The following is a 72,089-nucleotide window of genomic DNA, read 5'->3' as shown; positions in this document are numbered from 1 at the left end:
TAATATTGAAAAGCAACAAGATTCCTATAATAATTAAATTCCAAAAAACCCAAAACAAAACACTGAAACATTTTCAGAGGTCTGGATCTTTAAAGTGTTTATATAACAATAAAAAAGCCAATGGTTGAGAATTTGTAGATAATAGGAGTGCACCATAAAAGGTCCCTTTCACACTAGGACTGAATTCATATACACATATGTAGAGAGAAAAAGATGGTGAAATCCTAGCCCGATTGAAGTCAATGGGAGTTTTGCCATTGATTACAATGGAGCCAGGATTTCACTCAGATGATAATGATGAGAGTGTGTGTGTGTGTGTGTGTGTGTGATACAGACCCAGATCCTCTGCTGATTTAAATAGCTGTAGCTTCATTGATTTCTGGCCTTTAACCTTAAAGGTTTTGGAGGCATCTTCTTAAGTCCTTTCCTCCTTACCTAATATAGTGTGAGAGACACTGAATGTTTTGCTGCTGCCATGGGACAGATAAGAAGTTCCAAAGTAGTTTTGATTTCCAAAACTTTTCCAAAACTTTCTGGTTGTGATTCAAAGCCTATCTGACCCAAACTTACCAAGGTTACCTCCACCCTGACTTCCTAATACTTTAGTTTTCGTATTTTAGTATTTTTATCAATAATGCCAACAAGTCATATTGTGTCTTGGGGCCACAGTCCTGAGTATACCCTTCTAAGGCATTACACATCCTGGGGCTCCCTCTTGTATTGGAGGGAGAGGAATTTTCCATTTCTCTTTTAAGGGGTGCAGCATATCACCCATCATGGGTCCAGCCAGCTCCACTAGCAGCTGAAGGGGGCTTGACGTGGATCCATGACAATTCCCAATACCCACTCATTCCTCCCCCACTTGCTCCTAGAGAAGTATTGCTAACACAGCCTCTTGCACTCCCCTGGGCACAGGAAGCCACAGTCCAAGAGGCTCTGGTGCAAACATCAGGGTGGAGGGGGACCTATACCGCCCACGCCAGAGTTAAGGTTAGGGAGAGGTAACCTAACCCAGAAATGGTTCAAAATGAGTTGTCTTCCCAGCTCCCTTATTTCTGCTTTGAAAAGGGATGATCAGGATGAATACCTATTTTAAAAAGAAAAGGAGGACTTGTGGCACCTTAGAGACTAACACATTTATTTGAGCATAAGCTTTCGGGAGCTACTAAAGTGAGCTGTAGCTCACGAAAGCTCATGCTCAAATAAATTGGTTAGTCTCTAAGGTGCCACAAGTCCTCCTTTTCTTTCTGTGAATACAGACTAACGGCTGCTACTCTGAAACCTAACTATTTTAAGTGCAACTTCCACTGCTGGAAGCATCATTCCAAATGGGAATCAGTCATTACTAATAATTAATGACTGATTTACCCATTGACTTTACAATCAACATTAGCCTTACTTTGCTAACAAAAAAGCAATGCACTTTAGCTAAAACATTAAACATAGCTTCCTTTCTTTTCTCCCAGTTGAGCTTCCAAAATTTCCATTACATCTGATTGAAATCAACATTTGTTTTGAAGCATTAAAAACAGTAATCCATAAGAGGAACTTTCTATTAGTTTAAAGACTAATGTCTAACAGTTACAGAAGATAGGTACATGACTGAAGTCTGGAATTTATAAACAGTGCTGTGGTTCTTTCTGTACCTATAAAATGGTTGCATAAAGTGTTGGTGTGATAAAGGGACTCACCGCCTGGTGCATCCCCTCATTGCAGAACATGGCATAGCAGTGTCTCCTCCACAGGCATGCCCTACTGCCACTAGCCTTCCAGTCTCCCTGTGACTTAGCCATCTGTCCAAGTCAAGTACAATCCCAGCCCTTTCATGGTGAATACAGTCTTGTACATCGATAGTCCACCATCTTTACACCAGGTCTTCAGCCTAACTTCATACTTAATAATCCTTTCTAGACCTTTTCTCCAGGGCCTCTGCACCAAGTCATCAGTGAGCCGGTAGGCCTCCCTCTATGCTGAGTTCCAGCCCAGGCACCCAGTAATAAACATCTAAGCTCTGTCTGTTTGGACCTACCACTTCCTCCCTGGGCTACTTCCTACTACAGCTTGCCTCTAAGTCTTTCCACCAGCTCCTTCCCTAGCACATTCCCCCCCGAAAAAAACATTATAGCCACAACAAACAAAGCACATGTAAAAGTCCCATGCCAAGCCTACTGGCCCCTATGGAGGCCCTGGCATCTAGCAATATCTGGTTATCCCCTGACTCCAGCCAGTCTTTCCTTTAAGGGGTTAGCCCAAGATGCTCTCTCCTCCTCTCAGTCAGCCCCTACTGAGCTGGACTTTTCTCCTTTTAACCCCTACCTCGAGGCTTGACACTTCACACAGATTGTCATAAATATAAAGGGAAGGGTAAACCCCTTTGAAATCCCTCCTGGCCAGGGGAAAGCTCTTCTCACCTGTAAAGGGTTAAGAAGCTAAAGGTAACCTCGCTGGCACCTGACCAAAATGACCAATGAGGAGACAAGATACTTTCAAAAGCTGGGAGGAGGGAGAGAAACAAAGGGTCCGTGTCTGTCTGTATGCTGGGTCTTGGCCGGGGATAGATCAGGAATGGAGTCTTAGAACTTTTAGTAAGTAATCTAGCTAGGTATGTGTTAGATTATGATTTCTTTAAATGGCTGAGAAAAGAATTGTGCTGAATAGAATAACTATTTCTGTCTGTGTATCTTTTTTGTAACTTAAGGTTTTGCCTAGAGGACTTCTCTATGTTTTTGAATCTAATTACCCTGTAAGATATCTACCATCCTGATTTTACAGGGGGGGTTTCTTTATTTCTATTTACTTCTATTTTTTATTAAAAGTCTTCTTGTAAAAAACTGAATGCTTTTTCATTGTTCTCAGATCCAAGGGTTTGGGTCTGTGGTCACCTATGCAAATTGGTGAGGCTTTTTATCCAACATTTCCCAGGAAAGGGGGGGTGCAAGTGTTGGGAGGATTGTTCATTGTTCTTAAGATCCAAGGGTCTGGGTCTGTAGTCACCTAGGCAAATTGGTGAGGCTTTTTACCAAACCTTGTCCAGGAAGTGGGGTGCAGGGTTTTGGGAAGTATTTTGGGGGGAAAGACGCGTCCAAACAGCTCTTCCCCAGTAACCAGTATTAGTTTGGTGGTGGTAGCGGCCAGGCCAAGGACAACGGGGGGAATATTTTGTACCTTGGGGAAGTTTTGACCTAAGCTGGTAAAGATAAGCTTAGGAGGTTTTTCATGCAGGTCCCCACATCTGTACCCTAGAATTCAGAGTGGGGGAGGAACCTTGACACAGATGAAGTGCGGTGTGTGGCTGACTGAGCTCACAGACTGTCATTAACCCCTTGCCAATTAGGATGGAGTTTGTATACCCTGTCATTATTTCTGACACTAATCTAAGCATCCATGACAACTGGATTATATCTGTGTGGCTTCTGTTGACTTCAGTGGGGGTACTACAAACACAGGATTTGGATTTAGGAATGGTCACTTAGTAATGCTGTTCACTGCCATTCTATAGTCCCAAGTTTAATTTCCAGCCCTGGTTCCCCAGGAAATGGCCTGTGGCCAGTTCCTCTTGGCAGGAGAACTTAGGATTCTACTGATTGGAAAATAGAGATAAAGAGTGAAATCCTGGCCCTGCTGAAGTCAATGACAAGGTTCCCATTGAGTTCAGTAAGGCCACGATTCCACCCAAGGTGTTTCAAGAAGAGATTATAGCTTTCACAAAAGCAAAAGATGCTATTATGGTTGCAAACAAATTTCCCGTATAGGCCCCCAAGGTTTTGATGGCTCCTTATTATAAATATGTCAAGGGCCTACCATGTTATAAACAGGCCCTCTGACATGGTTGAGGTTGTGCTTTTCAGCTTGCGGATTTCTAAAGTGCTCAGCATTGGCCTAACTCTGCTCCCATTACAGCCAGGGTAAAACTTCCACTGCCTTTTGAAAACCCATCCAAAGTGCTAATAGGGTCTTTTTTAGACCCAGTATATTCATTGTATGGTAGATATACCAGGACATTCAGAGGCGGAAAAAGCAGCACTCCTATAAAGGCTGAAGAACAGGTCTCAATAATAATAAATGTACTGAATGTGAAATATGGCACAGTCTCTCTTCCAAAAAGCTTACAATCTAAATAGACAAACAATACAATTAATGTATATAATGTACACTGTAATCAGACGATGGATTTAATAAGAAAGTAGAATAGCTGTTCAAACAAATCCTGTAAAACAAAACTTTTATTGGCAGCTGAATCATGGCAGACTGAGTGAAAGAATTGTCTTTTAAGGAAGGTATGAATGAAGAGTGAGTAGATGCTTGCAGACATGGAAGGAAAAGAGTTTGTGCATAGAGGATACAGGGAAGGGTAATGAAGATGAGAAGGGAAAAGGGATAAATCTGTGGCAAGATGTAAGGACAGAGTCTTTTCTTTGCTGTTTTTCCTTTAAGATGACTGATCGATACCCTTTAAGCCTGGGGCTGCTCTAAGTGTACAGGGTTGATGAGTCCAGCCCAGGTCAGAATTCCGAAAGCTCAAAAATGGCTTAAAGCAACTTTTGCATTCCCTTCCATTTCACTACAGCTAGCACAGGAAGGGTCCATAACATTAATTGTATTTATTCTACCAGTAAAATTTGACACAAATCTCAGAGATTCATCTGGGGAAACATCCCAAAAGTGTTTTGGGGGGAGGGAAAGAAAGAAAAAGAGATTTGGAAATAAAGAGAAAAGAAAGAAAGAAAATGTTGCAAGCACAAACGACAGTGGAATAATCTACACAGGCATCCTGGATGCAGAAGCCCATTCCCTTTTGTCAGAAACAAAAATAAATCCAATTTTGGAGACTAAGGATCAAAGACAGAATTATGATGTGAGAAGCTAATTCCAAAGGAAATTGGGATTTGCAAAAATCTTCATAAATTTCTGGAATTGTATCTGCTTTGTAGAAGTCACAAATAATTTTTCAAATGCAGAATGAAGCTGATCCAGTGCTTTTAAGTTGGCAAACATCAAGTGAAAAATGCAGTCAAAGCAGAGCTCTGAGACTCTTTTGATTGGTAGTGCGACTTCCTCTGATCTTACATCTGACAAATATCATATATATTATACTGATAAATGAACTAAAGTTTAACAGGACATTCCCAGTTATAAAATACAGGAAAAGCAAAAATCCTCTGTTTTGGAAAAAAAAATCACTTTGAGAGTAAAGAAGATAAAGGAGATGAATTTTTCCAGACTTTTTGTTTGATGTAGAATTTAAATCACAGACAAGCCATAATTCAAAAGATGAAACAACAATAACTCTTGAACGATAGTAATTTTTAGAATACTTTCTTGTATTGAAACAATGATGAAACACACATAGATTAATTGCTATTAATGCTCTGAAAGGTGGAATGTTATTTATTGTCAGGGGGTTTCTTTAACCACACAATATAAACTTAATTTTAAGTGAATGACAATGTTCTACAGACTTGTTTTCCTTCATTGTTAAAGTATTATAATAATTTACTCCATGTCAATTTTGTTTCTCTGATATTTTTCTTGAATAAGCAGTGTACATTCTATTCTATTATATTCTATTCTATATAAGTTCTAATACTGAGCTCAGATACTGTATTCTCTGAACACCCTCCTTGTTAGCATTTCTGAAGAATAATGAAGATAATTTTGTTGCCTATGTTTACCTAGGGGATGAGGATCTATTGAGTATCTACACCCTCAGCTGATGTACATTTCCATAACTCCACAGAGCCATGTCACTTTATACCAGCTGAGGATCTGCCCCATACTATTTAAGGTCTAATCCTGCAAAGATTTGTTCATGTACTTAGTATGTAAAGTTAAGTATGGGATTAAGTCTTTGTATGATCAGAGTCATAGAATACATTTTCCGCCCCAAAGACTTTACAATGTACTTAAAACAAAACACAAAGATTGGGGGAAACAAACTCATTGGTTAGGAGAGGCAGTGCAACATGAAAGTCCCTAGCCCTAGTGCACTCTGGGAAATATAGTCCGATTGGAGATCCCAGTTTATAGAAAATAGTTATGTGAGACAACCAAATTACAACTCCTATGAGGAATCATGATGGCATATCCAAATTAAAATATTTCACACTAAAAACCAAAAATATTTGCTTTTTTTGGGTGTTTGGTTTTTCAACAAAAAAATGAAATTTTCTTTATTAAGGAGACACTTTTCACATACTCACCCACTCACTCACTCACCCACCCACCCACATGCAAACGCACACAAATTGTTTTGCTGAAAATCCAATTTTCTGTTGAAAAAAATGATGGAAAATTTGCAATGAGTGCTGGAGGGCAGTGTACTGGTTTCATGGATAAGTTTGGGGAGGGTGTTCTGTGCATGAAGGAGGAATGGAAGAAAGTACTTGCAGATGAAATGGACAGTTGATCAATGAAGGCTGACATTATTGGTGGTATTTCATGGGGCAGGTACCTTTTGCTATTTCCAGCCTCATGCCATTTAGAAAGGGAAAGAAACTTGATAAACTTGGTTAATAAGTTCCTTTACTATAAATACTTCAACTGATCACTAGCAAAAAATAACAAGAGGTAGAAGAGGATGGAATGTTCTATATTACTTTTTTAAAAAGATCTTCTTGTTCCAACAAATCTGTATCTGTACCCTGAATAACTGTGGGTTGATTTTCTCTTAAAATATAGGTCAAATGTTGTTGCTAACTTTTTCTGATCTCTCTGCAATTATTTTATTCCTTCCATATCTTACAGAAAATTTAAGAATCTGCTTCCATTTTAACTGTGATGATAACTCCGCTATTTATCCAAGTCTTTCTTGTTGCATTTCCAATAAGGGGACAATAGTATGTAGCTATCTGTAGTTTAAAGGCAATATCAATGGAAGATCTGCATCAGTGACTGGAACAGAATGTTACAGTTGAACTTTCAGATATCCTGTGCATTTCTGACTTCTTTGAAGGTGTTAGGTACTTGGCCTTCTTAGAACTTACAAAAGTTGTCTTGCACAAGAACAGTGCTATAGCCCTGAGCCACAGCCTATCAAAGATAATGGGCAAATCATCTATTAATAATAGTTAATAATCTATTGATTATTGGCTTTAGATTTCCCCCCATGCAGCTAATTACAGTTGAGTCTATATATATGCAAAATTCACTGGATGAGTCCTTTTAGAAGTTACCTACCTTTGATATGCCTTTATTACTGAAGCAAATCAGAATAAGAGCTCACCAAGTATCTGAATTATATACATATACATGCCTGGCTGCTTTTAGGCTGAGGCCTCCTAGGAGAAGTGGATACCCAATACCCATTAAAATTAACACACATTGACTGTTCATATCCCCCAAGCAACTTTGAAAATATTATCCTTAGTATTCTTGTTCATGATGAAGAAAAAGTTATATGGAAAGCAAATGAGAAGAGTTGGGTTCATAATTAGTAGGCAGTTAAAGACAAGAGTATGAAATCAATGTAACAAAAAAATTTCATAGTCGGTACTAAGATTTGAGCCATTCTACTATTCATCACACCTCAGGGCATACATTATTTACACGGATAGAAAAGAAAGTAACAAAGCTAATGGGGGGAATTACAAAGAAACCTTTTCCCCCAATGGCTTAGGTTACCTATTACCTGTTAACCATTTTACTATAATATATTCCCTTCAATCAAGACATATGAAATCAAGAAAGATTTTTTACAAGGAGCTTTATAAATTCTCCCAGGGGACTAATTTATCCCAATGACAGCGAAAAGCAATGCTGCTGCATAATTGGAATAGTATTAGCAAATATTCCATTTAATAGGGAAACATTTGCCCAGTGCCAAGGGGTTAAGTGGTGTTAACCCTTATGTTAGATTCTGAGCTCTGGTATAGCTCTACATAAGTAAGATTCAAAGAGAAGAGAGAAAAATGAAAAGCAGTAAACATTATTATTATTCTTGCAGTTTCACATAGTCCAATTATTTATTTCATTTTAATCTTTTTAAAATTTTTTTTAATAGATTATTCTTTTAGAGCTTAGGGTCAAATTATGTTTTCAGTAACATGGGTGTAAATCCAGAATAACTCCATTCTAATCTCTGCAATTGTTCCAGATTTATACTGATGTAATTGAGAGAAGAATTTGGCTCTTGATAAGTACAGTTGCTAAACTGGGATGATAAGCAGTCTTCCAAGATGCCCTAATTAAGGCCCCAATTCTGCAAGATATTTCACACGGATGTAGCTAAGAATTAGTGCAGGGCCCTATCCATGTGAAGTCATTCATAGGACTGGGTAAATCAGGAATAACCCAATCAGACTCACTGTGCTAATGCCGATTGACTCCAAAGGATTTATTCAGATTTATACTACTGCGAGTGAGGTCAGAATTAGGCACAATTATCTGCAATTCAATGTTTATTTTGCGAGAGTCATGAAAATAGATTCAGACACAATGGACGGCAACAGTGTAACTCAGAGTAGAATTATGCCTTAAGAGTTTAAGCATAGCTGTCTATGTATCCAGAAACTCTTATGGTCATAGTAATATTTTCAAAACTACTAGTACATGCACCAGATTCCAACCGACACTGTATTTATACGGCTAAAACAATGAGCACAAATAAAGCCACCTTCCCTTAACAAAAAGAAAAGGAGTACTTGTGGCACCTTAGAGACTAACCAATTTATTTGAGCATGAGCTTTCGTGAGCTACAGCTCACTTCATCGGATGCATACTGTGGAAAGTGTAGAAGATCTTATTATATACACACAAAGCATGAAACAATACCTCCCCCCAACCCCACTCTCCTGCTGGTAATAGCTTATGTAAAGTGATCACTCTCCTTACAATGTGTATGATAATCAAGTTGGGCCATTTCCAGTCACTTTGGATAAGCTATTACCAGCAGGAGAGTGAGTTTGTGTGTGTGTGTGTGTGGGGGGGGGGTTTTGAGCAAATCTGGATTTGTGTTGGAAATGGCCCACCTTGATTATCATACACATTGTAAGGAGAGTGATCACTTTAGATAAGCTATTGCCAGCAGCAGAGTGAGTTTGTGTGTGTGTGTGTTTGGGGGGGTGGGTGAGAAAACCTGGATTTGTGCTGGAAATGGCCCACCTTGATTATCATACACATTGTAAGGAGAGTGATCACTTTAGATAAGCTATTACCAGCAGGAGAGTGGGGTGGGGGGAGGTATTTTTTCATGCTTTGTGTGTGTATAATAAGATCTTCTACACTTTCCACAGTATGCATCCGATGAAGTGAGCTGTAGCTCACGAAAGCTTATGCTCAAATAAATTGGTTAGTCTCTAAGGTGCCACAAGTACTCCTTTTCTTTTTGCGAATACAGACTAACACGGCTGTTACTCTGAAACCTTCCCTTAACAGGCAACGAAACTGGGTCTGTTCTTTGGTTTGTTTTTCCAGCTAGAAATATAGGAAATAAGGTCCCTTTTTGATGCAAAAAATTTCTGGCTTGGGAATTAAATAGTTTCACTGACTTCATTAAAATTTTCAATATTAGTGTATAATTACAGTGGACCAAATCCTACAGTTCTTACTCTCAAAAACCTCTCAGAGACCAGTGGGAGCTTACTGAATAAAGACTAATGTTTGGCCCACCGTAAACAGTTTCTTACGGTGAATGCCAGGGCAGATGCATTACAGTGCTGAATAACTTATTAAATTAACAAAGGTGAAGTATCTCAAATTCATGGCCTGATTTATCATCTAATTAAAGTCCCTTTACAGTGCCAAAGGAGTGTAAAGAGACATAGGTGTGAATGATAATCAGGCCCCATGAGAATAAATACGTATGTTCAGTGCGCCTTTTTTTCTTTTTAATTGGGAGAATGGCAAAGAGGGCAAGTTAGAAAGAAAATGGGAGCTATAACCATGAGGCACAAGCACAATATTTTTAAAAAGTCTTTTTGAAGAGGATTGCTCATCTGAATGGGAGAAGAAACCTGTCTTGCCTCTTTTACTCTGGTTGAAATATGAACTCAGAGTTCAACAATTAATACATGTTAGCATTCCTCTGAGAATATTCAGGCCATATTTATCCCTAGCGGAACTCCATTGGAGTCAAATAGTTAAAGAAGTATGGCCATGTGGTTAGCGCATTAGCCTAGGTCTCATGAGAACTGAATGTAAAAACCATAGACTTCCTGTGTGACCGTGGGTAAGACACATAGGTGTCTAAGGCCCAGTTTTAGGCACCACTGCGATTCACAAAACCCTCATTCAGCTGCCACCTAACCCCTTAGGCACTTAAATTGACTCAGCTCCTAAACTTTTGCTGTAAAAGTTCCCTAGTGATCTAGATTTGTACCTCTGGAAATGAACACTGCTGCTCCACTCTAGGTGTCCAGATGCCTATCTCCCCCAGAATGACCTATAAGGGAAACTAGGCAAAGGAGCACCTGTATCACTTTACCAATTTTGGTAGGCATGCTCAGAGGCCACCTACTGGATTGGGTCCCATACAAAATCTGGCTGGAGGAGGTAGGGGCCCACCTTATAACTTTTAGGCCAGTGATTAGAGCATCTTCCTGAGATGTGGAAGACTTTGGATAACTACTTAAAGAATTGTTGGACCAGAGAGCAACAACAAAACAAAAGGAGTCCGTAGCACAGAAGTTCAGGGAGCCATCCAGTCTCCCTGCTTCAGTGGCTGTTTAATTATTTATTCACAGTAGAACTGCTTCAGTAGGAGAGACTGAGGGCACACACACTTCACATTGACTGCCATAGCTCAGTGTTTAGAACATTCTCTGGCTAGAGGGAAAACACCCCTTTTCAAATTGCATCTGCATGAGGGGTAAGTGAACTTGAGTCTCCCACATACCAGGTGAGTATGCTATTTACTATGTTCTAAGTTATAGGGTGGGTACTACCTCCTTCTCTGGACAGCTTGTTGGTGTCAGGCAAGTTCCAACCTCATTCTCAGAAGAAATTACTTAGGTACCTAAACTGCATGACTCTGAGAGAGGTCCCTGGTCATGGACTGCTAGTAGACATAGACAACTCACTGCAGCCCAGCCTTAGGTGCCTAACTCGGTCAGAGATGCACAGATGAGGATCCAGCCCTGTCATCACCATCTCCCATTGGCTAGCTTAGGTGGCACCTGCCTAGCATGCTGGCTTTTGTGGATTGTATCCTTTGGTTCTTCTCTCTCGTCATTCATTGTATAGGGAGCCTAGGTGCCTAATACAATATTGTTCCTGAAAATTATGCCATGCTGGGTTGTCAAGGTTCCTTCCCCACTCTGAACTCTAGGGTACAGATGTGGGGACCTTCATGAAAACCTCCTAAGCTTACTTTTACCAGCTTAGGTTAAAACTTCCCCAAGGTACAAATTAATTTTACCCCTTGCCCTTGGATTTCCACTGCCACCAGCAAACTTTATCTGGGTTCCTGAAAAAACGGAGTTTGGACATGTCTTTTCCCCCAAAATCCTCCCAACCCTTGCACCCCACTTCCTGTGGAAGGTTTGGTAAAAATCCTCACCAATTTGCATAGGTGACCACAGACCCAAACCCTTGGATCTTAAAACAATGAAAAAACATTCAGTTTCCTTACAAGAAGGCTTTTAATAGAAGTAAAAAGAAAAGAATCACCTCTGTAAAATCAGGATGGTGAATACCTTACAGGGTAATTAGATTCAAAACATAGAGAATCCCTCCAGGCAAAACCTTAAGATACAAAAAAGACACACAGACAGGAATATTCATTCTATTCAGCACAGCTATTTTCTCAGCCATTTCAAGAAATCATAATCTAATACATACCTAGCTAGATTACTTACTAAGTTCTAAGACTCCATTCCTGTTCTGTCTCCAGCAAAAGCATCACACAGACAGACCAGACCCTTTGTTTTTCTCCCTCCCCCCAGCTTTTGAAAGTATCTTGTCTCCTCATTGGTCATTTTGGTCAGGTGCCAGGGAGGTTACCTTTAGCTTCTTAACCCTTTACAGGTAAGAGGATTTTTTTCCTCTGGCCAGGAGGGATTTTAAAGGGGTTTACCCTTCCCTTTATATTTATGACATGGGTGATGTACCTTTGTGGGTCTGGGCATTAGTGTCTCTGTGCCTCCAGTCCCCACCTGTACGATGGGGATAGTAGCACCTCTTGACTTCACAGGGTCCTCCTATATCTATTGCACTTCACTGCTATCTTTTTTTTTTAAAGCAGAAAAAAATTTTATTTGTGTAACATTTACAAAGAATCACCAAAGAGAATAAAGCAAGACTATGCGACAAAACAAAAGCAAACAGAAGGTATAACACAGCAGCCTTCAGGAGGGAGAAGTGTTCAGGCTATCCTGGGCCCAGAGCGGGGGGGCTTCCTCGACACTCGTGGTCTTCCACTCCCTCGAGTTACCTAGTGCCACGCCCAGTGTCACCGATTATTTCTCTCCTGAGAGTGCCCGACAAGATGGGCACGGCTGCGGGGTGGGCGGTTTGGGGGTGGGGGGGATTACATCCACATGTTATAGGACCCCTCCTAGGTGACAGTAATGATGGTATCCACAGCGACAACGGCTAGGGCTGGGGTCTCTCGCTCTTCCCCTCAATCAAAGGGTCAGATGGAGGGAACCGGACGGGGTCACCGAGCACAGAACTTCGGACAGCACCCACCGCTCCTCGAAGGCGTCAAGGGAGTCGGTGGACGCTGCCCAGAGGAATTCCGCCCGGATACGTGAATGTACTGAAGATCGGAAAACGGCCCTACAATCGCAGGACGCTTCATTAGCCAACCTCCCCTCTCTGGTTTTATAAATGGCTGTTTTAGCTATGGCTAGGAGGAGGTTAACCAGGAGATCTCGCGATTTTGTGGGGCCACGGATGGGGAGTGTGTAGATAAACTTCACTGCTATCATCAGGTTTTTGCTGCTTGAAGTTTTATATTAACAGTTTGCATTTTAAAATGCTCTGGGCCATACTCTGACTTCAGTTTCACCATTAACTTCAGTGGAGTTACAAGTAATTAATTTGCACTTACACAACTGAGATCAAAATCTCACTTTTGGGGATGCAGTCTCATCTCACAACAGTGTCATTCCATTGACCTCAGTAGAGTCATTCCTGATTTACACCAGTGTGACTTAGATAAGACTCTCAGGCCAGCTGGCTGATACATTGTTCTGGATGAATTTCTATATTTGGTGAAAACATATTCAGCTCTGGTAAAATGGAGATACAAAAAGAATTTGTTTTCACTTCATAATGTTCTGCTGTTAATATTTTCACTCAGACAACACTGTTAACCATATCCTTTGCCTTTGCTTGAAATGCTTACATAACTTACAGTACATGATGGAAGCCTTTGCTATTTACTTAAAGATTAACATTGAGGCTGTTGCTTTTAAGTGCTATTAATAATGAATAATGTTTTCCATCTTGTGCCTTATGTTTCTTCTGTAAACCTTCCCAAAAATACTTTTGGAGGAGAGCAGCAGAATTCGTAAAAGGTAGTTTACAAATTGCTGTATATATTTTTCAGTAACTAATTTTATTATTAAAAATCAAACTTTCTGAACCTGGAGTTCTTCAGCTGGTGTTAATCAGGAGAGATCCATTGAAATCAGTGGATTTATACCAGCTGAGAATCGGGCCAGGAAACTCTACTGATTCTAAAACAAACATAGCTTTGTGATTACTGAAATTCTAGACATTTTTCTCATTGTTGCCAGCACTATTTATGTTGCAATGGACCATTAAGTGCAAGTGGGAAAAGTAAACACTTTCTCCGTACATAATATTAATCACAGAACTTAGATAGATAGAAGACAATGGACCTACAGTATTTTTGTCTCTGTTCCAGTATTTAACCAGCACAGTTCAGTTCAGCTCTATCAGATCTTGAAGGCATTCACAACTTATATGGACATATGCTAAAATGCTCCCAGTTTTCTTTTTTTCTTCATGGTGTTAAAACTCAGTGAAGATTGGTAAAGGAAGGTGGTGAGGTTACAGCAATCATCTGCTGGTTAGAGTGAAGAATAAAGAGCTAGAAGCCAAGAGACCCCTGCTGAGTTGACCTAGGTCAAGTCATTTAATGCCCTTCATCATCAACTGGCACAACTGGAAAAAAATGTAGGTTAAAAGCAGGAACACGCTTGAAACCAAAAGCTACTTATGGTCAAAGCTTTCTTGAGTAAATAAAACAGAAGAGATCTGTCAGAGAATTTCATTTTAGCTGTGCTGCCCTTACTGAAAGAGAGACAAATCCCAAAGGACTAGGAAATTCTGTCACAATAAAAAAAATGAAAAAAGTGTGAGTGCATTGGCTTGGCAACTCAGTAGCTCATAAATTCCTAGTCTGAGCTTCTCCACATTATCTTTAGTCACTCTGACCTGGGAAAAGCAATAAGTAAACACCTTGCATCTTCTATTTAGGAGAAATCATACTCTGTGCTGCTCTGATATTGTCAAGAATACCATAATTATGACTGTGCAATTATGTATGACACTTTTAAAATATGAGTCATCTTACATAACTTAATTTACCAAGCATTTTAGATGATGTTCACTAATGGTAAAAAATAGAAGTGGATATCAAAATGCAGTTTGGTGAGGAATAGTGATTACACTGGAGTTATTCAAACTTTCAGGCTTAAACACAAAGGATAACATTTTCATAAGTGTCTAAGAGCTAGATTTTTAAAAGTAGTTAGGCACCTAACTCCCATTGAAGTCCATGGGAGTTAGGTGCCTAAATACCTTTAAAATATGGCCCTAAGTGATATGGTTTCCTAAATCCCATTGAAAGTCAATGGGACTTGGGGGATCTTGGAAATTCGATCATAACTCTATGTCTACACTGCAGTCAGAGGTGGGACTACAGCACGGGTTGAAATACCTGCGCTAGCTTTCATCTGGCAACTAACATAGTTAAAGATCGCATTGAAACTGTGGTAGCGTTGGCTTCAGCACATGCCGAATAAGCCTGCCTAGAACCTGAGGCAGATACTTGCATCCCTAACCTGTGCTGCTTCATCTTCACTGATATTTTCAGTGAGCTAGCTAGATTAGAGCTAGGGTGGATATGCCTACCTGAGCTGTGAATAATGTGGGTGGGCGATTTTGAGTCCTCCTCTCTCCCTTCTGAGTTTTCATCATTATTGTTTTGTACTACAGAAGTACGTAGAGACTCCAACTGAACTCAGGCCCCCAGTGCATGCTATAAGGACAGTCTCTGTCTTAAAGAGCTCACGATCCAGACAGACAAAGCAGGCAACGATGGAGTTATCCATATTTTATAGTTAGTAAACTGAGGCACAGAGAGATTGGTTACGGTCACAGAGGAGATCTGTGGCAGAGCTTTATCCTGGATCCAGATCAGCCTGAGTCACAAGACCATTCTTCTTTCCAAGCAGGGAAAAGAAAACAGCACAATTCATTTGAAGTTTAGTGCCTATCTCGAAAAAAGATGTGCCCAGGTCTGTGATACAATGGCTCACAAAGAACAGGTGTTTTGCATCATTAGTTCATAATCTCATATTCAGAGAAATGAAATATTCCAAATTTTTTTCCCAACAGAATCCCAAACTGCTGGGAAACCAGAGGTGCACCTGCCACTGCCTAAGTTCAGAGAAGAATGGTTCCTGAGGGTCTTTCATGCATGTGTAAACATAAGGTGAGCTGCTATGCATTTTGTGCTTTCATTCACTGCTGTCCTCTGCACCTGCCGAGGGACAGAGATATGCTGGAGCCAGCCTCTTTGATGATGCTCTACAAAATAAGCCAGCTAACCCTGTTTTCAACATTGACTTCACCTAGTTATTTCACCTAGAGTTATTTCTTTGCTGATGTGAACTAGCTCAACTATTTTGAATTCAATATACACCAGCAGAGAATTTGCCCCTCATATATACATACATTTAGGTCAAGTTTTTGTTACCCAACATTCGCTATGATATATTGAAATGGAAGTAACTCTTCTTTGTATGAATAAACTCAAGAATACAAACATGTAAGCTCAAAGAAGAAAAGGGTTGCAAATCTGGTAAGAAACAGGAATACTCCTAGCGTATTGCTTAAGAACGAGGAGAGTCACAAAAATGACAAATATCTAAAACACTAAGGAGTGACCCAGTACTTCTGCCAAACACACCAGCAGCACATCCCAAACATTTTATGAAACACTATACAAAGCAGAAAATATTCCATCCCAATGACTTTTAATTTCACATATGGGGGATCTAAAGAAAAACCCTCCCAAGAAGATCAGCCCATCTCACAGATACCAGCTATTCAAGCTATGCAAATTAAACCTAACACCTCAGGCCTGGATGGGTTATCCATAGAATCTTGCAAGAGCTATGGTACTGTACACTTCTGTCACTAAATAATAATAAATATCTAGCTCTTACATAGCACTTTTCATCAGTAGATCTCAAAGCACTTCACAAAGGAAGTTAGTATAATTTTTCCCATTTTCAGATGGGGAAAATGACGTACAGAGAGATGAAGTGACTTGCCTAAGGCCAGAGGAAGAGCTAGCAATGGAACTCATATTTGCTGAGTCCCAGTCTAGTACTTTATCCATGAGGCAACACTACCCAAATTCTTTGAGAAAGCCCCAATGATCAGTTGAGAACTTCACAAATAACTTTAATATCTAAATGAACCAAAGAATTGTAGGGTCAAATTCTGCCATATGGGTTCATCTAAGCCAATGGGATCTATGTGTCTGCATCAGAGGGCAGGGATGAGGTTTATAATCCATAAAGGATCTTCTTTGGTCAGGAAGGATGTCACCCCAATACTGAAGTGACAGAAGGAAAATCACTTCCATTCCCTCAAACAGCCAAAGAAGAGAACAGTCTCATAATAGTTAGTATGGTGGCTAGCAATCACATACAAACCACAACCTCTAGTGAAAAGAGAGGATGCAGGGGGTGAGATGGAGGAAGAGAGCAAGAGAAGCTGGTTGGGAGAAGGGAGTATCATACATTTTATGTCCACATGAATAACCAGAGCCCATGTTTGCAAACTTCTGTTGAGGTTCACAAACACATTATAGCAGAGGCTAGTTTGGAGTGGGTCTGATGTTTGTTGAGAACATTTGCACAACTCTAATAAGAGCTCCTTTAACAAATGTAACTCAGAGTAATTTCCATCCCTTCCTTTGACAAATCATACATGATTTAGGTCTAGATTCTTCCTCACTTACGCCGGTAGCACATTATTTCATGATTTGAAAAGGGACTATTTATGAAGATGCAACACAACTACAGTTGTGTTGCAGAACCTGGGCCTTTGACAGGTAGACAGAGGTCTGCTAGTGCTTTGAATACATAATGTATCGGCTACTTATGGGTGGGAGATCAATATGATTAGAAATAATATCTTTATAATTCAGTTTTCTTAATTTGTTTCACTCCCCAGAGCCACAAGTGCATGCACTATTCTTCCTTAACATTAATATTTTCAGAAATATATGTTTAATATAAGGAAACACTTGATTTTGCAATTATTTCAATGGAAATTTTGACTCAGTAAAGAATGCAAGTTTGAGCTCCAGTGGTCTAAATCAACAGTTTTTAAGCTCAGCTTCCCATTGCTTTCGTTGGGGAGTTATGTTTTAAAATTAGTGGCTTCAGATAGCCCATTATTTTTACCCCTTTAAAACAAGAAAATAAAAACATAAAGAGAACCAATTATGACACATTTCCTCGACATCAGTGAAACTTCTGGATAAAGCTTTGGTCTACAGAAAGTCTGGGTTGGATAACAATAGAAAAGCAGTATGTTGTAAATCTTCTGCTTCTTACCATTGCTTTAAGCTCTCTATCCATGGTAAGAACAAATTCTCAGCTTCTCACCACACAACAACATACACATAGTACCTGGAATACTACGTTGAAAGTAAATAAAAAGAACACTACCTGCATTCTTGAGCAAGACTGTTTGATAATAATCCTTACTTTAAAATGAACAAGAAAACTAGCCCCTGGCCTGTATGGATCAAAGACAGCGTGTCTTCAGTCCTCAGATAAACACACACAACATCTTCTCTGTAGTGACAATTGGGCCTACAAATTTACCCAAACTGTGAGCTCAGCCGTAAAAAGTATGTAAAAGTTCATAAGATGTTACACAAACTTAGAATAACAAATGTTGATGGGGAAAAGTACAAAAGGAAGACAGGATAACTGAATTCATCTAAACAAAAAGGACAAGCTGATATGATTCAAGGACTGTCTTGAAATTATGTTTGTTAAAAACAGGAGCTATGGAGCCAGAAGCTAATGAGACAACATTATGTCAAATATTAGGCCCAATTGGTGGATAAAATAATGAGGTGATGGGATATTCCACCCATCAATCCTTTTTTGGGCCTTTAAAAGAAAGATTTTGTGGGGAAACAAACAAAAGAACAAGAAAAAGAACAAATGGAAAGAACACAAAGAAGCTAGTAGAGAGAACTTCACCATCATGGCTGTCTCCCACTCCTTTTCCTGGGACCCCCGGCCTTCATCATTCTGATCCTGATAAGTGTCCTGACCAGAACAGGCGAGAGAGAGAGAGAGAGAGAGAGAGAGAGAGAGAGATCCAACTGATATTGGGATGACCGTTATTACAGTAAATGTACCACCAGGAAATGTACCACCAGGTCACCCAAGCTACCCCCCAAAATTATGAGTACTATTTTAAAAAGAAGCATTTCAGTTATTCTATTCTAAAAATGGGTTACTGGACAAGAGTAATAAATGTATTTAAATTATTCCAAACTGATCTGAGTCTCCTCTCACACTGGTTTTCACAACAATGTATCTTCACTGGTTCCAATGGAGTTACCCTGATGTACAGGTGAGAAGAGGTATCCCCACCAACAATTCTTCTATGCACATGCAACATCAACCTGGACCAACTAATGACAACTGGGGTCGATGATCAGTAAATTAAAAATTCTCTAATGAGACTTTGATATGGTACCATATAATGGCTCCAAAGAATACAGTATGCTCTATTGAATCATTGATTTGTTAACTACAAACTCTCTTGCATTCCATAACATTAATCAGCTTTAATGGCTCCAATGGAGGCATATTAATTAATTGCAGCTCCATTAATAACTCCCTGATTATGTATTTACCTGACCTAGGCTGTACTGTGCATGTTAGAAATTCTTTAATTATATTTTACACAATAGTGGCTCCAAGGGAGATTATAAATAGTGCATTGTAGGTGCTATTATTTCTAAAGAGAGGAAATGTGACTAAATTAGGCTAATTGTGAGTAACAGAATTAATTTTGCTAAAGGTTATTTCATGGGTATAAATTAAATCCACAAGAACAGACAACTCACAGATGAAGATATTACTCCAAGCTGATTCATGGCCTTTAGTCTTGGAAGTCACATTTTTATATAGAGTGAAATTCACCCCAGTGCAGAGGGCCCACACAAGGTATTATATATACCACTTAAGTGCCACTTAAACCCCACATTCAGGGAAAAATCCCTCTGCTACCTCTCAAGGGGCTGAGGGCTGAGGGCTCTCTGGCTGTGGGAAGCAAGGATTTTCTAGTTACCCTAATGCCCTGTGGAGACCACATTGGGAGCATGGAGGCTATTCTAGCCATTGGCTAGACCCGGCCCCTTGGGGATAAGTTGTGGGGGGCAGAACTACTGCCTCTTTCATGGGGTAGAAAATCTTTCCCCAGGCATTTCCTTGGAGAGGACAATCCTTGCACGACTAAGGATTTCTGGAGGGAGTACTCCCAGGTGATTTGCTTCTTAGAGCAAGCAGTCTCTCCTTGTGGTGATTCTGTGACTTAATTGCTAAAAGAAAGCCTGCAAAATGAGAAGCATCTTGCATCATGGTATGGAGATGGCAAAAATAGAGCTGTTTGAACTGTTATTTGAGAAATGTAGCCTCTGAAAAGAAAGGGCACTGGTCCTTGGTCAGTTGAAGACTGCGTTAAGGTATTTCTGGCCACAGTTGCTCGCAGGGAGAGTCCAAGAGCACAGATGAATCCAGTAAAGCTCCAGGACTGAGCTCCACCTTGCCATTCATTGGAAAGTGAGGTCATGCCACCTTTGCTAAATCATCAGAGTCCTTCCTTTTGTCAACAAACATCTCCTGTCTCTTACTAGGATTGTGCGTGAACCAGCTACTTTTCAGTTGGATTCCCATTTCAGTCAGACATTAGAATAGCATGGCAAGAGTTCTACCTCTGCTTTATAAGAAGGAGACATAGAGCTAAGTGTCATCAACATATTGCAATCCATATGGTACGAATATCTCCCTATGTAGTTCACGGAGCTAACTGGATAGTTACAGAAATAAGAATTCATCGTCATCATGATGGTTTTAGGATCGTGACTTTTTTGTTAAATGCAGATACATAGTAACATCAATAATGAACAGAGATATAAGTCATGTAAATGCTCTTTAGAATATCTTTTAGGAACTCTAACTTTTATTTATTCCAGGAATGCATAGAGCTCTGTAAAATATCAGCAGCTTTTGCTGAGACAATGCTATGCATTTCAGCAATCTATACAAGGCATGACTCTTGCCAGGCATCTCAGAGACTTTACCATGCATTTTACTGGTCTTGTTATTTTCAGAGGAGCATATGTCTTGTGAAGACAACACTGGTGATTTGGTTTGTTGGTTTCTTTGTTTTTGTCAGATCTACTTTGTAATCAGGGAATGTTTCGCATAGTCAAGAACAAATATATGGGGAGAAATTCTGGATAAATAGATTTCAGAGTAACAGCCGTGTTAGTCTGTATTCGCAAAAAGAAAAGGAGTACTTGTGGCACCTTAGAGACTAACCAATTTATTTGAGCATGAGCTTTCGTGAGCTACAGCTCACTTCATCCGATTAAGTGAGCTGTAGCTCACGAAAGCTCATGCTCAAATAAATTGGTTAGTCTCTAAGGTGCCACAAGTACTCCTTTTCTTTTTGGATAAATAGAGTTATACTACATTGGATTTACATTGGTATAATTGAGATCAGTATTTGGCCTCATGATGAAAAATAATTATTTTAATAATGACTAAATAAATACAAAGCCAGCAACTGTCATTCCCACCTGAGAAGATTGTGAAGAATACCGTCAAATCCTTGAAATGGATCATTAAAATGTGAAGAATATCTTACAGATCCGAAAAATATGGTACTGGTGTAAATTATAGGTGAGGCTATGACAATTTATGTCAGCTAAGAATCAGACCCATATTTTAAACTACAATAGAAAACATTGATCTCTCTTTCTATGTAAACTAATATGGCTCCCATCACAACAGTACCTAAATTTGATTCTATTCCATTCATGTATGTTCTTACACCACAGTCATCACGGTAGTATCTGAGCACCTTCCCTGTAGTGCATTGAGTCACAGTGATAGTGAGTCACATCTGTCACATGTTTGGTGTGTTTGTTTGAATGTGTATAAAGTATCAGAGCAGGCAGACAAATAAAAAATAAATCGAGGTCACCTGTCAGTTTGTCAAACCTTGGTGTACTAGAAACTATGCACGTGTTTTGTACGTAAAGTGAAAATGTAAACAGGAGGTGATTAATGAGTGACAGAGATTTTATCAGGACAGGGCAAGGACAAATCATGGCAATGATCCATGGAAGTGTTGATAGTCTTACATGAGAGACCAATGTGGTCCATAAAAAGACAATTCAGCTTCAAGGTTGAATCTCGGATTTCTGGCTAAGGAAGCAAAGTTAAACTCTGATACTGGACCCAGAGGAGACAAAAAAAAAGGCTATTGACCCAGAAAGAAGACTTCTATCTGAAATATTCTGATAAGAGAAAAATTAGCAGTGTGGCCAGGAGCTGACATAGTCGGGACATGCAACTGGATGGGTCGAAGATGGATCAGAGAGTCAGGGGGAGGGATAGAAAATGTTTAGTGTCATTTGCAGAGAAGTGAAAGCTTCTGAAAAACAGATTTGACTTTGCTCATCCTCACCCCCTCTCTACCTACAGATGCTGTCAAAATAATTGTAGGGAATCAAGCAACTTGAATAATGAAATACTCAAAAAAAGTGTCAATCTGGTACCTTGTCTCTGGGGTTCAGAACAAGAACCTAATACAAACTCAAAGTAATTTTCATAGAAATGGGGCACATTCAGGCCAACCTTTAAGGATGGCCTGCAACCACCAATCTCATGTTTCACAAAAGTCAGGGTCAGGGTGGGTAAATTATCATTTGTTTAAAAAGAACAATTATTTTTATGCTCCCCCAATTCCCCAAGATATCTGCCTCCTTTTCCTGGAATCTCCCTTTTGCTTGGAGCTGCTGTCTCTGAATTCAAGCCTTCTCCCATTAGCAGACTTCAATGGAAGCAGGATTAGGTGTGCACAATAACCCAGAGGAGGTGGAGCCAATAGGATAGCAGTAGGAAGGTAGCAGCAACTTCCAGTGAGAGAAAGGTACTGGGGTTCTTCTGTGTAATCTGGAAGCCAAGAGGAGGGGCAGGCAAGGAGAAGCACCCAAAGACAGACAGGGAAGAAATCATCCATGGCCCTCAAGGCATCTGGTGGCAGGAGGCTACGAGGATGACAAGCCCTCTCCACCTGTGAATGGAAAGTTGGCCTGGGGGACTGGATGGAAGCAGCTCAAGGCCAGTCAATAGGTAGCATTGTTCCTGAACCCATCCTGCCAACTATCTTTGCAAAGCCCCCTGCCATCAACTTCAGCTTCCTTCCCAGCATCCCTTTGATTTGTCACCTAGAGAGAAGGCACCCACTCTGTGAGTCTCTGCTGTCCCCACTGTCCCTTGTCTCATAGTGGGAGGATTCAGCATTCCCCACCAGATGATGAGATAAGGGAACTTGCGGGAGTGAATAGGGAGACTCACCATATGGGACTCCCTCCTCCAAGAGGCAGAACATGGAGCATTTGGAGGGAAGCTGATGTGGGCAACTGCAGAGGAGCAGACAGGTGAAGCTCATGGCTCTTGGTCAGATTCTCTGCTCAGCTCAGATCTGAGCTTCTTTCAGCAGTGCTGTCCCTAGCGTCTCCAAAAGTGTCTTTTTTCCAGCTTGTTCTCTTCTCTTCCCTTGACAGAGTTTGTCCTTTTCTTCTTATACATGTTCAGTCTTAGGCCCCATCGTTGGTCCTCCTGTATATGTGGTCTCCCTTAGCCTAACATTCCATTTATTTGAGAGTGAGTCATTATATCACAACCACTGCAAGTTATCTGGAGAGAGGTATATATGCTCCTCCTAGTCTATAGCAAGGCTCTTTCTCCTTGGGTAGGTACATCTCCCTGTTCCCCACCTTGGATGCTAGAGTCTTTATGGAACACAACTGCTCCTACTTTTCACCTACTAGTGATTTGTGTTAGCAACCATCTGCTGCCTTCAGGCAACTGCTAACAACACTCCTACTCCCGATGCTGGCCCTAACCCTGGTGATAAATGACCCGTCCTCTCAAGTCACTGGGAGTTTGCCACTGACTTCAGCAGGAGTGTGATCATCCCCACAGATAGATGCTGCTAGCAGTTGGAGGGGATTCACTGAGTGGTCGGTAGTGGTCACAAAAAACCTGTGGAAAGATGCCCATCTCTTGAAATATTTCCTAGCTGGTGTACTAGTAAAAAGAATTACTTAACAGATGTTCAAGTGCTTCTTGGGATAAATACATTATTGATAGAGAACTGTCACCACACATCATGGTCATACTATTTTCTTCTGTTCTTGAGGTTTACCCTTCAGATGCATTCCAGATTCAAAGCTAGCCTTCTAAACCCTTCTGGGACAAATTCTGTTTTAACTTCAGTGCAATCCTGGTAACCTTTTGTCCTCCCTTTCAATCTAACTATGAACTTTTTAAAATATAGCCATTAGGAAATACAGTTAGATGAAATTATCCAAACAGCATACAAATAAAATAAAAGCCCTGTTAGCAAGAATAGAGACAGCAAATATTCCTGTGTGTTTTTATGCAGCTAATGTAGCATAAAGAATATGAAATCATGAAAGTGTGATTCTAAGGGCAATGGAACCCTGTGAATTTCCCTCTGGATCACTGTTGTACACACACATGAAAATTGAGATTGTTCTATATTCCTCAGCATTTTTCATGTCTTTCCCATGAAGCATGAATCCTGCTTTTAATCTGCAATATAATCTGCATGTTGCAGGGTGGTCACCCCACTCTGGCTCAGAAGGGGTTAAAAGCCAGCCCCTGGAGAGGCCCGGGGCTGAGAGAAAAGCCTAGACTGATTGGGGAAGCAGCCATAGCTGGGGCCATGCTCCAATCAGGACACAGCAGGCCCTATAAAAGGGCTGTGAGCCAGGTGCTTAGGAGTCACTTTCTCTAGCTTTTGAGAGAGAAGGACTGGCTGCCTGGGAGAAAAGGGTACCTGGAGAGGAGCAGGGCTGGGGGAAGGCCAGAGGAGCTGGGGAGCTCCAGCCTGGAAAACCCCCGGCTGCAGGCCTTGCTAAAGGCCAGGAAAGATACTGGGGCTACAGAGATGTAGCCTGGGAATAGGCAGAGGCAGCTGGTCCAACCCCCTTGCCCATGTTGAGTGGTTTACAGACTGCAGTCTGTCCCAGTGAGTGGGGGCTAGATGGTGACTGGCAGTAGCCACTAAGGCAATGTGGGTATAGAGGGTTGGGGGTTCCCCTGGGTGGGGAGACCCAGATTGTGGGTTACTGCTGGGCACAGAACCCTCATGCAGAGGGGCACTGGAGTCTGGGAGGGACACAGGGGCCAGTGGCAGGTAAGACACCTGCCTGCAGAGGGCACTCCTTAGGCTGGAGAGCTAATTCCCAGGATGACCAGCAGGAGGTGCCGCACTGGTGAGTCATCACCTTGCTACACTGCAATATAAAGAGAACTTTTTAAAGGAGACTTAAAAGAGTTATTTTAAGTCCCCACCCCACTCACACACAGATCACAACCTCAACATGAGTCAGCAATGTAATGTTATTGCAAAAAAAGCAAATGCAATTTTGGGTTGCATTAATAGAGAGAGGCATAGCATGCAAGTCACAGGAGGCGATAGTACCACTCTACTTGGCCCTAGTTAGGCTTCAACTGGAGTACTGTGTCCAGTTTTGATCACCAATGTATAGAAAGGATGTAGAGAAACTGGAAAGGATCCAGATGTGAGTGACTAAGATGATCAAAGGGATGGAATGCAAGCCATATGACCAAAGGCTGAAGGAACTGGGTATGTTTAGTTTTGAAATGAGGAGATTAAGAGAGGGATATGATAGTGGTCTTCAAATAACTGAAAGGCCGCTATAAAAAAATGGAGAAAAGTTGTCCTCTCTTGCCACAGAGGACAGGACAAGTGGCAATAACTTCAAACTACAGCATAGCAGATTTAAATTAAATATCAGGAAAAACTTCCTCACTGAGGAAGTTTTTCCTGATATTTAATCTAAATCTGAACAGTAAGATAATGGAATAAACTACCTAGGGAAGACGTGGAAGGTCCTTCAAAAGGAAACTGGATAGCCATCTGTCTTGGATCATTTAGACACAACAAATCCTGCATCTTGGCAGGAGGTTAGACTAGATGACCCTTGTGGTCCCTTCTAACCCTGTGCTATGATTCTATGATTTTATTTGGCACAAAGCTAAAAAGTGTGAATTGGGCCAGATTCTCAGTTAGTGTAAATGCGTGTAGTTCCATTGATTCCTGTGCTGATTTATGCTAGCTGAGAATCTGGCCCATAAATATTCTGTTGGGAGCAATTTACCATTGTCAAAGACATGGACTAAATGATAAGAGTTTTCCATCTCTATTTCTATGATCTTATTCTAATTGCAAGATATTTTCATCTATTTTAATCATCAGTTGTTCAAAATGAGGGGGAAATGACGTTTTTACAAGAGAAGAGAAGTATTTTTATTAAAGTGATTGGCCCATTAAACTGGCTGCTAAATGACCAAAGGAATATCATACAGGAATGTCATTCAGTTTTATTGTTTCATTCGTAGGTCTCCAAAGAATCTCTGCAGCTGTCACTTCACTTGCCTCTGGTGCTTAGGCATCTCAGCTTGCAGTATCAGTAACACAGCTGAGCAATGATGGAGAAGGATGTCTGCTGAGTAGAAAACAGTAAGTGGACTCATCCTCAGTGTCAAGTGGATTCCTGTGGTTTTCCTATTTCTATAGTCTTATTTATGAGTTCCCTTATTTCAGCTCACTGTGCATAAAGAAAACAACACAACCCTCATTTTTGTACCCCACATAGGAGATGACAGAAGATCCACATGTATTCACTCTATTCTCAGCAACAATTCCCTATAACGGGCACAAGTAAAACTGGGAGAATTATTGTATTCATCAGCATAAACCTTTCTGTAGGAAATTTGAAAACTGAAAAAAATCAAAACCCAGACAAAGAAGGGGGAAAAAGTCATTTTTTGGTTTTGGCTTGTGAAAGCTTCCGAAGGAAAATGATGATGAAAACAACAAGTTTTAAGTTTCTAAAAATTTTTGCAGGAAAAACAAATTCCAACCAGCTCTGCTGAGAAGTGCTATCCTAACACAGGTAAACATGTGTCTGGCAAAGACTGATAATTAATATATGTCCAAACAATACATTCAGGCCCTAGTGACCTTTTGCATATGTTACATGTAGTGATTTGTAGGAGCAGCATTAGAACCATTTAAATATAGGTGGGAATTTCAGTGGCACACAAGATTGTACAACAAGGGTAGTAGGACAGTACCAGGAGTAAAAGAGGGGTGCAACATGGAAAGTATTTGGAACAGGAATCTTAATGAATATAAACAAAGCTTTTTTTCCTCCGCTTCCCAGCTCAGTTGGTATGGTGCATTTCTAGTGGCTTCATGATATACTGTAAACAATCAAAACAATGTATTCTTTTTACAAGTATGTAGTTGTGATCACTTGCAATCCAATGGTATGACAAACAGGAGAGATTTCAAGAATGTTTACACTGTTCATTCCAGCCTTACAAGTAAATGCTATCAGAAAAGAGATGACAGGATTTAATGTCTTATGCAAGAGTCAAGGAATTTGGAAGGGTTTACTGGGAAGGAAACTCAAATTCCAAATGCTGGACTCAGATTTCAGGACATGTTTTTCATCTCTGTTGCTCCTTAGCACATCTCTTCATCTTTATTTAGGGCGCCTTGGGGGCATTGAAGTAGCTTTTCTTAATAAAAGGCAAACAGATTAATCAACTCTCAGCATAACACAAATTATTTCATGGAACAAAACAAAGCTATTCTGATGGTATAGTGCCAGCATAATTGTAACTGAGTATTTTAAAAAGGAGTTCTTCTACTGAGTTAATTTATTATTCTTATTGTTCTGTAGGAGGGTTTCATAGTTCACCTGTATAGGCATCCACACAGGAAAAAAATGATTTTGCATTCCATTAGGGCTGTTGATTGATTGCAGTTAACTCACGCAATAAACTCAACAAAATTAATTGTGATTAAAAAATTAATCGTGATTCATTGTACTTTTAATCACACTGTTAAACAATAGAATAACAATTGAAATGTATTAAATATTTGTGATGGTTTCTACATTTCAATTGCAACACAGTATACAAAGTGTACAGTGCTCACTTTATATTTTTATTACAAATATTTGCACTGTAAAAATGATGAACAAAAGAAATAGTATTTTTCAATTCACCTCATACAAGTACTGTAGTGAAATCTCTATCATGAAAGTGCAACGGACAAATGTAGATTTTTTTTTTGTTATATAACTGCACTCAAAACCCCAAAATCTAAAACTTTAGTGCCGAGAAGTCCACTCAGTCCTACTTGTTCAGCCAATTGCTCAGAAAAACAAATTTGTTTACATTTATGGGAGATATTGCTGCCTGCTTATTATTTACAATGTCACCTGAAAATGAGAATATGCATTCACATGGCACTTTTGTAGCCAGCATTGCAAGGTATTTACATGCCAGATATGCTAAACATTCCTATGCCTCTTCATACTTCGGCCACTTATGGACATGCTTACATGCTGATGATGCTTTTTCAAAAAAGTTAAATTTCTCACTGAACTTCTTGGGGGAGACTTGAATGTCTACTGCTCCATGGTTTTAGCCACATTCTTCCATATATTTCATGTCTGAGATGATGACCCAGCACATGTTCTTAATTTTAAGAACACTTTCACTTCAGATTTGACAAAACACAAAGAAGGTACCAATGTGAGATTTCTAAAGATAACTACAGCACTCGACCCCAAGTTTAAGAATCTGAAGTGCCTTCCAAAATCTGAGAGGGAGGAGGTGTGGAACATGGTTGCAGATGAGTTAAAAGAGCCACACTCCAATGCAGAATCTTCAGAACATGAACCACCAAAAAAGAAAATCAATCTTCTGCTGGTGGCATCGGACTCAAATAATGAAAATGAACATGCATTGGTCTGCACCACTTTGGATCATTATTGAGCAGAAACCATCCTTGGCATGGATGCATGTCCTCTGGAATGGTGATTGAAGCATGAAGGCACATATGAATCTTTAGTGCATCTGGCACGTAAATATCTTCCAACGCCAGCTACAACTCTGCTATGCGAATGTCTGTTCTTATTTTCAGGGGACATCATAAACAAGAAGCAGGCAGCATTATCTCCTGAAAATGTAAACAAACTTGTTTGAGTGATTGGCTGAACACAAAGTAGGACTTAGTGGACTTTGTTTTATTTTTGAGTGCAGTTGTCTTTTGTCCATAATTCTACATTTGTAAGTTCAACTTTAATGATAAAGAGATTGCACTACAGTACTTGTATTGGGTGAATTGAAAAATACTTTTTTTTAACTGTGCAAATATTGGTAATAAAAATAATATAAAGTGAGCACTATTCACTTTGAATTCTGTTGTAATTGAAATCAATATATTTGAAAATATAGAAAATATCCAAAATATTTAAATGGTATTTTATTATTTAAGAGTGCAATTAATTGTGCAATTAATCACAATTTTTTAAAGTGCTTGACAGCCCTACAATCCATCCATGTCTACAAAATGCTTTTTGCATGGGAAATTAGTTAAATTGGAGGAGACAGGAATTAGTACAAGAATTGTAAAGTAGGTTAAGAACTGGTTATAAGAGGAGAAAAGAACTGGTTGTTCTGAAAAGCGCTAGAGGGAAACTTCTAGAATTCCCCAAGAATCAGTCCTGGGGCTGATCTTTTATAGTATTTTTAATAATGACCTTGGCAAAACTAAAAAGAGGAATGCACTAATGAAATTTGCAGATGACACAAAGCTGGGAGGTTCTGGCAATACAGAGGAGGATCAGAATATTATACAGGAAGAATTGGATAACCTAACAGACTGGAGTAATAAGTGGGATGAAATTTAAAAATACAAAGTGGAAGGTCATGAACTTGTGGACTAATAGGAATTTCTGCTATAAACTGAGGGCTCATTAGTTGAAAATAACAGCAGAGGAGAGAAATCTGGGTATATTAGTAAATCTCAGTATGACTATGAGCCATCTGTGTGATCCTAGGATATATCTGGTGAGGTATTTTCAGTAGAAATAGGGAAGTATTAATGCTATTGTACAAGGTGGTGATAGAGCCTCATTTGGAATAATATGTACAATTGTGGTTGCCTATGTTCAAGAAAGATTAATGCAAACTGGAACAGGTGCAGAGATGGGCTATTGGATCAGGGGAATGGAAGGCCTAACTTACGAGAGGAGACTAAAAGAGCTTGGTTTGTTTACCTAGCAAAACAAGGGCTGAGAAGAACTATGATTGCTTTTAATAAACTTATCAGGAGGGTGAACAGTGGGAGAGGGCAGCAGAATCAAGATAAAGGAAAATGTTGGCACAAAAGTATGTGTATAAACTGGACATGAATAAAAATTAGGCTGGAAATTAGACAGTTGCTAAGAATCAGAAGAGTGAGCCTCCCAGTGGGAACAAAGGGGCAAACAACCTATCTAGTTTTAAGATGGTTTGATAAAGGTATTACTGAGATTGTATGATTACCAAATCCATGAACCTGTCATTGCAGGCAACGTTACAACTGAAGGGTCAGGGTCAAACTGATCCCCATTTTCAGGGATGGGAAGAAATTTTTCCTCAGGTCAGGTACCGTGGTTATTTGTTTTTTGTTTGCTTTTTTTGTTTTTGGGGGAAGGGGTTGCCTTCTTCTGCATCCTGGGGCAGGAGGTGCTTGCCCAGTTCATCTGTGTATAGCTCACCAAATTTCCCTGACACTGTAACGGTTGCAGGCATTGTTAAACCTCATTCCCTGTTCTCTGCTCGTGCCATAGAATGGTTTAATCTCCTGTGGGCTGTAATACATTTAGTCTAATGCAGGTGATTGGAGTCAAAACAGGAGCAACTGGGTAGGGTTTAGTGGTCTGATATACTTCAGTCAAATGAGATGGTCTGGTTGTTCCTTCTGGCCTTAAACTTTGATTCTATGGTTGTATGAAGTGCCATGGATTGAGAGCTTTTTGCCAAAATGCTGAAAACCTGAAAACACAATGGGTGTCATTCAGCTGTGGCACTGAGTGGCCAACTCAAGTCCTTCTGTACTACTAGTCCTTCTGACAGTGGAAATAAGGTTTCCACTGTCAGAGTAGCTGGACAAGTATGCCTGCATTCACTGTAAGTGCTGCAAAAAGCACCTCCGTGTTGGTTTCACATTTGTTAGCACAGAAGGTCACAGAGTATAAGAGGGGCCACAGATCTTCATTTATGTAGATCCAGTGATCCCAATAACATAGACAAATATCTCAGAGGAGCTGCTGTCTGTCTTGTTGGAATAGCAGCTGCAGGGAGCTGTCCGGCAGCCACAGAGTGGTGGCCTGGGTTAGGGTATGACATTCATCTCCCCTCTGCTCTTCTCTCCAGCTGCATAGAGCTTTATTCAGCTGGAGTGGTTTTCACCCATTCAAAGTATGGGAAGAAACAGGAGTTTTAAAGATTCAGAATCAAACATTGAGTTTTCCCCAAAAGTTATTTCCGGCAAATAAAATGTCTTTCCCAACCAACTTGTTTCTCAGTTCAACCAATATTAAGTTTCCACTCTGCTTCTGATAGGTCACAAACAAGGCTTGGCTTAATCTACCATGGGCATTTCCTGAGGAAGCCAAAAGTAACTTGGAAATAGGAATCTATAGCTGGGGAGCTCTGCTGCTTTGTGGGCCTTTCTGCTGCGGAACAGGACACAGCTGGGTCTCGGTATTGAGTCCACTGTGTTTCTTTATCACAAGAGAAACTTGGGAAATTCAAAGGATGAATTTGTGAGCAGCTGATTCTGAGTCAGGAGAGAATTTCAGAAAGAAATGTCATATCTCAGTGAACCTGTCTAATTGATGAGTAGGTTCCTTTGGACCAGTAACTATCTTTTTTGTTCTGTGTTTGTATAGCACCTAGAACAACGGGGTCATGGTCCATGACTGGAGATCCTAGGTGCTACCACAAAACAAAGAATCATCATCATTTATTATTAATTACAATAAAAATAAATCTGAACCCCATGGAAAAGCAAAATAATGTCCCATGTTCAAACTGAGCAATACACAATATTGCATTGATCCAAAGATCAATATTTTGTATTGCTAAGTTTGAATGTAGAGCGTTCTAATGTAAACTGTGATAATAACAATAAAAATTATTTCTTGTTTTACATTTGTCTGCCGATCATTTAAATTTAAACCTTCTTTCAGGTGGAATTGGCAGTGACAAGGGCCAGGTTCAGTATATAGGGTTTCCTTTTAAACAGTGGCACAAACACATGCGAGCTCTTACCCAGTAATGTGGGGAAATTACACACCACCCCTTTTGCACCTCAGAGGCAATATTTCCCCTCTCACAAGCACTGAGTCTGTGGGTAGAAAAGAAACTTTTAATAAAGAGGGAAAGTGATCTGGCATTAACTTGGGAAAATGAATTTACCTCACACCGGGGAAAAGAGGGAAGGTACCATGCTCAGTCCTCCAGCTGCTTGCTCTACCAGCTGTTCTGCTCACCATTCCACTCACTCTGCCACTCTGCTGGCTTCTCTGTTCCCCTCACTCCACTGCAACCTCTGGGATGTCTTGAGGTCCCACCACTTAACACAGCTTCCAATAATTTCAGCTGTTTGTGGAGGAGCCTCTTAGCTAGTGCAGGCTGGGCAGTCTCTTTCACCAGAGACACTGTCCCAAAGCAAGCCTAATGCTTAGACCCAGTTTTCAGTGATATCAGCTCTGTTGGCATGCTACAAAAAGACTCTCAATTGAGTGTCAATCAACTGTGTTATTACACAATGGAGAGAGGGAGAATCAAATGGTACCTAGGACCCTTAGATGTAGCCCATACCACCAGCTATAGACCCCTGTCACCACCCTCTCTCATGTCCTCTGGGTTTGAGCACCCCACCCCCTGCTTAGCGAGTGAAGTTCATTTGAGTGTGAATCCCTCAGTCAGGATATGCCATGCACAGTTCTGCAGCCCTTGATTCACACAACAGCAATAATGACTCTTTATTGCCCCAGCACTGATAACAAAAAGTGACTTGCAATCCAACACCCGCCATAAGTGATCATTTGGGCAAAGCAGCTCCACCATGCAGCACACCTAGGCAGAGTGGGTGTGTCTATGCAAACAAGGTCAATTCCTGCAGTCTTCTCTCCCAGCTCATCACTAGATCTCAGGAGAGAGCTCACTCAGACTCTGCTTACGTAAACAAGGGTATGATGTAAAAGAAAATAAATAAGGATAGACGTGCTGCGGGGGACGGGGACGGGACAGAAAACTAATAATAAGAATGGTAAAAAGCATCCCATTGAAGGGCCTTCATAACCTACGTAACCTTGATGATGTTAGTTCAAGCCCTCACTATGGCTCACAGCAAGGGGTATGATCTCAGTCCGTCATCAATTGCATTTTGTTCACAGCATATGCAGTTTACACACTGGCGTGTTCCAAAACGCCAGCAAAGATGGAAAGAAACCACTGCTCTCCAGCGTCATTATTTTTTTCTTTAGTTGAAACTTTATCCTTAGTTGCGCTGTTCATTTTGTCTCATGACAATGTCTGTTCATTCATGTCTCATTTTGTAGCTTTGTAAATGGTAACACTGTTGCATGACTATGCTCAACCCAGGGCTACAGGGTTTGTCAATAAACAATCTTGCCCAAATCTGTGATTTCATGCCATCATCGGTTTCTTTAAAGATGTTTTTAATCCATCTTTCCATTGCCTTTATGCTCAATTAAAAAAACCCAGAAAATCCTCTTGGTGCACCAAAAGTGTGTTCCCAATTAGAGAAATGGAGTTCTGTGTATAAATCCCACTGAAGTCAATGAGGCAAATTCACCATTGGTGCAAGGGGTACATCTTTATTGACTCGAGCAGAATTGTGTCCATATAAAGCACAGCTAAAGTTGGCCGATGGGCGTTTTGATGGCATATCAATGGTTGTGTATGCCCCACAATTAATAAAATAAAATAAATCCAGCAAGTTTTCTCTCTCATTAATATTTAAGGATAAAGCAATTATGAAATAAAGAAGGGAAATGATAGAGTTACAAGGGGAAGAAGTGGCTTTGTATTTATTATTATTATTTTATTATTATACTGGTGTCCAAAGGTTCAGATCAGGCTTGGAGCTCCATTGTTCTAGGTGCTTTACCAAACATGCAGGAACGTACAGTCGCTATTCTGAACAGTTTACAATCTAACGTGAAATAAAACACACTTTGTGCCTGTGGCTACATCTACAGTTTGAGCTAGGGGTTTGATTCTCCTGCTCATGTTAACATTCTTATGCTAGCTCTTGTTGAGAGCCATGAACAAACCCAGCTGGAAGAGGCAAGCATGACTCAGTTGTCATTCTGCTGATGCTACAGTGGCTACACTGCTATTTATACTCCTGCTAGCTCATGTATATATAGCCTGTGATAAACAAAGGAAGAAAATGATTGAAAACAGATGCAAGTAACAGACATAAGAGCACACGGTGACGTTAGTTATTGGGCAACTTGATGGTTCCAGGGGTCGCCTGATGAAATTGACAGGCAGCAGGTTTAAAACAAATAAAAGGAAGTACTTCTTCACACAATGCACAGTCAAGCTGTGGAATTCATTGCCAGGGGAAGTTTTGAAGGCCAAAAGCATAACTGGGTTCAAAAACTAACTAGATAAGTTCATGGAGGGAATATCCATCAATGGCTGTGAGCCAAGTTGGTCACGGACTCAACCCTGTGCCCTGGGTGTCCCTAAGCCTCTGACAGCCAGAAGCTTGGACTGGATAACAGGGTTTGGATCACTCCATAATTGCCCTGTTCTGTTCATTCCATCTGAAGCATCTGGCATGAGCCACTTTGCAAGACAGGACACTGGTATATATGGATCCAGTATCACCTTTTGTGTGTTCTAAATAATCTGCTTTTTGTCTTTTAACAATAAATAAATAAAATGAGCTCCCCTGAACTGGCTCCCACTGCCTCCCTGATTTCTTGTCAGTGTTATGGCATAAATGGGTCTTGCAGTGGAATTTGATGGAGGAGAGGACAAAGGTGTTTCAATAATAAGTCTAGGATTTGTGTATGGGAATAAAATAATGCTATAAAGGAAATTATTATGCTAGGGCCTGATCCAATTTCCACTGAATTCAAATAGGAGTGTTTCCATGGCCTGGAAACTGGACCCACAGGCTGGGTCTTGATCTTTATAAGCAGTAGAGTGGGGCAAATGACAGATTTTTTCAGTTAATTGAAAATTCAAAAAAAAAAAGAAAAGAAAAATAAATTGGTTGAACTGAAAATAAATATTTTATAAATTTTCAGTGACTAGAGAGAAGTAAAAAAAAATAATTTGGGGTTGAACAAATCATTTCATTCAGTCTGAAACAGAATATTTTGTGCATTTTTTAATACCTGAAATTTAAAACAAATTGAAACAAAGTCATTTAAAATAAAAAAAGCTTAAAAACATTTTGTTTAGAAAATGTCAAAATGGAGTGTTTGAATTTTTTTTTTTAACTGAAACCATTTGGCAAAATTGACACAATTTGGGAAATGTTTCCATGTTACTGAATCTGCATGTTTCATGGGGAAAAAATGTTAGAAAAATTTCATCCAGTTCTAGTGAGAAGTGCTCAATACAAATTCACTACTGATAGTGTCAATTTCACTTTCTTCCTCACACAATAGAACAACCATTTCCACATTTGTCCATGTTTACTTTCCACTAAGGTACATTAGCCTCAGACCCGTCTACAGTACGCTACAAGCATCAAAGGCACCTGTAAATGGTAGATACAAACCATGCATCTGTTTAATGCATACTTTAATCAAAATCTAGTAATTCTTTAATAAGCAAAAATAAATATGAAACTTGAACAGAATCTAATTGTGAAGGTGGGTGCCTGGTTGTGCATTTTCATTGTTTCTTCCAAGAATTCCCACTAACTTCCATACTAGGAGGAGGAAGTATCTTATTGCATAAAGAGTCTGGATATGCAGGGTTATTATTGCGTAAATATATCCTACACATTTGGAAGAGAGAGAGCTTTATTCAGCCCTTCACAAATTCAGTGACATGTCTAACATTTACACCATTTTGTGTTCACTTTTTCTGCAACATATATACAATCCTTTATTGATCACAGCGAAGGGTATTTATTTTTCCCTGATAAGCCCATGATTTATAGCGAAGAATCAAATACTTATTAATCATCCTGAGCACAGTATATGAAATATTTTTTTCAAGTTCTCCAGCTGAGCCTGTCCAGTTAAATTCTCCCATCAATTGTAAGATACAGTCTAAACTTGTATGCCAATCTTTCTTCAGGAATAGTTTTAATTTCAATCTCAACCTCTACACCAATGTTTAGACAGTGAGTTATGAATTTTCAGTCTTCTGGATGGACAAGTCCTTCACAAGTTCACTTCTGGTATCAGGAACAAAATCAAGCTGAATTGTCCTAGGTCAATAAGGTGGTTTTAATTTTAAACCATTCCCTAGCCATCTCCTCCATAGATGAAACTCAGATCTCATGCATGATTCAAAGACATTAAACATGTCTGGTGGTTAAAATGTGTTTTTGTCCATTTTGAAAATCTTACTGTGATATACTGGAAATCAATTTGTATCTGCAGAGACGGAATCCTTTCAAGCAAACTCATTCCCCTAATAATTCCCATGGGCAACAGACAAACGCCATTATCAACCAGCTTTCCAAAGTGATAGTTTTAATGGCAAAAAACACCATTAGTGCCGAATCCACTCCCAAACTGATGTGACTGTTGTAAAACGAGACGGAAAAGCATCAAGTAAATATATTGCTTTACATTGATTGAATTAAGAAAACAAGGATATCCCTAGAGGAGAAGTTTTGAACGATATTATCAAGACAGCTGAGTTCCAACGTCAATCCTTTGATAAAGTCAAAAAAATCTGCTTCAACCCGCAGTTTCCAAAGGTCGCAGAATTTCTAGTTACACTGTCCCAGGAAGCTGAACATTTCTTAACATACCTCATTATCTCTAACGACAGTAAATATTTCTTTATCAAAGGTTTGGATTTCCTAAACATTTCCACTGTATTTTGCATCAAGCCAATGTCAGAATGACACTTACAATAACAGATTTTATTTTGCTTGGTAAAATATGAGATACAGGATTAAGAAGAAAAACAGCCTTTGAATGGAAAGTTATTTATAATATATTATTGAAATGTTCCACATTGCCTTTGTATCATTGATCAGTTTTTGGCTCACATTTTGCAAAAAGTGCAATCATATTGCTGTTCAGATCCAAAGGATGCAAATTTAATAAATATTTATAGAAAACATTAAAATAGATTACAAAGAAAATAAAATGTCCTTTTTCTCTTTTTCCTCATTCTTAGTCTTCAGGATTCAAAGATGGGAAAATATCAATACCTAGCGACAACATTATCTTACGGGACAGATCCATGGCTAGTGTAAATTGTCATAGCTCCACTGAGTCACATAGAACTCTAACAATTTATACCAGATGAGGATTTGCCCCATAATAATTACAATTTATTCTAGTACGATGGCTTTATGGAGGTTTTAAACTGCAGGAGGCAAAAATCTGGATATCTGTTCCCATCTTATTTTTTTTAAAGTGTTGTTCTCATCCCAAGAGTGGTGCATGGTACTAATAATTTCTTTTGGAAAAATAGAAAACCCCAGGGGAAAAAAATAACATGTTAAAATGATTACAAACCGGATGTTCAGGAGTAAATAGTTTCAAGCTAAGGATTTATTTTTAAGCCTGGAGGAGCAAGGTCTGTGATCCAATCTGAAAGTGAGTTTTATCTTTTCTTCATAATGAGACAACCTGCTAAATTCTGCTGATATTTATTCAAGTTCCCCTGAAGTCATTGGACTAGATTTTGCACCTGTCATAAATTGGCCTGGATCTACTGACTTCAGGGAAGCTACGCCGATCTATCCTAACTGACTATCTGGTCCATTAAGAGTAAATCAAGTATAATGGACCATCTCCAATGAGGTGGGCATCTCCAGAGAAGTACTGAGCTGTAATCTCCTTCAATTCCCATTGAAGTCATTTTGGGCTGAGAGTGCTAAACCACTCATGATCAGGTATCAAGTCAGGAGAGTACGTGGCCATCTTCTGAATGCTATTAACATTTTTAAGTGATGCACTGATGCTGTTCATAAGAACCACCAAACACTGTGACAAGCATGAAGAAAATCTCAGCACCTTTGACCAGACCAGAGAATTTGAGACCACATGTGGATTGCAGGAGGTATCTGTAGAAGCTTGCAATATAATACCAAATGTAAACACTTTAAGAACTCTTATAGGAAAGGAACACCATGTACAGGAATGGAGAACTGCTTGAAGATCTGGACATCAGGACTATAAGATGTAAGGTAAACTACCCAAAGAAGAGCTGGAGAACATACATGAGAATTGGATGTTTGAAATTTCACAGCATTTTGGGTTACCATCCCCATCTATATTTTGGAAGCAGTCTGCCTTATTCCTGGGAAAAGATCCATTTTGGAGAGAGATCAGAGAGGAGGAATAATCAATTGCTCCATTGTCCACTTTGCAGATGTATAACAAAAATTTAAAAGGAGAATGCTAGTTAGACATCTCATGTCCAAATAGATGAAAACTGTATCTCAGCAGAGTTCCTAGGTTGTACTGGATCATTTCTAAAGTGACTGGACTTGAGACTCAGGGGTCAGCTCCTAGTGAGGTACCTAAATGAAGTGGACAGTTTTTCAGAAGAGCTCAGCAGCAGAACTGAGCAAATAACTGTTTTGCTGGCAGTTCTGAAAAACTGAATAAAATATTCAATTTGGGTCAAACCAAATCTGAATTTCTTTGGAATACTCAGGAAATCAAAAAAGGGCACCAAGAAGTCAGTTTGGTGTTGAACAAACCATGTTGTTCAACCCAAAATGTTTTGTTTCTGATAATTTTTAAAGGGCTAGATTAACAGAATGGCCAGAGGAGGCGGCCCCTGCCTTATAGCTTTTAGCACAATGGAGAGGGCACTCACATGGGATGTAGGACACCAAGGTTCAAACTCACAACCTGGAACAGTGAGTTAAACCCATGTTTGCTCATTCTTTGCGGAAGGCCCTAAACACCCAGCTACAAGTTATTATGGGTGGTGGTGGTGATCTCAATTTCTCCTGGTGAAGCTGGAGAACTTGAGTCACCAGCCTGTTAACTGCATACCTTAACCACTAGGCTACTGAGTAATTTTGTTTGTCTCTATTAGCACAATGAATATTTAATTTAAATCCATGTTCCAAGAGGCTCCCACATCCCATGCATTTTGTACCTAGAAAAGCAAGCACTAAGGTATAGTTGCAATCAGATACTGTTCATTCACACTTTTCAGTCATGGGGACCCCAGGTTATTTTATGGTTTTATCCATTAACAATAATTATGTGGCTATTCTTGTAGCCCTTTGAGGTACTTATGAGCATTAGTGATAACTTTGGCTCTATCAATAGAGACTATACATCTGGGTAAGGCCATTAGTCAGGCATTTGACTGAAGGGTCTGTTATGTCCCCCTTAGTTATGTGCACACCTGATGAGGAACAGTATGTCTCAGGTTATAGCGATACAACGGGTTAGAAGCGCCTAATGGAGGCAGATCTAAGTTTTTATTTGTTTATGTTTTGGCTCCTCTGTATAGGGTGATGTACTACCGGATTTACAGAAATTTTATTTTATGACATTAATACAGTTTTAGATTTAACAGAAAAGCCGTGTTATTGACTTTCCCATAGATATTGAAAGTTTCCCCTTTCTGGGGACTCTCCAACATAGCTATTTCATCATATCCATGTATTTTTTTGTGTGCCAGGTGAGTTCTGATTTATTTTCCTGGATTGCAGACTATGTGTTGCAGCTTTTATTGTATGTCTGTTTATATCTATTGCAGTTTTCATTGTATCTCTGTTCTTGTAACTTCATTATCAATTGTGTTTGATGGTCACAATGGTAACATTATACATATAAAATTATTAACAAAAATAAAGTTTAAAAACCTGAGTGTCAAGAATTATTTTCAACTAAAATACCTGGGGCACAATCAAATTTTTGTACTATAGAGAGATCTGACTTCAGAAACAAACCTTCAATCTTTATGCAGAGTTTCTGGGTCCCTGAGCTACTCGAAACCTACAGGTACAAAGGAGGGATAGCTCAGTGGTTTGAGCATTGGCTTGCTAAACCCAGGGTTGTGAGTTCAATCCTTGAGGGTGCCATACAGGGATCTGGGGTCATTTAGCAGTCTGGGGCAAAAATTGTGGATTGGTCCTGCTTTGAGATCCCGTCCAACCCTGATATTCTATTAAATGGATAATAAAAGAGAAAAATCTTCTTGTAATTATATGTTCTTACTGTTACATTATTCAGCCACTAGGTGTCTTTAGAGTTTCAGGCAGGGTGTGGTCTCTGGTATTTAGGGTGAGACCAAAGCTGGAACCCAAACTGTGTGGAAACCTGTCTGTAGTTGTAGTTGTTTTCTTTAATTAGCACCATGGGCAGTGGGTATCATAGGCTGAGGCTGTGCCTCTCGAAACAGGTAGGCCTGATCCCGCCTACAGGCTCCCCCTTGCTTCTGCTCAGTACACCGCTCTAGCCTCCGTGTGGGGTGGCACCGGCTCGGGCCACACCACCCACCCTTCCAGGGTTCTGGAGCTGGGAAGCGGGGCCTGCAGCTGCACTGCCTGTCCTCCCAGAGTTCTGGGGCCGGGGTGGCTGCGGCCGTGCTGCCCAGCTTCCCTTCGCTCTGGGAGTGTAGGCTGGGGGCACTCTAGGGCTGGGTTGGGACTGGCAGCGGAGATGGGTGGGGGCTCTGGGCTCAGGCGGGGGGCACAAAAGGGGTGGGGCCTCAGGTAGAAGGGGCGGGACTGTGGCCTAGCCTCCCCTAACTGGCAGTTCATGTGCCAACCATGGTAAGAACCTTCTGTTTTAGAGAGACTGTGATTCCATATAGCATGGTCCTTGATAACCATATACTCTATTTAGAGCTTTATTGTTATTACAGTAGAATCTCAGAGTTACAAACACCTCAGGAATGGAGGTTCTTTGTAACTCTGAAATGTTCATAACTCTGAACAAAACATGTTCTTTCAAAAGTTTATGACTGAATATTGACTTAACACAGTTTGAAACTTTACTATGCAGAAGAAAAGGCTGCTTTAACCATCTTAATTTAAATGAAACAAGCACAGAAACAGTTTCCTTACTTCATCAACTTTTTTTAAACTTTCCCTTTATTTTTAGTAGTTTACGTTTAACACAGTATTGTACAGTATTTTCTTTTCTTTTTCTTTTCTTGTCTCTGCTGCTGTCTGACTTCGTACTTGCAGTTCCAAATGAGGTGTATGGTTGACTGCTCAATTCATATGTCTGGTGTTCATAACTCTGAGGTTCTACCATACTACTTTCATGGGAGAAGTATAACATAACTTATAGTAAAAATAAAATAAAAGGGAACGTACAAAGTTGTTCTTAGTCCCAGAGGCCAGTATTCTTGGGGGAAAAAAAAACTAATAACATTCAGGATGCCTTCCCAATAAAAGCTGAAGTTATCTAACATATTATGTGTACACAGTGACCCCGGGCTTAAGACAAACAAGAAACTTAATAGCTATGGCATTTACCACCTCTGCAACAATCCAGGTCCAACTCCCTCTTGGAATTAACACACCATCAGCATGATCTCCACTTTAACACAGAGTGATGTTAATTGTTGTAATTTACATCTGACAGTCGGGATTATCCCCAAGGAGTTCAGTGTGGAGTCAGCGTCTCAAAAGGATTGATGGCCACTGAAGCAATGGCATTATTAATGGCCACTAAAGCAATGGTATTATTAAATTTAAAGGGGGGAAAAAAGCAGCAGCAGCCAGTGTTTTACTAGCAGTCATTTAAACTAGAAAAAAAGCAGCATTGAAACTCCCATCCCCACTTCATCAGACAATAACATTTTTGACAAACTGTTGGTTCCAGGTTTCAGAGTAGCAGCCGTGTTTAGTCTGTATTTGCAAAAAGAAAAGGAGTACTTGTGGCACCTTAGAGACTAACCAATTTATTTGAGCATAAGCTTTTGGCACGAAAGCTTATGCTCAAATAAATTGGTTAGTCTCTAAGGTGCCACTAGTAATCCTTTTCTTTTTGTTGGTTCCAGTTTCCTTCTAAGGCATCATCTAAAATGCTATACAGCCAGCCCAGTATATTTATGTCAGCCTGTAAAGGCAAATACAGCTCCAGTACAGGATTAACTATATTTTGGTGAGAAAGAGTGATCTTGAGTTAGCTGAGGATTTGAAAATCAATTTACTCCTTCACTTGAACACAGATTTGACTCCTTTTTCGTCAGCCTGAGAGTGATAGGAGTATATATTCATGAACCAATCAAAAGATTATTTTGCATACTGTTGTTTTCATTTTGTTTATAAAGTAAACGTTCAAAGTCTGGAATAAAAGGAATTTGTGAGCATCCGTATTTTTATATATGTGAGGCAACACTGGTTTTGCTGAGACAAGATTGTATAGCTATTGGGCCAGATCCTCAGCTAGTATAAACAGCCATAGTTCCATTGAAGTCAGTGGAACCACAGAGATTTTTTACCAGTTGAGGATCTGATCTCAGGGGGAGGGGATGGGGGAATAAGACTTCTGTAACTTCTGTCACTCACACTTGCAATCTGTTCATGATCAAAATATTACTCAGAGATATTTTGATGTAGACAGGATTGATGAAGTTCCCTCTGGTGTATTCAAACATTACAATTGCCTTATAGTATATATAAGCAGGGCACCCATGATAACCAGTAATTTCACCATTTGGCTAAGTGTTGCAATTTTGTTGCACTGTATTCATGGTGAGAAACATGTTTATATGAGGTGTTTTTTTAAACAAAACACTATGGGTCAGATGGTTTGGAATTTTTTAATGGAACAGTTTTCGATCAGAAAATGCCCATTTGTCAAAACCAAAACATTTTGAGGAACTGTATCAGTTTTGATGAAAATCGCTCAGCTCAAGGATGGAATTTCTGGTCAAAACCAGAGTGAGTAAGACCCCTGCAGCCACACACCTCAGAAGCCTGGCAGCACTTGTCTTACATGCAGGAGCCAGCTCTGCCTGCTTCAGAGCAGGGATTTGAATGTAGGCTCCTACTTCCTAAGTTCTGTTATCCACTGGGATAGTGGCTCCTCCAGGGGAAGGGTCTTTCTTGTTCAATCTTTATGAACATTTTCAAAAAGTCTCAGGTTTGTTCTGATGTGGAATGTAAACATTTCAAAACCTCACCAAGTTTCAAGAAACAGTATTCTTGTTGTCCAACTAGCCCATTAACTTAAATAGTAACAGATCCATGACTAAGATTTCAATATACATATGATAAAATAATTCTTACTTTAGTTTATATTTTTAAACATTGCTATAAACAAAAAGCCCAGTAATAATCATTTTATGTACTGTGTAACACACCAAGTTTAATTTATATATTATATAACACAAACTTATTATATAAAATTATTTTATATGATGTCTCCAGTAAAGTTTTATAAAAGTGCAGGAATATGTAATCAGGAAGAAGGCTGGAGGCTCTTTTTATCTACCAGTTAGACCATTTTTCAGATGATTATTTTCAGAAAACAGGATATTTGTTCATAGCAGAAACAGACTCTTTCTTCTCAGCAAATAATACTGTCTCCCATAAATGTAAAGACAAAATGAAAAGAGCACAGATAAAGAAAGAAAAAAAAAAAAAAAACCCTGTTGAGGTTAGGGTTCCCTGTGCTAGGCATGGTATCTCCACATAGCAAGACACAGTTTTGGCCCTGAGCAGCTTGCAATATAAATGCCTGATGCATGTGTTTTAACTTTAAGAATAAAGTTAGCCTCATTGAATGAATGAATGATGGGGATCTACTGTAGATTTTTATATTGCTATTGTGACACTTTGGTTATATGTCTCTGTCAAACTGTAAATTCCATTTTGTTTTGTGAATGCCATTTGTGATTGTTGCCTTCATTGTGGATCAGTGCATCCATTTTGTAGCAAGGCTTGACACCTAGTGGACAGTCTATATCTGAGAATCTGCAACAGAGCAATCAAGGGCCATCAATATATAATTACGCTTCCCTACTAGAACAGTGGGTGGGTGAGATTCTGTGGCCTGCAATGTGCAGGAGGGCAGACTAGATGATCTCTATGGTACCTTATGACCTTAAAGCGTATGAGTCTATGAGTCAATGGGTTTTCTGCCCATAGGGCCGATGACTGAATGATTCTCTACACAGAAGCTGATGGGGGAGGAGGTGAAGCGTGGACTTGCTGCACATTGGGAAATGGAGGACAGATTTGTTTTTTTTTGAAAAAAGTACTTCTCTAAGCAAGGGAGGGTGACCAATGCCAGAAGATTAGACCATGCAGGCTGGAAGAAATGCCTGTCTTAAGGACTTGGACCAAACAGCACTCACAGAGCTGGTGAGATCAAACCAGGGGGGAATTGCGTTCCAGAGTCTGTTGTTTTCCACAGATCTATAATTGTCTTGTGCTTTCTAAGAGTAAAGTGCATGTGTGTGTGTGTGTTTGTATGTGTGTATGTGGGAGTATAAGAAATTTGCTAGGCCTGTGTGTCTAGCTTTAGTGCCACATTGTCCCTGAATGGTGTAAGTAGGAAGTCAGAGCTCCCACAGCCTGGTGGACTGGGGGAAGGAGGGCGGAGGCACTGGTTCCAGGGTGCAAGGGCATGGATGACAGGGTCCCACTGCCCCAAAAGAGGGTCAGACATGCAGTCTGCACATGGGGGATTTCCTGGGAAACCCAGAGCCAGGAACAGTCACTACTCAGACCCTGGGGTTTTAGAAGCATGTGGGATCTAGAGAAGGGAGGCAGTCACAATAGACTGAGATCCATCCAGAGAATGGGGTTGGTCCAGGTTGTGACAGACTCTCTAATATTAATTTGTATATTGGTATCATATTAATCCCTGGTACCATACTGCCTATTAGAAGGTGCATCTAGGCATACATATGGGTGTCAGTTTAACACTACTTTATTTTCAGAGCAGCAGTAGCCAGTCAAGCTCTTTCACCCTACACTTGCTCTGGACTGACTACAGACAGCACAAAGATTCTCCGGTTACATGCTGGACTTAAAGTGACACACCATTACACTCCTCTGAATACTCCCAGCAAGAGGGCCAATTAATGCTATTTATGTGGATAGTTTTGTAATGTGAAGTCTCTCCATTGGAAACTAAATTGAAACTGCTAATTGTACACAAGTTATCAAAGAAGGCTCAGCTGGTAACAACTTCTGGCCATTAGTACTAAACTAGGCTATACTTTAAATGGGAATGTAGAGATAACAGGTTCCATCCCATTGTCAATTGTCTTTCATGTGCAATTAAAAAAATACAATGATTTAAAAAATAAATTTCTGGTCTGTTTGGAAATGAAAGTTGCCCTCAAGCTATAAAACTTGTCCCTAGCTTTATAAAAATATCATTTAATAATCTGCTGACTGGAATCAACCAGTGCATACAATCAGCATCCTGATGGGAGATTTACAAAAGCAGTTACTAGACATGTCTAAATTTTATCATACAAATTAATAGAGAGCTGGTAAAGAAATTTAAACTCACCTCATGATGCCCAAGTATAATGTGATGTAAGAGAAGAGTCATTTTCCACACGGTCTGTGCTATAGGGTATGTTTTCTTCAAAATGACAGCCAGTCCAAAGTCCACTGACATCAATAGAAAGATTCCTGTTGATTTTAGTTAGCTCTGGAGCAGGTCCCTAATTCCCACAATCACCAAATGGACTTGGTGTATTGTCACCGGGTCCAATCACTGCTAGGGGCTGCTCTGGGGATGAGCTCTTTCCAGATGTTGCACCTTCCTCTAGTGGTCTCTCCACCCATCTCTGCAACTCCAGGTGCTTCTTGTTCATGACATGATCCTCCAGCAAGTCTTCCCCTATGAACTGTCCCAGACTGTCCACTCTCTGCCACTTCATCAGTGCCTGGTAGGGGAATCCGAGCCCACCCTCTACTCTGGGTTCCAGCTCAGGGGCGCTCTCATCAGCAGCCAAGGTCTGCACTGTCCTATCCCTTGTTGCTTTTCCCCTGGGCCTTGTCTACCTTTCTGGCTGCCACAGGTTTGCCAGTCCAAACTCCCTCCACCCAGGGAGTAACTGTAGGCTGCTCTCTATAGCCCCAAACACACCTCCCTTCTCCCAGGGAGTGACTGAAGGCTACTTGCCTGCAGCCCCATTCTGCTCTCAGCTCCTATTCCTGTCCAGATGAGACTCATTTGGTCAATTCCTTCTCCCTAGCTCCTCCTCCAGGTGCAGCCTGGGGAGTTAACTGGACACCCCATCAGATGTACATAAAATGGAGCATGTGCACCTGTGGGTGTAATAAAACAATATGTAGGCACAATCAAATGCTCATGATTAAGAGCTAAATTATCCTCTTTGATCCATAACAGGTCTTTTGATTCCTCTTCACACATTTGTAGACGGACTCCACCCTCCCCACCCATGCCAACCCACTGATGTGCAAAACTCCGATTGATGTCAATGGAGGATCTACCCGTGTATGAAAAGTGGAATATGGTAACAGTGCAACTTTATTTGTGCACCTTAATTTATAGAGGCTGTGTCTAAAAGCCCTTAACAGAGTACATAGCATTACACAGAAAACTAATGCATTCCAGCAGAGGGAGAGAGAAATTCATGACTACGGGCAAAAGAGAAAGGTGAGACTAGAAATGAGATGGAGTCAGTCTGCTGACTGAGGGCTTGTCTATATGTAAAGCACCGCAGCGCGTCTGGTGAAGGTACTCTATGCCAATGGCAGAGAGTTCTCCAGTCGACATAATAAAACCACCTTCGTGAGTGGTAGAAACTATGTCAGCAAGAGAAACACTCCTGCCTACATAGCTCTGTGCACACCGGTGCTTATGTCAGTGTAACTTAGGTCTCTCACGGGGTGGTTTATTGACACCTCTGAGAGACATAAGTTATGTCAACATAAGCTGTAGTGGAGCCTGAGTTAGCTTTCCTCTGTGGTGACAAAGTTCCGGTCAGGCAGAGATACAGGAAGGCTACTCCAGTGGGAAGGCATTCCAGTGGAAAAAGCCCTCTCAAGTAAAGATCTGATCCCCATTGACTGGTCTGGACCCCAAAGGTCTGGGCCCCATTGACTGGTCTGGATCCCATCAGTGCCAATATTGTAGGAAAAGGTGAGGCAGAAGTAGATGGGTGGAGGGAGTGGAGGCAGTAGCAAAGAAAGAAAGTTAATGTGATTAGCTTCAGTAAACTGTCAAAGGTAAAACAATCCAAAGGCATTCTGAACAGCATCCTGAAATAAATGGGGAGCATTTATAATAAATTTGTTGTGGAGGTGTTTGAGAATAGGGTGCTATGGATGCACTTCTAAGTACATATAAAATAGCTTTAAAATGTATTTTCCTTTAGTGGTTGCATTAAAGGCATTTAAAATTATTTTCTTGTTCTCAAAAGAGAAATTAAAAAATACATTGTTACTGGAATTGTGTGAGATCCTTACAAGCCATTAGAATACTCCCAAATTATTTGCACAAGGCATCTCTATTATCCATGGATCACTGACATGATAGAACATAATGGCATCCAAAAGAGCCCTTGAAGACTATTATATTATGTGAATGAGCAGTTGAGACGCCCTCAAATTTCTGAAGCCTCAGTTTATCGAATGAGTCAGTGGAGAAACAGCCACTAAAGACAGCAATATTTCCATATGATGGACCTAGTTGGCACTGTATCAATGTGTCATCTTGTGCTGTACTTGGAAGGTCTTTTAATCATGGCTAGATGCATGCAGAATAGTTCTGCCTATCATAACATTCTCTCTCTATACATATGATGGCAATACAAAAATATTTCTGCAATCAGAAGTTTCTATCTATGCATTTTCATATAAATTAAACCTCTCAAACTACAGAGAACTGTAATGATGGAACCTTAAGTGTTGATGCTTCTGTTGGCAATTACTAAAAATATTCCAGCATTTTAAGTCCTCAAGGGAATGGATAGTTCACAACTAGCCCAAGTTTGCAAGAGTGAGTCCCGTAAGGATGGACTCAATGCAGGAGTAACCAGTGAAATTCTATGGCCTGTGGTATACAGGAAATCAGACTGAATGATCTAATGAAGTGATACTCAGACCTCAGTGGTTCAGGAGCCAAATTAGCGATCAACATTACCCAAAGAACCACAGTAGTGTGAATTCATTTTTCATTTATTATAGTACTGTATATTCATATTTAAACGGTATGACGGGAAATATTTAGTGTGTGTATATAAATAAAAAGCTTGGTTAATTGGTTAATAACTTAGATTGGTGAATAATTAAATCTCACAGTGTTTTAATATCATGTGCTGCAGAGAGCAGCAGGGGACACATTAAAGAGCCGCTTGCAGCTCGTGAGCCACAGTCTGACTATCACTGATCAAATGGTTCCAACTGGTCGTAAAATCTGTGAATTTATAAAACCCCATGTCATAAATATAAAGGGAAGGGTAAACACCTTTAAATCCCGCCTGGCCAGAGGAAAAACCCTTTCACCTGTAAAGGGTTAAGAAGCTAGGATAACCTTGCTGGCACCTGACCCAAAATGACCAATGAGGAGACAAGATACTTTCAAAGCTGGGATGGGGGGGGAGAAACAAAGGTTCTCTCTGTCTGGGTGTTGCTTTTGCTGGGACCAGAGCAGGAATGCAGGTCAGAACTCCTGTAAAGGGCTAATAAGCAATCTAGTTAGATATGTGTTAGATTCTGTTTTGTTTAAATGGCTGATAAAATAAGTAGTGCTGAATGGAATGTATATTCCTGTTTTTGTGTCTTTTTGTAACTTAAGATTTTGCCTGGAGGGATTCTCTATGTTTTGAATCTGATTACCCTGTAAGGTATTTACCATCCTGATTTTACAGAGGTGATTCTTTTACGTTTTCTTCACTTAAAATTCTTCTTTTAAGAACCTGATTGCTTTTTCATTGTTCTTAAGATCCAAGGGTTTGGGTCTGTGTTCACCTATGCAAATTGGTGAGGATTTTTATCAAGCCTTCCTCAGGAAAGGGGGTGTAGGGTTTGGGGAGGATTTTGGGGGGAAAGACGTTTCCAAGCGGGCTCTTTCCCTGTTATATATTTGTTAGACCCTTGGCAGCAATAAAGTCCAGGGGCAAAAGGTAAAATAGTTTCTACCTTGGGGAAGTTTTAACCTAAGCTGGTAAAAATAAGCTTAGGGGGGTTTTCATGCAGGTCCCCACATCTGTACCCTAGAGTTCAGAGTGGCGAAGGAACCTTGACACCCCACATCTGGATTCTCCAAGGGGCGTGTAGAGTAAGCATTTAAAAAGTTAATTACATTTCTAGAGCTACTACTAATGGTAGCGATACCCTTATTTTGAAGTTCTAGAATATCTCTGAGTACTGTCATCAATGGAATGAACTTTGTATGTGCACCGAGTGTAGACACTTACAATTTTTTTGAACTGTGAAGTGTCAGCATTTGAAAACTGGGCTTCTCATATAGAGCCTGATCCTAGGTCCAGTGGTCAATGGGAATCTTTCCATTGTCTTCAGTGGACTTTGGTTAAGGCCCCATGGTCTCCAGTGTTGTCTTGAAATGAAAATAAACCACTGGGCATCTGGTGCTCACTGAAAGTGTGACTTTGCATTATATACAACTGTTTTGTGTAGCTTAGTTTATTCATCTATAAAATATTACTCACGAAGATGAAAATATGTTGTGAAACATTAATTAATTAATGTAAGTAACATGCTTTAATGAGAGGTACTATATAATAATACACACTTTGAACTTTCTGTAATTATTATTGCTTTGATTCCTCAATCTTTTAATATTGCAGTCAAAGTATGAATGTACCAGACAGACGGGGCACTGTTAAATCAGCTGAAGAAATCGGATTGATTGTCAAGTCAGCACATATTTTGTTACTTTTCAGTTCACACAGAATGCAATACTTATACAGCAACCTCTTTCTACTGGGAAACCAGCTATTGGTATTCAATCAGAAAAAATGTGATTTTGCTTAGTAACGTTATATTATTTGTGTTTGTCTCCCTGTTAGCAGTTTTATTATAGGAAAATAGTGTCAAATGGATTAAATGCAGAGTGCCTGAATTCATCCAATTTCAGCTCCATCCACCAGATTCCATGGTCCTTCTCTTCTTCACCTCCTAAATGAACTGTTATTCCCTGCTTCCATCAGCAGAATAGAATCCTGTATCTTCTTGTTTCTATCCTCCCTGGTTAGACTATATTTTTCACTTACTTATTGTATTTCAGGCCCTCTCAGGAGGTGAGGCCCAGATAACAGCCAGTATGTAGGCTTTATTTAAGGGCTTGGTTTTGTTTTGCACAGACCTATCACTCAGCTCCTCCTGCCTTCTGGATTTTTTGGTGCCTTCAAATCACTGAAATTTACAAGGCTCACACTGTCCCAGAATGTAACAGGAAAGGGAGATGATAATGTATGACAAAACGCAACTGCAAAGACAGTCATTGTTATGCATTTTTGGTTGGCAGGTGGTGCAGTGTTTTAGTCCTTGGCTATATTGGTGGCAGTTTTGCACACTTTGGGGATTTTATCTTGATTCCCACAATATTTGGTGTTTATTGTACAGCCCCAGGTCCTGGGGTCTCATTGTTACCAGAGAATCTCAGTTTTCATTTAAAACAACAAGTACATTTCTAGCTCTCATCATTGTGGAGTAAAACATGAAAAGTTTGATTGTAAAGGGTTGGAATCCAAAAGGCAAATTAAAAGGAGCCCAACAGTTGTTTATTTTTTTAAAAAAATAATAGAATAATTTATTGGTCCAGACTCATGATTTTTGAACATGTGTGTTAAATTTTTAGCATTTGTACCTTTATTATGTCTTCTCTAATGTACTCCAATTAATATCGATGAAGATATATATTATATATGATGCTGGTAGCAATGCCTAATACTCCCCATTATAGTACCTTGTTTTCAGTTGCTTATAACTTCAGCAAACTTGAAGTGTTTGTGCTGAAATTTTACATGCCAGGTTCTGCCTAATGATGACGTTTTTGATTTTGGTTTTGGGTTGCTGTTTTGTTTTAGGTTTTTTTTAATTTCTGCCAAAATAGTTCAGCCATTTCCAAGACAGAGGCTAGGGGGAAATGCCAAATTTCAAATTCCTGCGTGAAAATATAGGGCTGCTAAAGCTTCCAATGGAAAATGTCACTTTACATCAGGAATTGTGCCTTTTGCCATCCTGTGAAATCTGTCCAAATTTGGCCAAGTTATAAGTCTTTGAAAAATGAATTTGCACATGCTCACTAGACACTTCCTAGATCCATGTAAGTAAATTCACCAAAGATTCCATGTGTACTGAACATGCTCCAACCCAGGGCTGAGCTGGACTTTCCCTGCAGTTTCAGCTCTGGGCTTCTGTGGGCCATACTGGAACTGGGCACCAGAACTGAGAACATGAGAATTTTCTACTGTGATCTCAATACCCCAACCACCCACCAGCAGGACCCAGGCAGCGTGGAGGAGGAAGCTTCCTGGTTTGAATACAGATGGGACAAGGGCTGGACACAAGGGGAGATGCGGAAATAGACTGAGACAAGAAACTTAAGTAGGGGAGACTGGGAATGGAAGCTACAGCAGTGTGAAACTTTGGAGCTCACCCAGATCAGCAAGCAGTTCTGTCACCACCTGCCCTGTAACCTTGGGGGTCACAAGCTCTCAAACAGCCTGGTTACTCCTTGCAGAGTGATACCAATAGCCCTTCCAGTTCCAAGTCTCCCCAAATCCACCCACCCCAAGTTCTTAACTACCAGACACATGAGGCGTTCGTTGAAGGCATGAAATCAGCCCCCAGTTATGAGTTCGCTCTGGCTCACACACTCCACACAGTTTGCACAACAGAGACCTGCCTGGGGTAAAACTAAACAAAAGGTTTATTTATTAGAAAAATCACAGACTGAAAGGTAAAATCATAAGGAATAGAAAATGTATGCAAGTTGCAGAGAAAATAAACATAAAGATGCAACCACAGGCTTTACACTTCCAAATCAAATAAATTCCCTTTTCTAATACAAATTATCTATTGCCTTTGAATAGTTTCCCACCATAAGCCCTGCCATTGCGGGGTTCCCCAGCATTTCATGGATACCACCCACCAAGCGACTGTGCCTCAGTTTCTGGATAGATTTCACATCAGAAGGCTTTTTTAAAAAGGTTTGCAGGTGTATTTTTTTCTTTCTCTCAGACTATGGTGACTCATGGTTATTCAGAGAAGGGGAAATTCTCTCTCAGCTTGATAGGTGGATGTCATACACATTAACTGTAATGGCCCGTCATTTGTCTTTTCCTGGGCTGTACACTGCTAAGTGCTGGGAGCTAGTCTCCTCTGGTTGGGAAGGCTACCTTTCCCTGCCTGACTGCAGGTGGAGCTGAATGTTTGCAGCACAAATTATGAATACAGTTTTATATATTCTCAAATACATAAATTCATAACCAGCATCCCTATACATACCTCATAATGACCATCAAGTTTAGGACGTTACAAGCTTTTAAGAAAGACCTTACTTAATATATTTTTATACACAGTAACATTGTATACATGCAGCTGATTCAATTGCCTGCTCTTTGGGTTCAGACCCCGTGTTCTTTCCCTGGGGTGTCTGGACCCTGATTGTCACCAGGGGTATTGGGACTGGGAAGGGAAACAGGGAGGAGGGATTAGGAGCCGATGGCTTGGAGGTAGACTGAGATCCCAAAAGTCGAGGGGGAGACTAGGACTGTGTTGACGAGGAGAGTGAGAACAGTGGGGAGAAAATGGGGGGAAGGGAGACGCATCAGATAAAGAGCCACTGAGGGGGAGAATGGAACTGGGAATGGCTGGTGTCATAAATATAAAGGGAAGGCTAACCACCTTTAAATCCCTCCTGGCCAGAGGAAAAAACCCTTTCACCTGTAAAGGGTTAAGGAGCTAAAGATAACCTCGCTGGCAACTGATCAAAATGACCAATGAGGAGACAAAATACTTTCAAAGCTGGGGGGGGTGAAGGGTTCTCTCTGCCTGTGTGGCTTTTGCATGGACCAGAGCAGGAATGCAGGTCAGAACTCCTGTAAAGGGCTAATAAGCAATCTAGTTAGATATGCGTTAGATCCTGTTTTGTTTAAATGGCTGATAAAATAAGCTGTGCTGAATGGAATGTATATTTCTGTTTTTGTGTCTTTTTGTAACTTAAGGTTTAGCCTAGAGGGATTCTCTATGTTTTGAATCTGATTACCCTGTAAGGTATTTACCATCCTGATTTTACAGAGGTGATTCTTTTACTTTTTCTTTAATTAAAATTCTTCTTTTAAGAACCTGATTGCTTTTTCGTTGTTCTTAAGATCCAAGGGTTTGGGTCTGTGTTCACCTATACAAATTGGTGAAGATTTTTATCAAGCCTTCCCCAGGAAAGGAGGTGTAGGGCTTGGGGGGATTTGGAGGGGAAAGACGTTTCCAAGCACGCTCTTTCCCTGTTATATTTGTTAGACCCTTAGTGGTGGCAGCAATAAAATCCGGGGACAAAAGGTAAAATAGTTTGTACCTTGGGCAAGTTTTAACCTAAGCTGGTAAAAATAAGCTTAGGGGGTTTTTCATGCAGGTCCCCACATCTGTACCCTATAGTTCAGAGCGGGGAAGGAACCTTGACAGCTGGTCTCAAAAGTAACTTTTGGAGATTCTTGTGGTAGTTTTTCTCAGTTGCTTCCATGATCAGCATATCACACAGGTAAGACTGAGTACCAGGAATGCATTGTAATACCCTGGTGCAAGGCTCCCTGCCAAATAGCAGGTGTGGGTACTATTCCAAGCACTAGTCTGCTATATTGAAAATTATTGCTGAAAACCTGTGCTGTCACAGGCTTTTGGAATTTGGGCCAAGTAATCCACCATGAGTACAGTCTCCCTCATACAACCAATGAAATTGCTGCCTGCAGATTAGCTGCAGAGTAAGGAAGATGTTTGGTTGAGTTATTTCTGATATCACACTAGTCTAGGATTCTTAGCATGGCAAAACTACATGCCTTATTGTAACTGAACACAAAACGAGTGTAATTCATAAGGCTGAGAGCTTAATAATTGTTTAGTAACAGACTGCAAATCCCAGTAATGATTGAACCTGGTGATATTCTAACCAAGGAGCTCTCAACTGTGCTTGTTGCTATTTCCATCGATTCACACGGACTCAACAGAAATTTTGGGCTTCAGAGTGACCCATAGACAGAGTGACAATCTTGGAACCTTATTATATAGACAAACCCTTGTCTGTGTTAATTGTGAGGCACTTCTTGTCACAATCTTCAATCTCCATATGTAGATAGGCTTGGGCTAGGTCGATCATGAAGACATGTTTAGCACCATCTAATGATGCAAATATATGCTGTATTCTGAGCAAAGAATCCTGATCTGTGTGTAATACTGAGTTAACTCTAACTCTGAAATTACCACAGATACGAACAGATTCATTTTTTTTCATTATTGGCACTATAGCAATGCTCCATTCATTCCAGTTAACTCTGGATAAAAATCCAGAGTCCTGTAAGTACTAAAGGTATTTCTCTATCTTTGGCTGAATAGCAAAAGGTACTGGACAAACGTTGCAAACTTTAAGAATTGCTCCCTTTTTAAGCACAGTTTTTTTTCTTTCAGATGTTTTCAGGTTCTAATAACATCCTGAAAGACATCAGTGAGCGGCCTTGTCTAAAAATTCAGCTAATTTTTGTTTGGGGCTGGATTGTTGTATGCCTTTACACATGTTATGCATTACCCATCCAATTGAATCTCTCAGCCATTCTCTACCAAGTAATGCATGGGCCCCCCGCTTCTCAAAACAGAGGTTTAGTATAAGATGTTTACAGTTGTATGGTACCACTATCATAATAATTCCCAGTGAACAAGGATTTCTCCTTTATATGTTTTTAGAAGCACTGACATTTTCTGCAACTTCATCCTTTTAAGTGGTCTCTGATAATCCTGTTGTGAAATTACAGAAACCGCAAACCCCATATCAAGCTCCAATTTAAGTCTTACTTTTTCCACTTGTATAGGAATCCAAATAATACATTGTTATTGTATTTTAAACTGTCAAAGAGATACTACAGTATTCTCTTCTCTGTGAACTCCTTGTCATCTGCAAGCTGATGAATGTGGAATTCTCTAGTACAGTAGAACACCATTTATCCGAGCCGCCATTATCCAGCTCTCCATATTAACAGAACTGGGCAGCGGGGCTCCGGCTGACAGCCGGAGCCGTGCTCCCCAGTGCTGACTGCCGCAAGCCCCGTTGCCTGGAGCTGACAGCTGGAGATAGAAAGCTCTTTGCCCATTCTCCTGATTATCCACATTTTTGATTATCCAATCTGGCCCAGTCCCAATTAGATTGGATAAACAGGGTTCCATTGTATTGTCTTTGTGTCTTTGTATTATCTTAGGTGGTTGTGGTTTTTTGTACTGATCTGCATGTTGTCTGTGTGCCTCAATTTCTTGCTGTTTCCTTAGGGTTTTGCCATGAACCAACAACCATCAGCCCTGTGAGATTGTTTCCCACAAGCAAAAGCACACAGCCTTTGAGTGGTCTCCATGCTATCCTTTCTGCTTTACCCCCAGTTTATTTGTTGCACAGATTTCATGGTGCTGTTGTAACTCTCAGGCATCTTTAATAACTTGTCTCCCTTGAAACTGCAATATCTAGTGCATGTTTTAGGGACAATTCAGCTCAGTCAATAACTGTGTTTGTGTTGCTTCATTTTGCACATATTATCGGGTCCTTTACTGCAACATTTAAACTCTTTCCAGCCTGGCAATGCTCGGTTAATTTCCTTAATCCAGTCACATATTCAGGAATTGTTTAATTTTCTTTTTTATTCCATCTATGAAATCATAACCACTCTGCAAACACTGGTGGCTTTGGGGAAATGTAACTTTTTAGAAATCCCACCGTTTTAGCAAATGTTTCTGCTGGTTTAGGCAGCCCCACAGAGTATGGGGTTCAGCCCCTATTATTCTCAGTAAAACTGCCTCCTTTTTCTTATCATTATGATTAGCAGTCTCTCAGTATAGGTGACACAGTCCTCTACTGAGCTATCAAATCAGTCCTTTTGCCCCAAATAGCCAGACATATTTTTAGCCCCCAAATGAGCAGGTTACTCACAGTCCCAGAAATGCAGACTGCAGTTTGAGTTTCACTTTCTCCAGACCTCTGAATTCCCTCTGTATTCCACTGCACTCCTGGATGAGAATCCCAGTGTCACCAGTATGACCTTGCTCTTTACACAACATTAAGAATATGAAAAACTACACAAAGACTGTTGGATTCCACATAACCATATTTATTGTGTACCCATATGCAAGTTCTATCTACTTATGTAGTATACGTAAGAATAATACTGATGGATACTACCATAGAAGACAGGGAGGTCCACTAAAGTGCTCCCAATTATTTAAAGGCATATTATACAATTCCTGTTCATGTCAGTTATAACAGTCTTTAATTACATGATCACATAATAGTTTTTCTCACAGGACCCTTGTTTCATTCAGTGCACAGATTGGACTTGCTCTGGTGATGAATCAGGGTTGTGTAGTGAAGGCTGCTGTCTGTAGGACCCCTGCTTCATTTTCTTGCAGAAGCTGGAAGATGTGTAGTGTAGCGAAGGAGGCAGGGGACTGCGGAAATAGAAAGGATGGCCTCATGGTTAAGACAGTTAAATGGTCTTTTCACAGATGGTCACTTATTGTGCGTTCCTCATTTTCTGAGTGCCTGACTTAATACCCTGGGGTCTGATCTGAGAAGTACTGAGGACTCACAGATGCAACTGTCAATGGAAACTGTGCCTTGAACATGTGAAGTGCTTTATAGTGCTAAATTCTCTTTAAAAATGGGACATAAGTGTCTCAAGTTGGGCACCAAAATTAATGAAAACTTTTGCCCTTATTTTCTCTGTGCCTTAGTTCCCCATCTGTCAAATGAATATAATAATACTTCTTCATCTCACAAGAGTGTTGAGAAAATAAATCTATTAATGTTTGTGAAACACTCAGATACTATAGCAATGAACACCATGGAAAACTCCCATGAGGAAATTCATAATTCTGTCTGCTGAGCAGGTTTTGAGTAGTGTGTAATAGATAAAGCATGAAGCCACACATTGAACAATGAGGAGAAAACAAAATATTGAACAGCTGCTTATGAAGTGAGCACCATCCGTCTTGTGCACTGAATGAGGCAGGAACCCAGTGGAAAAATTACAATGTAATCATGTAATTAAAAACTGTATCATTACACATACACACAAGGGGGTCCGAAGTAAGGTTGTCCAGGCAACCTTACTTCTGGGATCTCCTAATGTCTGAGTGCTTGGCTTTGCAACCTCAATAATGTTCTGTTAACATAGGGCTTTTTGTGATTTTATATATGCTAAGTTAAGAAACCATTATTAAGGTTGTAAAGTCAAGCACTCACATGTTAGAAGATCCCAAAAGTAAGGTTGCCTGTGAAACCTTAATTCAGATCTCTTGTGTGTATTTATTATGATACAGTGTTTAACTATATATAAATATACCTCCCTTACTTCCCTCCCTTCCACCCCCCCCCCAAATACTATCCCAGCATAGATTCATAACTATTTTACTTCTCCGTACACTGTCAAGATCAACGGGATAAACATGTAGTCTAACCCCTGAATAGTGTTTCTTAACAATATTCTCTTTCTCTCACGAATCTATCAGCTGCATGCTTTCCTGCCACCAGCAGCCTGTAAAAAAAGAATGCACAGATATAAATGATTTGCGTGGGGATTTAAACCCACTGGAACCTGTTTGAATCCATCAGATAAAAAGGGTATTATTAGCAGAAATTAGTATTGTAATGCAATGCCATGACAAATACGTCATTGCTATTAACCATAACAATACGGTAGCTGTCACTATAAATTGTGCCTTTTGCCTAATGGCTCACAGGATGACGTCTGTAAATATTGTTATGGTGACCACTGGAATAAAATATGCTAAATAGTAATAAAACAATTAAATAGTGGTTATTGTTTATGTTGCGCTAACTATGTGATAGGTATTTTGCAGACTGATATAAAGACAAAAGTCCCTCCTGTAAAGGGCTTACAACTTGAATAGACAATGTACGGATTAGAAATGGATTCAGGTGCAACAAAAGGCAGAACAGTTTAGTCTGTCTAGTAATGCAGGTGATGGAGCTCAAGTTGCACTGTGTTCTGTTTGCTTTGGCAGCAGAAGATTCAAGAATATGTTGGGAAGGCCATTAAATATGTGAGGAAAGGGAAGGTGATGCCAGAGATCCAAAGTCATCCTATTGTGATGTCAGCCCAGATGAGTCTCTGGCGTACCCCCAGCACGAATCACAGGAGAATGCAGACACAATGAAAAGGTAGCTAAGAAGAACACTGCTCCCTGTCTGTTCTGAAAATATGGGAAGGGCCAGCTTCTTTCCCCATGCAGCCAGTCTGCTTGTGCCACCTAAAGTCCAGGATGGATCCTCATCAGAGTGTAAGATCGTCTATAGCAGGTGGAGTAGTATATTTGTGTGTCAACAAGAACAATCTTTCTGGGGTTTGGGTTTTCTGAATTTTACAGCTGTAATCCAAATGTAAACTCCTTTGGCTTTTATGCTGCTATCCTGAATACTGCTGACTACTAGAAAGGGCTATATATAAATAGTACTGCTATTTTCTCTCATCAGCCCTAAATGAGTTACAATTTTATAGCTTAAACCAGAGAATTCCATGTGGTGTTTCTCCTTAGCTATCCAATGGGTAATTGCACTACTAATTTAGTAGCTACCTCAGGCTGTACACTGGGAATAGCATGTACACAAACACACATACACATTGTGCTGTGTTATAAATCCTACAGTCTGAAACTTATTTAAACCTATTTAAATTTAATAGAATGAGCCTGACTTAATACCCTGAAACTTGAACTCAAACCCGAATTTCTAACCCCACAAACTTTATGTTTAGTGTAAGGAAGAAATCTAGACTCAAACCTGGATCTCAACTCCAAAATCCTAACCTAGGGTCTGATTTTGAATATAATGGGCTGAACAGGAAAATCTGAACAGCCCCAAACTTTGTGGGTGAAGGAAATAAGAATGCAAACTCAGAGTTACATTTTCTGGCTTAGGCTCATCTGAATAATGTTAATAATTATGGGAATGATTTTCAGTAGTGCCGAGGGCATTTAGGAGCACAAGCCCCATTGGTTTTCATGGGGACATGTGCTGCTAAATCCCTTCAGAGACTTTGCAAATCTTAACTACATTGTATTAATGAAAGGAAACAAGTTATTGCAGTTTATTCAAAGGTATCCCAATTTGTCCAAAAAGAATCCACAAGCTAGTAGGAGGTAGCTGTAAAAGCAAAGCACATCCACCAGGAACTTTTAGAATTTTGTATATTGCAAATAAGGATATATCCTGGCTGTTTGGGAGAAAAGCCAAGTTATAGTCAAGACTACTGCGTTTATTTCTTTCCAGTTTTAGTACATTTTATACTCCTGGGAGAATTCTACACCAAAAAATTAAAAATTCTGCACACAATATTTTAAAATTCTGCATGATTCTGCATATTTTTTTACAAAATAATAAAATATAACCATGCCAGTTTCAATTATTTTGGTAATTTATTTCAAAATACTGTCAGCAAGTATGCCTGTAACAATATAGAAAACAAAAAAGATTCAGGAAATGTTTCTGACAAATAGATTTTTACTAGATATATTAATACAGAACTTTGAGTAATAATTCATTTAAACCACAATACAGAAACATTTCCTGCACCCCTCAGAAACATTGCAAAGGCTTGGGAGAGTCAAGGGTAATGAAGGAGCTGATGAAGAGGAAAGTAATTGCTAGGAATGAGCCTGGAGGGCTATTGGCTATAGGAGGGAGAAGTATGGAACAATGTTTTTGCAGGGAGGATTGTTAGGGAGTGGGAAAGCCTCCCCCGCTCAGACTTTGGCTGACCCCTAGCCTCTCTTATTCAGTCAGGCACATCTATCCCTGTCCCCATGTGTCCCTGTACCCCCACTCAGCCACCCCTCCCGCATCCCTATGTGTCCCTGCACATCCCACCCTGTGTCCCCATGTGTCCCTACGCCCCCACTCAGCTACCCCTCCCCATCCCCATGTGTCTCTGCATCCCCTACCCCCTTCCCATATGTCCCTGCACTCCCACTCAGCCATCCTCTTCCTCCACCCCCACATGTCCCTGCACCCCCTTCTGCCTATGGCCCTGCACCCCCCCAGTCCCATTCAGCCCCACCCCAGTCTGTCCCCCCCTTAGCCCTTCTGAACACCAGTCTGTGATCACTCATCAGAACCAATTGCCTCATATTGTCCCCCTCCATATCCTGTGCTTCCTCATCTAGCCCATGGGCAGGACGCTGTGAGGAACACAGACTCTTCTCGTCTCTCTCCCCTCTCTGTGGTTGGCTACTTTTGACTGGGAGTGGCTTCCCTCTGTTCTGGTGCACAGCAGCCTCTGGTGGGTGAAAGGCATAACTGCAGTGTCTCTCTGGCAATATGTATTTTCTGCTGAAAAAAAAAATTCGGCAGAGGATAAGAATTCTGCATGCGCGCAGTACCTCAGAATTCCCCCAGGAGTAATTTATTAAAATGAAGAAGTTTCAAGATCGAGAAGAAAAATACAAATGTTTCCATTATTCCCTACTAAAATGCAGATCAAACATAAAAGTACTATATATTTCTTCTGAGACTATGAATCCGCTGAAAAACTTTTGCGTAAGGATTACATAATTTTCAAGATGGAATGATTCAGGGTTGGAGGTGGATCTAGATGGCACCCAAATTCAGGAATACAACCATTTGTTCTTCCTGATGTTCCTTTGACACTAAAGAAATGTGTCAGAAAGAGTACTTAAAGGGCTATTTATGACCATTTGTTGTTGATGATTTTGCCGTTAGAGCTATTTTGTTCTCTGCTACCTATGTTCTCCCATTAAAAAATATAAACTTTTTAGGGTTTCTTAGCATAGAATTATGCCAAGTGCTCTTTAAAGATTTTTGTAAAATGAGGTAAATGACTACAATTTACTTTCTCAATCGATGTCCTGGTCAAATTAGTGTTGGACTCAGTGTTCTGGTCAAATTCTTTCCCCTCATTCTGCTTTCCTAAATTTTCCCAGTAGTTTCCGTTTGTGGTACATAGTATTCTTTTCCACTGTCTATCTTAACCTTTTGTGCCCTATTAAAAAAGCTGCCATATTCCATTTTAGCAGAAGCTACATTTCAGTGGTGGATGAAATGATTCCAAGATGAAGCTTTAAGCTTTGTTTTCTTCAGCAAGAAAGGAACAATATATAGTAGTAACATGATTTTTACATTTGCTATCAGATAATAGCCTTAACTGAAGTAGCAATAATAGTAGTTTTCCAGCTTGTATGTATGACATTCTTTAACGGACAGTTTTTTGACCATGTGTATCTCTGTGACATTTATCCACATAGATCTTTGTGAAGTCCTGTGGACTATAATTAAATTATATGAATATCACCTTTCATTTACCTTTGATTAAAGTTCACAAATCTACTGATTGGGAAGTTTTTCCTTTAGTATTGCACAGGCATATCTGCCAGAAGCTGGGAGTGGACAACAGGGGATGGATCACTCCATGATTGCCTGTTCTTTTCATTCCCTCTGAAGCACCTGGCATTGGCTGCTGTCAGAAGACAGGATACTGGGCTAGGTGGACCATTGGTGTGGTCCAGTGTGGCCATTCTTCTGTTCATTTGTATGCTTTAACTGACTGAAGGTTGTGTTAAAGTGTAAGACTCAATAGAAAGAATCAGGAGAGAATACATCTTGGACAATGCAACAACATTTCATTGCTATGTAAAATAGAGCACTATACAATATGCCTACAGGAGAAAGATCGATAGAGATATGCATGCATTTACGGAAACTTAGTGTACAACGTTCAGTGAATGTGGTGCCATGCTTAAATCACTACTGCTTTTAAGAAGACTCCTTAGTAAACAATCAATAATAATAAATAATAACTACATTTTATTTATTTGTGGTAACATTTTCAAAAGTGCTTAAGTCACTTAGGTTCCTAAATTCCACTGAAAGTTAATAGGACTTAAAGTCTTTGGAAGATGGGACTTAGGTCCAAGTGACATAACCCAGATCCTCAAAGGTATTTCAAACAATATTGTATAGGGAAATCTATGCTGTTGGGGATAAGAATCCACCTCATAATCTGCAGGAAAGCTGGGGTCAGCACTGCATCCCTTCTGCACCTGAAGTCAAGCTTCTTGGCTGATGAGAGGTTTCAACTTTTCAATTCATTCACACCTTTTATGTAGAAGTTTGGCAGATGTGGGATCTGCTTCCTCCCCCTGCTCCCCACCACATTAGATCTCATCCTGATCTCTAATAGTTAGCTATTGGCTTAAGCCCTGAAGTACAAGATTGAACATCCCTTCCAAATTTTTGGTTGTCACGAAGGATACAACACTGTCCCAAAAGCCAAGTAGTAAATGAAGGATGGTCCTGACTCAACACCCGATGTTAGAGCACTTATTAACTTTGCAAGTGTTTATAAATTAACCCTGGATAGGATTTTGAATTTTAGTGCTAGCCACTAACTCCATAATAAAGTGAAACCAATATCGGTATTCAAACAGCCACAATAACACCACACACTCCAATATTTGGAGGTTTTGAAATCCAAAGACAGAAGCAAATTTGTAGCGCAGCCCCATCTATATGCTAAAAAATCTTCAAAGAACTGAAGAGACTAAAATGACTAATGTTAGGTGTTGTTTATACCAGATTGCTCCAGTTTGAATCTCTGTACAACATTTCTTTTCTGTCTTTTTTTTTTTTTTTTTGGCACAAATATCCTCCACATTGTTTCCTGATGCACTAATTAAATATACAGAACAATAATATGATATCAAGTGGAAAGATCCTGAGGACAAAGAAACTTTTATGGGCCAAAAAAAGGCTTTCATAGCTTGGCTTTAAACACAGAACAATGTGAACATGTTAGAACTGTGGTGCTTCTTGCAGTCAGAGTTCAAGCTCGAGCTTGATGCAAAGTCTGCAAATTGTGCCAGGTCTCACATGAAACTCTGCCACATCTTGTGCTGCGCTAGAAATGTCAGTGACACAAACAGTGCAAATGCAGGGAATTACACCCAAAACAATGTGACCAAGAACAGGGTTTATTTCCTCAATTTATAATTAAATACATTTCCTCTGTAAAAGAGTATCAACTTATGAATTACATTAAAAAAAAAACATAGATGGAGGAGCTAGGTCTAGTTTTACAGGTGTTGTTGGGCCTAACTGGGGAGGAGTGGTCTGTTTAGACTCTCTCTCTACAATTATAAAAACCTGACTTTGGGCGATAAGAGAGAGAGAGAGTTAGCAGGAGTTTTGTCAAGAGAATTATTTTACCAGATGTGTCCCTCAGCCCCAGGGCGCTTTATATAGCATGGGTTTTGTCCAGATCCACAAAGATACTTAGGCTCCTAAACCCGAGATTTAAGCACTAAGAATCATAGAATCATAGAATCATAGAATATCAGGGTTGGAAGGGACCCCTGAAGGTCATCTAGTCCAACCCCCTGCTCGAAGCAGGACCAATTCCCAGTTAAATCATCCCAGCCAGGGCTTTGTCAAGCCTGACCTTAAAAACTTCCAAGGAAGGAGATTCCACCACCTCCCTAGGCAACGCATTCCAGTGTTTCACCACCCTCTTAGTGAAAAAGTTTTTCCTAATATCCAATCTAAACCTCCCCCACTGCAACTTAAGCCTCAGGTTTAAGCATCTAAGTCCTAGTTTTGGCTTCAATGTGATGCACAAAACTCCCACTGCACCTAGACTCACTCGGCACCTACGTTTTCAGGGTAAAAGTTCCCTGGGTGCCCGGGAGAGGCCAGCACTTAACTGATTGCTACAAGAAACTACTTAGATGCCAAAGTGGGTTTCTTTTCATGGATCGCTAAGCGGTCATATATGTGCCTCCCTGCAACCTGGACCTAGGTGCCTATCTCAGAGAGAAGGTAGGGCTTAGCATTGCAGTCTCCCACTGTCTAGCTTAGGAGGCTCCCTGCTTAGCATGCTGGCTTTTGTGGATGCTATTCTAAGGCACCTATCTCTCCCCACTCATTGTATGGGAGCCTCGGCACCTAACTCGGCTTTGGGCATCGCAGCATTGTTCCTGTGATTTTCTAGGTGCCTAAAAGTTAGGCACTCAACATTGCAATACCTGAGATCCTTTGGGGATCTGGGCTTTATTTTTATGCATTTATTGACACAGGTGGATATATAAACACAGGAGAGAGCATACTTGCCCCTTGATGCAGATACATAACACCCACACACAAATATATATGGATATGTCAAGTAGATTTTTTGTGGGCAGTACAACAGAAGTGGTTTGTTCCAGTTTATGCCCGGTGACTTGCCTTGCACAAAGCACCTCTAGGATCAGCAGAGTGCAAAGGTGAGCTTTAGGCCATCTTTGCTTTTGCTTCTGCTCCTGTCCTGTGCTGTGCCCAGTTTGACTGGACTCCAGGATCTGGCCCACCGTTTATAGAACAATCCCACTTGCCTCATGCTAATTCTGAGGACATCTTCCTCCTTCCACAGTTTGCCTGGCTGTGAGGGTCTCAGTTCTAAATTTAATTATGAAGCCAACTGAAATACCAGGATCAGTTCAGGAGAATGATTTCCAGCTGTATTAGTCCTCCCACACCACTGCTCAGTCTGTGCACTTTCCAAATCTGACTGCACAAGCTGAAGTGCTGCTTGAAATATTGAATCAAAAGTGGAAAAAATGTGCTTAAAAGTTTAATGAGCACCAGAAATAAGTCACTAGTATAGATAACAATAAAAATCAATTCTGCTCCCATTGAACTAAATATCAAGAACTGCCATTTCCTTTTTAACTGAAATAAACTAGTTAAATAAAATACAGTGACAGATAATTCAGTCTTGTAAATAGTTAAAGTCCTAGGTCTTGTTTACATGAATTCTTATCACAAAATAAATAAAATACTGTGGAAAACAAGAGCGGCAAATACTTCCCCTTTATTTAATGGAATAAAGGCACTTGATTTTCGTATAATAACTGCATGCCTAATTTAAAACACTGATACCCAATTAAGAAGTAAGAACTGTTCATGGTATCACATATTGGAAATGGCCAAATTTCTGAAAATCAGTGGTAAAAAAGAATCTTGATGTAACTGTGCAAAGGGTATTTGATTTTACCCTTTCTGAAGGGTTTTAAAAATCTAATCAGAGGATAATCTGTATGTCAGAATAAAATGTCTTTGGGGAAGAAAGGTAGCCATTATGGTAAAGAGCATTCAGGCTGCACAAGTCTCCTGAACTACTCTGAACAACTTTGGTAAGCTGACTAATATTCCTACAGTTCCTATCAATCAACTATTCTGTTGCTCAAAATGATAACCACCATTACCATCAGGATAGCTGAATTGATAGCCCAGCTGGGGATACTGAATTAAATTCTTTCAAACCCAAGTTATGCTGCAAAGTAGTGTTTTAAAATGAAATTAGCTTTCAGATAAATTTTGGCCATTTAAGCAGGTCTCAGGCATGTCTTCCAGAATCAAAGCTAATTTGCACCTAACCTGAAGCTCTTTTCAGCTTTCATAACTCATGCTATATTCTGGGAACAAAAGTGGTTGAATGCCCTGTGATGGATACAGAGGAACTGGTCAAACTCTGAAGTGAACTTTTAATGTCCACTGAGACAAGCTTGTTAGGAAAAAATCCCATTGGAATGGATTGTTCATTGTTAGTATTCTTAATTATAACATGTGTTACTGTGTAATCACTGGATGTGCGCTTCACTGTCTTCTATTTTATAATCATTTATCACCTTTATATTCCAGTACCAAGCTAATTTAGTATTTACGGGCTGTTGGATGATTTATAGAGGTATCTTGAAAAAGCTCTCCCCACACAAAAAATTGGGCAGCCTCTAATGCTTCTTCCTTTAAACTGGTTTCAGAATAGCAGCCATGTTAGTCTGTATTTGCAAAAAGAAAAGGAGTACTTGTGGCACCTTAGAGACTAACCAATTTATTTTAGCATAAGCTTTTGTGAGCTACAGCTCACTTCATTGGATGCATTCAGTGGAAAATACAGTGAGGAGATTTATATACACACAGAACATGAAAAAATGGGTGTTAGCATATACACTGTAAGGAGAGTGATCACTTAAGATGAGCTATTTGCCTACAGACAGTCCCCCAACCTGAAGCAAATACTCACCAGCAACCACACACCACACAACACAACCACTAACCCAGAAACCTATCCTTGCAACAAAGCCCGTTGCCAACTGTGCCCACATATCTATTCAGGGGACACCATCATAGGGCCTAATCACATCACCCACACTATCAGAGGCTCGTTCACCTACACATTTACCAATGTGATATATGCCATCATATGCCAGCAATGCCCCTCTGCCATGTACATTGGTCAAACTGGACAGTCTCTATGTAAAAGAATAAATGGACACAAATCAGATGTCAAGAATTATAACATTCAAAAACCAATCGGAGAACACTTCAATCTCTCTGGTCACTCGATTACAGACCTAAAAGTCGCAATATTAGAACAAAAAGACTTCAAAAACAGACTCCAACGAGAGACTGCTGAATTGGAATTAATTTGCAAACTGGATACAATTAACTTAGGCTTGAATAGAGACTGGGAGTGGATGGGTCATTACACAAAGTAAAACTATTTCCCCATGTTTATTATCCCCCATCCCCCACTGTTCCTCAGATGTTCTTGTTAACTGCTGGAAATGGCCCACCTTGATTATCACTACAAAAGGTTTTCTCCCCGCCCCCCCCCCCTCTCCTACTGGTAATAGCTCATCTTAAGTGATCGCTCTCCTTATAGTGTGTATGATAACACCCATTTTTTCATGTTCTGTGTGTATATACATCTCCTCACTGTATTTTCCACTGAATGCATCTGATGAAGTGAGCTAAAAAGCTCACGAAAGCTTATGCTCAAATTAGTCTCTAAGGTGCCACAAGTACTCCTTTTCTTTTTTCCTTTAAACTGTACTCCTAAACTCAAACTCATTGTCAGGTGCTGTTTCTTAGCTGAAATTAACTAGACAAAATATTCTGAATAATTTTCTTTTAAATTGTGGAGACTTTTATTTAATAACAAAACATAAAACCAATCTGCCCAGTTCTGTAGCCACTGAAACCCTGTAAATCTACTCTACTTTTCCAACTAAAATCAGATCCAAAGAGTCTTATATTTAATTTAAGTGACTGCACAGAATCATTAAAAAATTATCAAGGTTTCCATTGTTGTATGCAGTGTTATTTAGCCCACGTTAGTCCCAGGATATTAGCGAGACAAGGTGGATCTTCTGTTCATACAATAAAAGATATTACCTCACCCAAGTTTTCCATTTATTAGTAGTAATTATTAATATTATGCAAGTGCCCAAAGGCACTAATCAGGGTCAGGGAACCATAGTGCTGAGTGCTCTACGGATAGAGAAGGGAGTTAATCCTTGATTCAGAGGGTCATTTACAATTAAGCTTGTATTTTCAGGGATTTAAAACCCATCTGACAAATAGCAAATATAACCCTAATCCAAGAACGCATTTTAATGACCATATTTTTTTCAAACTAATATTATCACTTACCAGTTTAACAAGAAAGAGGAATTCAGAAATAATGCAGGGAGGAATTGAAAATTAGAAGACTGGGCCTGACCAACCTGATTACCTTCAAGGATGAGATAACTGGCTGTATGGATATGGGGAAAGCGGTGGATGTGATATATCTTGACTTTAGCAAAGCTTTTGATACGGGCTCCCACAGTATTCTTGCCAGCAAGTTAAAGAAGTATGGATTGGATGAATGGACTATAAGGTGGATAAAAAGCTGGCTAGATTGTTGGGTTAAATGGGTAGTGATTAATGGCTCGATGTCTAGTTGGCAGCCTGTATCAAGCTGAGTGCCCCAGGGTCGGTCCTGGGGCCGGTTTTGTTCAACATCTTTATTAATGATCTGGATGATGGAAGGAATTGCACCCTCAGCAAGTTCGCTGCTAAAGGCTGGGGACCGACTGGCTAAGCAGCAGTTCTGCAGAAAAGGACCTGGAGATTACAGTGGATGAGAAGCTGGATATGAGTCAGCAATGTGCCCTTGTTGCAAAGAAGGCCAACGGCATATTGGGCTGTACTAGCAGGAGCATTCCCAGCAGATCGAGGGAGGTGATTATTCCCCTATATTCGGCACTGGTGAGGCCGCACCTGGAGTATTGTGTCCAGTTTTGGTCCCCCCCACTACAGAAAGGATGTGGACAAATTGGAGAGAGTCCAGTGGAAGACAATGAAAATGATTAGGGAATTGGGGCACATGACTTATGAGGAGAGACTGAAGGAACTGGGGTTATTTAGTCTGCAGAAGAGAAGAGTGAGGGGGGATTTGATAGCAGCCTTCATCTATCTGAAGTGGGGTTCCAAAGAGGATGGAGCTAGGCTGTTCTCAGTAGTGGCAGTTGACAGAAAAAGAAGCAATGGTCTCAAGTTGCAGTGGGCGGGGAGGGTGGTGAAGCACTGGAATGGGTTACCTAGGGAGGTGGTGGAATCTCCATCCTTAGAGGTTCTTAAGGCTCGGCTTGACAAAGCCCTGGCTGGGATGATTTAGTTGATATTGGTCCTGCTTTGAGCAGGGGGTTGGACTAGATGACCTTCTGAGGTCTCTTCCAACCCTAATATTCTATGTTTCTATGATTCTATGATTATTTAGCTTAAACTGGAGACAAATAAGTGGAGACATAATGGATAATCTGAAGAAAGCACATCTGAAGTAACATTTTACCATCTCATAATATAAGAATAAAATAAAATTTGTTGTCTTTTAAAAAGAATATGTTTCAGACAACATGTAATTAACCTATGAAGTCCACTTTCAGACACATTATGAGGCCCAGAGCTTAGAATGAGACTTGTCTACGGATAATGAGGATACCCGCAGTTATAGTAGATGGCATACATGAAATAAAATATTTGTATACTTATAGATTCATATTTATGGATTTGGAAATTCACACTTGTGGATGTTATACACAGTTACAGCACAATAAAAATTATTAATATTTTTTCTCTAAAGAATGTCATCACCTAAACTAGGCAGAACACCAGAAGTCAAACCAACTTTTTCAGTTAGACCAGGAGAGTCTACTTAATCACAGTCCTGTTGTAAGGTCTTACATTATTTCACATAACTCATGGAAAGATGTTATATAAACATGTGGCAATCAGTAGTATTATTGCCATGTTATAGGATGCATCAGTAATAAACTTGTGACATGAACTATATTTCATTCTAGGAGGCAAAGGTTCTGCTCATTAAAGCAGGGCTACATGAAACCAGTCATGCATTCTATAATTTGTTGTAATCCAAGCCACTGTTCTATAATACCAACTAGATAATCTGAAGTGTTGATAAATGCCATGAAAAAACATATTAATTCAAAATACTCCTATTAATATAAAAGACAAAACACTATAAACATAAACAATTCCAAGAGTAAGCCTACTGTACGCTGTCTGGAATGTCCTATTAGTAAAACAAAAACAACCACAAAACTTGTACATAGTGTCTTGAGTTCATATATTCATCCAGATGCCAAAGAGCAACATTGCAGACTGAATAATATCATGACACCCCCTACTTATTGTACCTTTAATAGTGCATAGATTTTACTGGAATCTCAGAAATTTTATTTTCTTAAAAATCTGCTCATTCATCCGTTTCCTTTAACAAAATACAAGACTAAATATATTTATTACACATCCGTAAGTTAAGCCAAAGTGCTTTACAACAACAGACTTCTGTTTGTAAAGGGTGTGGAAGCAGGGCTCTTTCAAAGCTGGAAAAAACACTTGCAATCAAAGGCTACATGAAAGTAATCTTATTTTTATTACCCATAAGGAATGTTTTCCCAGGGGTACTGATGCTTGCCAGGAAATAAATAAAAAACGGAGGGAGGAGGGAGAGAGAAGGAGAGAGGGAGATTACTTGAGATAAACCATTCTGCCAAGTTTTCTTTAGCTACATACACCCTTGAGGAGTTGGGCTTCTTCTGTGCTCAGCTGCCATTGATTGAACTTGCAACCACAAGAATTGTCTACAATTTACATCATTATTGTTCAGGCTGCCTCTGAGTCTCAACTTTTGCTGCTCTTATTTCTATATTCTGCCCCATCCAAAGCACAGCAATAATTCTGATCCTGCCTAGTTATTGGCCCTCTTGTAAGTAACCCAGCCAGCATGCACAAGCCAGGAACCACCCAGTGGACACGTAGAGTGTTGCTTTTTAGAGCTAATTCTGTGTTAAAGAGCCAGCAGCCCTTAACCGGCACATACTGCAGCTGTTAATTCTGAATAACAGAAGAATAAGTATACAAGGAACCAAATCAAATGTAATGATGTGTTCCAAAAAAATGACGGAAAATAATAGTAAAACAAATTAAACAAAAGGGGAAATTACGACATCATCTGGGCTCCCATCAACCCCCAGTTTCAATGTAAACCCTGAATTCACATTGCTTAGATTTAGATGGAAAAAAATAGGCTTTGGATTTTTAAAGCTTTCTGAGAGTGTCGGCTATTAAAGATGGTGGCAGAAAGTGTGCATTTCCAATCTGGAGGGAAGCCCATATGCCCATTCTGACACTGGAGAATGCTCTACAGCAGTGGTGGGCAATCTGTGGCCAGCGGGCTAGATGCACCCCATCAGGGTAATCTGATTGAGGGCTGCGAGACATTTTGCTGACATTGACTGTCCGCAGGCACAGCCCCCAACAGCTCCCAGTGGCCCTGGTTCGTCATTCCTGGCCAATGGGAGCCACGGGAAGTGTCAGCAAAATGTCTCACGGCCTGCAATCAGATTACCCTCTTGGGCCACATGTGGCCCATGGGCACAGTTGCCCACCACCGCTCTACAGCTTCGAAACTAAGTGATTCCAGCACAAAGTAAGACTTGTATATATTTTGTTAAGTAAGGCAAAGACCAAGGATGAAATAAAATGCCTACCACACCAGATGGATCAACTACACACCATATGCAAATTTGCTGATATGAACAGAGGGAAAAAAATCTCAGAACGCCCTAGAATTAATTTTTTTAATGGTAGGAAGATGGGCCTGAGGACAAGCTTAAATCCTCTGGATATAGCCTATATTTTTGAACGATCAGAAGTCCTACAAGTATCCGATATAGTAGAGCAGATTCAGCCAATCAGCTCACTGCTACAGGTCCTTACCTGGCAGGGCAATCAGTTTAGGGACAACAGGAAAAAAACACATTTATTTTTGCAAAAAAAAAATAAGGTTTCAACATTTAGTTTTGTTCCTGGTCAAAATAACCACCAAAAAAAAAAAAAAAAGGAAGGAAGAAGGAAGAAGAAGGAAAAGAGAGAGTTGACATGAAAAACAACTTTATTCACATTTTAAAAACTGTTAAAAGCATATAAAAATTCCATATATACACAAAAAGACATGAATAAAATAAAGCAAAACAAGTCTTAAATAAACATTAAACCTGGATCACTAAAGCATTACCATCACCAAGTTCACTCAAAATATTGTTAACATACCAAGTCAAATGAAAAGTGTTCAGGTTACAAGTGAATTTATAAAAGGTGTAATCAATCTGCAGTCAGGCCACAACCAGCGTGTGGAACAGCCCAAGCACATCACCCCGCTCTACCCCGGCCATTCTGTTCTGGTGAGATTTCAAAATGGCTAGTTTTGCCTGACTCAGCAAAAAGTTAGCCGGGCAGGAAACCAGCCCAACAAGAGCACTGTATCTCACTCCAAAACCAAACAGGGGCTTGGAGAAAAACAGTTTGAAATTGTTGCAAAGCTGCTGCCAAAAAACAAAAAGAGGAATAAAACAAGGGTGATGCAGGAAAAAATGAAACATCGTGTCTGACACCTAACAAAAGGGGCACTGTACAGACGCCTCATAGGTAATATGGTGCACAAAATGATTGTTTGCTATCCACTGCAAGTCACTGTAACCCTTAGGAAGAGCAGGGTTGTACAACGTTCTCCAGTGACACAGAGTCACCCAGGGACAGGGGCATCCTCCAGGCTGCATCAAGGAGATCAGAGAGCTGCTTCTTGGTCATGGATCCAAAATGAACATTCACCAAATCCTTCCAGGACAACAATCTACCAGGTTGCACAAGGATCTCATCCACAGAAGGGGGGGACAGCTAGTGAGGAGAACACAGGACTCCCCCATGGAAGAACAAACCATTCAAAGCATTCTGCAAATACCGAGCAGCCCTCTGCGCAAGCACCACCTGGAATTCAGAGAGGATCTTATCCAAAAAACATACAGAACAGATTCTGGTCTGAACACCAAGAGCTGTCACTGACTTCCAGCTTGTTTAACTAGGAACAATCAGGTAAGACCGCTTGGTCAACTCAGCCAAGGTAAAGGCAGAAAACAGG

The sequence above is a fragment of the Eretmochelys imbricata genome, chromosome 2 (genome assembly GCF_965152235.1).
Source record: "Eretmochelys imbricata isolate rEreImb1 chromosome 2, rEreImb1.hap1, whole genome shotgun sequence".
In the NCBI taxonomy this organism is placed as follows: domain Eukaryota; kingdom Metazoa; phylum Chordata; order Testudines; family Cheloniidae; genus Eretmochelys; species Eretmochelys imbricata.
This window is presented reverse-complemented; position numbering follows the sequence as displayed.